The sequence below is a fragment of the Ovis canadensis genome, chromosome 7 (genome assembly GCF_042477335.2).
Source record: "Ovis canadensis isolate MfBH-ARS-UI-01 breed Bighorn chromosome 7, ARS-UI_OviCan_v2, whole genome shotgun sequence".
Taxonomy (NCBI): domain Eukaryota; kingdom Metazoa; phylum Chordata; class Mammalia; order Artiodactyla; family Bovidae; genus Ovis; species Ovis canadensis.
This window is the reverse complement of record NC_091251.1, coordinates 6307240-6378142: the sequence shown is the minus strand read 5'-3', so window position 1 is coordinate 6378142 and position 70903 is coordinate 6307240.

Genomic DNA, 70903 nt, shown 5'->3' with positions numbered 1-70903 from the left:
CGAGATGAGGCCCATTTCCGCTGAGGCTTCTCGAGGCTAATCACGTCTAACCACTGGAACTTCCAAAGGGTCCTTCACACCCTTGCTGCAACTCAAGAAGTTCCCCGACATACCCGTCTCGACTCGAGAGGAAGCACGTGGTGTCCCGCCCACAACCAGGGGAGCTCCATTTCCGACACCTAGCTCGAGAAGAGGGATCCTTTCCCTGTTTCGTAGGGAAAGAATTCCCGGCGTTCCCGTCGCATCTCAAGAGGAGGCGCTCTCCACAGGAAAGGCGAGAGGAACTCCAGGGTCGTGCCACCATTCCAAGAGTCCCCCAGATGTGTCAGTCCATTCCAGAGGAACCTGTTTTCCCTGCACTGCCTTGACGTTCAAGCCAAGGATCGACTCCCACCACGTGTGCACGTGGGACAGACCTGTGGGAAAGCCTCGTGGGAAAGCCTCGTGGGAAAGACTCGAGGGAAAACCATAGATCCTTTGATCCACGCGGCGGACTGCGTGACACTGCTGCTACCACTCTGGAGGAAAGCGCAAGTGCATGCCGGAATTCGAGACGAGGACTGACTCCCCTGGGGAGACTCCAGAAGTACCCCAAGATCCATGTCAGCACTGGAGAGGAATCCTCAGGTTCCGGCCCCGACTCCACACAAGGTCTTAGGCCCCGGCATCGACGGGAGAGGAATCCCGAGAGGCCCCCGAGGAACTCGCATGGGGACTGGCCTTTCCTGAGGCCACCAGAGCGGGTCCCTGAGGTCCCCGTCGTAAGTCGAGAGCACCTGCCGCAACTCGAGAAAATCCAGGAGGTTTTGCCCTCCAGGCGAGATGAGGCCCATTTCCGCTGAGGCTTCTCGAGGCCAATCACGTCTAACCACTGGAACTTCCAAAGGGTCCTTCACACCCTTGCTGCAACTCAAGAAGTTCCCCGACATACCCGTCTCCACTCGAGAGGAAGCACGTGGTGTCTCGCACACATCCAGGGGAGCCCCGTTTCCGCCTCCTATCTCGAGATGAGGGATCCTTTCCCTGTTTCGTAGGGAAAGAATTCCCGGCGTTCCCGTCGCATCTCAAGAGGAGGCCCTCTCCACAGGAAAGGCGAGAGGAACTCCAGGGTCGTGCCACCATTCCAAGAGTCTGCCAGATGTGTCAGTCCATTCCAGAGGAACCTGTTTTCCCTGCACTGCCTTGATGTTAAAGCCGAGGATCGACTCCCACCACGTGTGCACGTGGGACAGCCCTGTGGGAAAGCCTCGTGGGAAAGCCTCGTGGGAAAGACTCGAGGGAAAAACATAGATCCTTTGATCCACGCGGAGGACTGCGTGACACTGCTGCTACCGCTCTGGAGGAAAGCGCAAGTGCATGCCCGCATTCGACACGAGGACTGACTCCCCTGGGGTGACTCCAGAAGTACCCCAAGATCCATGTCAGCACTGGAGAGGAATCCTCAGGTTTCGGCCCCGACTCCACACAAGGTCTTAGGCCCCGGCATCGACGGGAGAGGAATCCCCAGAGGCCCCCGAGGAACTCGCATGGATACTGGCCTTTCCTGAGGCCACCAGAGCGGGTCCCTGAGGTCCCCGTCGTAAGTCGAGAGCACCTGCCGCAACTCGAGAAAATCCAGGAGGTTTTGCCCTCCAGGCGAGATGAGGCCCATTTCCGCTGAGGCTTCTCGAGGCTAATCACGTCTAACCACTGGAACTTCCAAAGGGTCCTTCACACCCTTGCTGCAACTCAAGAAGTTCCCCGACATACCCGTCTCCACTCGAGAGGAAGCACGTGGTGTCCCGCCCACAACCAGGGGAGCTCCATTTCCGACACCTAGCTCGAGAAGAGGGATCCTTTCCCTGTTTCGTAGGGAAAGAATTCCCGGCGTTCCCGTCGCATCTCAAGAGGAGGCGCTCTCCACAGGAAAGGCGAGAGGAACTCCAGGGTCGTGCCACCATTCCAAGAGTCCCCCAGATGTGTCAGTCCATTCCAGAGGAACCTGTTTTCCCTGCACTGCCTTGACGTTCAAGCCAAGGATCGACTCCCACCACGTGTGCACGTGGGACAGACCTGTGGGAAAGCCTCGTGGGAAAGCCTCGTGGGAAAGACTCGAGGGAAAACCATAGATCCTTTGATCCACGCGGCGGACTGCGTGACACTGCTGCTACCACTCTGGAGGAAAGCGCAAGTGCATGCCGGAATTCGAGACGAGGACTGACTCCCCTGGGGAGACTCCAGAAGTACCCCAAGATCCATGTCAGCACTGGAGAGGAATCCTCAGGTTCCGGCCCCGACTCCACACAAGGTCTTAGGCCCCGGCATCGACGGGAGAGGAATCCCGAGAGGCCCCCGAGGAACTCGCATGGGGACTGGCCTTTCCTGAGGCCACCAGAGCGGGTCCCTGAGGTCCCCGTCGTAAGTCGAGAGCACCTGCCGCAACTCGAGAAAATCCAGGAGGTTTTGCCCTCCAGGCGAGATGAGGCCCATTTCCGCTGAGGCTTCTCGAGGCCAATCACGTCTAACCACTGGAACTTCCAAAGGGTCCTTCACACCCTTGCTGCAACTCAAGAAGTTCCCCGACATACCCGTCTCCACTCGAGAGGAAGCACGTGGTGTCCCGCACACATCCAGGGGAGCCCCGTTTCCGCCTCCTATCTCGAGATGAGGGATCCTTTCCCTGTTTCGTAGGGAAAGAATTCCCGGCGTTCCCGTCGCATCTCAAGAGGAGGCCCTCTCCACAGGAAAGGCGAGAGGAACTCCAGGGTCGTGCCACCATTCCAAGAGTCTGCCAGATGTGTCAGTCCATTCCAGAGGAACCTGTTTTCCCTGCACTGCCTTGATGTTAAAGCCGAGGATCGACTCCCACCACGTGTGCACGTGGGACAGCCCTGTGGGAAAGCCTCGTGGGAAAGCCTCGTGGGAAAGACTCGAGGGAAAACCATAGATCCTTTGATCCACGCGGAGGACTGCGTGACACTGCTGCTACCGCTCTGGAGGAAAGCGCAAGTGCATGCCCGCATTCGACACGAGGACTGACTCCCCTGGGGAGACTCCAGAAGTACCCCAAGATCCATGTCAGCACTGGAGAGGAATCCTCAGGTTTCGGCCCCGACTCCACACAAGGTCTTAGGCCCCGGCATCGACGGGAGAGGAATCCCCAGAGGCCCCCGAGGAACTCGCATGGATACTGTCCTTTCCTGAGGCCACCAGAGCGGGTCCCTGAGGTCCCCGTCGTAAGTCGAGAGCACCTGCCGCAACTCGAGAAAATCCAGGAGGTTTTGCCCTCCAGGCGAGATGAGGCCCATTTCCGCTGAGGCTTCTCGAGGCTAATCACGTCTAACCACTGGAACTTCCAAAGGGTCCTTCACACCCTTGCTGCAACTCAAGAAGTTCCCCGACATACCCGTCTCCACTCGAGAGGAAGCACGTGGTGTCCCGCCCACAACCAGGGGAGCTCCATTTCCGACACCTAGCTCGAGAAGAGGGATCCTTTCCCTGTTTCGTAGGGAAAGAATTCCCGGCGTTCCCGTCGCATCTCAAGAGGAGGCGCTCTCCACAGGAAAGGCGAGAGGAACTCCAGGGTCGTGCCACCATTCCAAGAGTCCCCCAGATGTGTCAGTCCATTCCAGAGGAACCTGTTTTCCCTGCACTGCCTTGACGTTCAAGCCAAGGATCGACTCCCACCACGTGTGCACGTGGGACAGACCTGTGGGAAAGCCTCGTGGGAAAGCCTCGTGGGAAAGACTCGAGGGAAAACCATAGATCCTTTGATCCACGCGGCGGACTGCGTGACACTGCTGCTACCACTCTGGAGGAAAGCGCAAGTGCATGCCGGAATTCGAGACGAGGACTGACTCCCCTGGGGAGACTCCAGAAGTACCCCAAGATCCATGTCAGCACTGGAGAGGAATCCTCAGGTTCCGGCCCCGACTCCACACAAGGTCTTAGGCCCCGGCATCGACGGGAGAGGAATCCCGAGAGGCCCCCGAGGAACTCGCATGGGGACTGGCCTTTCCTGAGGCCACCAGAGCGGGTCCCTGAGGTCCCCGTCGTAAGTCGAGAGCACCTGCCGCAACTCGAGAAAATCCAGGAGGTTTTGCCCTCCAGGCGAGATGAGGCCCATTTCCGCTGAGGCTTCTCGAGGCCAATCACGTCTAACCACTGGAACTTCCAAAGGGTCCTTCACACCCTTGCTGCAACTCAAGAAGTTCCCCGACATACCCGTCTCCACTCGAGAGGAAGCACGTGGTGTCCTGCACACATCCAGGGGAGCCCCGTTTCCGCCTCCTATCTCGAGATGAGGGATCCTTTCCCTGTTTCGTAGGGAAAGAATTCCCGGCGTTCCCGTCGCATCTCAAGAGGAGGCCCTCTCCACAGGAAAGGCGAGAGGAACTCCAGGGTCGTGCCACCATTCCAAGAGTCTGCCAGATGTGTCAGTCCATTCCAGAGGAACCTGTTTTCCCTGCACTGCCTTGATGTTAAAGCCGAGGATCGACTCCCACCACGTGTGCACGTGGGACAGCCCTGTGGGAAAGCCTCGTGGGAAAGCCTCGTGGGAAAGACTCGAGGGAAAACCATAGATCCTTTGATCCACGCGGAGGACTGCGTGACACTGCTGCTACCGCTCTGGAGGAAAGCGCAAGTGCATGCCCGCATTCGACACGAGGACTGACTCCCCTGGGGTGACTCCAGAAGTACCCCAAGATCCATGTCAGCACTGGAGAGGAATCCTCAGGTTTCGGCCCCGACTCCACACAAGGTCTTAGGCCCCGGCATCGACGGGAGAGGAATCCCCAGAGGCCCCCGAGGAACTCGCATGGATACTGGCCTTTCCTGAGGCCACCAGAGCGGGTCCCTGAGGTCCCCGTCGTAATTCGAGAGCACCTGCCGCAACTCGAGAAAATCCAGGAGGTTTTGCCCTCCAGGCGAGATGAGGCCCATTTCCGCTGAGGCTTCTCGAGGCTAATCACGTCTAACCACTGGAACTTCCAAAGGGTCCTTCACACCCTTGCTGCAACTCAAGAAGTTCCCCGACATACCCGTCTCCACTCGAGAGGAAGCACGTGGTGTCCCGCACACATCCAGGGGAGCCCCTTTTCCGCCTCCTAGCTCGAGATGAGGGATCCTTTCCCTGTTTCATAGGGAAAGAATTCCCGGCGTTCCCGTCGCATCTCAAGAGGAGGCGCTCTCCACAGGAAAGGCGAGAGGAACTCCAGGGTCGTGCCACCATTCCAAGAGTCCCCCAGATGTGTCAGTCCATTCCAGAGGAACCTGTTTTCCCTGCACTGCCTTGACGTTCAAGCCGAGGATCGACTCCCACCACGTGTGCACGTGGGACAGCCCTGTGGGAAAGCCTCGTGGGAAAGCCTCGTGGGAAAGACTCGAGGGAAAACCATAGATCCTTTGATCCACGCGGCGGACTGCGTGACACTGCTGCTACCACTCTGGAGGAAAGCACAAGTGCATGCCCGCATTCGAGACGAGGACTGACTCCCCTGGGGAGACTCCAGAAGTACCCCAAGATCCATGTCAGCACTGGAGAGGAATCCTCAGGTTCCAGCCCCGACTCCACACAAGGTCTTAGGCCCCGGCATCGACGGGAGAGGAATCCCGAGAGGCCCCAGAGGAACTCGCATGGGGACTGGCCTTTCCTGAGGCCACCAGAGCGGGTCCCTGAGGTCCCCGTCGTAAGTCGAGAGCACCTGCCGCAACTCGAGAAACTCCAGGAGGTTTTGCCCTCCAGTCGAGATGAGGCCCATTTCCGCTGAGGCTTCTCGAGGCCAATCACATCTAACCACTGGAACTTCCAAAGGGTCCTTCACACCCTTGCTGCAACTCAAGAAGTTCCCCGACATACCCGTCTCCACTCGAGAGGAAGCACGTGGTGTCCCGCACATATCCAGGGGAGCCCCGTTTCCGCCTCCTAGCTCGAGATGAGGGATCCTTTCCCTGTTTCGTAGGGAAAGAATTCCCGGCGTTCCCGTCGCATTTCAAGAGGAGGCGCTCTCCACAGGAAAGGCGAGAGGAACTCCAGGGTCATGCCACCATTCCAAGAGTCCCCCAGATGTGTCAGTCCATTCCAGAGAAACCTGTTTTCCCTGCACTGCCTTGACGTTCAAGCCGAGGATCGACTCCCACCACGTGTGCACGTGGGACAGCCCTGTGGGAAAGCCTCGTGGGAAAGCTTCGTGGGAAAGACGCGAGGGAAAAACATAGATCCTTTTATCCACGCGGAGGACTGCGTGACACTGCTGCTACCGCTCTGGAGGAAAGCGCAAGTGCATGCCCGCATTCGAGACGAGGACTGACTCCCCTGGGGAGACTCCAGAAATACCCCAAGATCCATGTCAGCACTGGAGAGGAATCCTCAGGTTCCGGCCCCGATTCCACACAAGGTCTTAGGCCCCGGCATCGACGGGAGAGGAATCCCGAGAGGCCCCCGAGGAACTCGCATGGGCACTGGCCTTTCCTGAGGCCACCAGAGCGGTTCCCTGAGGTCCCCGTCGTAAGTCGAGAGCACCTGCCGCAACTTGAGAAAATCCAGGAGGTTTTGCCCTCCAGGCGAGATGAGGCCCATTTCCGCTGAGGCTTCTCGAGGCCAATCACATCTAACCACTGGAACTTCCAAAGGGTCCTTCACACCCTTGCTGCAACTCAAGAAGTTCCCCGACATACCCGTCTCCACTCGAGAGGAAGCACGTGGTGTCCCGCACACATCCAGGGGAGCCCCTATTCCGCCTCCTAGCTCGAGATGAGGGATCCTTTCCCTGTTTCATAGGGAAAGAATTCCCGGCGTTCCCGTCGCATCTCAAGAGGAGGCGCTCTCCACTGGAAAGGCGAGAGGAACTCCAGGGTCGTGCCACCATTCCAAGAGTCCCCCAGATGTGTCAGTCCATTCCAGAGGAACCTGTTTTCCCTGCACTGCCTTGACGTTCAAGCCGAGGATCGACTCCCACCACGTGTGCACGTGGGACAGCCCTGTGGGAAAGCCTCGTGGGAAAGCCTCGTGGGAAAGACTCGAGGGAAAACCATAGATCCTTTGATCCACGCGGCGGACTGCGTGACACTGCTGCTACCACTCTGGAGGAAAGCGCAAGTGCATGCCCGCATTCGAGACGAGGACTGACTCCCCTGGGGAGACTCCAGAAGTACCCCAAGATCCATGTCAGCACTGGAGAGGAATCCTCAGGTTCCAGCCCCGACTCCACACAAGGTCTTAGGCCCCGGCATCGACGGGAGAGGAATCCCGAGAGGCCCCCGAGGAACTCGCATGGGGACTGGCCTTTCCTGAGGCCACCAGAGCGGGTCCCTGAGGTCCCCGTCGTAAGTCGAGAGCACCTGCCGCAACTCTTGAAAATCCAGGAGGTTTTGCCCTCCTGGCGAGATGAGGCCCATTTCCGCTGAGGCTTCTCGAGGCCAATCACATCTAACCACTGGAACTTCCAAAGGGTCCTTCACACCCTTGCTGCAACTCAAGAAGTTCCCCGACATACCCGTCTGCACTCGAGAGGAAGCACGTGGGTCCCGCACACATCCAGGGGAGACCCGTTTCCGCCTCCTAGCTCGAGATGAGGGATCCTTTCCCTGTTTCGTAGGGAAAGAATTCCCGGCGTTCCCGTCGCATCTCAAGAGGAGGCGCTCTCCACAGGAAAGGCGAGAGGAACTCCAGGGTCGTGACACCATTCCAAGAGTCCCCCAGATGTGTCAGTCCATTCCAGAGGAACCTGTTTTCCCTGCACTGCCTTGACGTTCAAGCCGAGGATCGACTCCCACCACGTGTGCACTTGGGACAGCCCTGTGGGAAAGCCTCGTGGGAAAGCCTCGTGGGAAAGACTCGAGGGAAAGCCATAGATCCTTTGATCCACGCGGCGGACTGCGTGACACTGCTGCTACCGCTCTGGAGGAAAGCGCAAGTGCATGCCCGCATTCGAGACGAGGACTGACTCCCCTGGGGAGACTCCAGAAGTACCCCAAGATCCATGTCAGCACTGGAGAGGAATCCTCAGGTTCCGGCCCCGACTCCACACAAGGTCTTAGGCCCCGGCATCGACGGGAGAGGAATCCCGAGAGGCCCCCGAGGAACTCGCATGGGGACTGGCCTTTCCTGAGGCCACCAGAGCGGGTCCCTAACGTCCCCGTCGTAAGTCGAGAGCACCTGCCGCAACTCGAGAACATCCAGGAGGTTTTGCCCTCCAGGCGAGATGAGGCCCAATTCCGCTGAGGCTTCTCGAGGCCAATCACATCTAATCACTGGAACTTCCAAAGGGTCCTTCACACCCTTGCTGCAACTCAAGAAGTTCCCCGACATACCCGTCTCCACTCGAGAGGAAGCACGTGGTGTCCCGCACACATCCAGGGGAGCCACGTTTCCGCCTCCTAGCTCGAGATGAGGGATCCTTTCCCTGTTTCGTAGGGAAAGAATTCCCGGCGTTCCCGTCGCATCTCAAGAGGAGGCGCTCTCCACAGGAAAGGCGAGAGGAACTCCAGGGTCGTGACACCATTCCAAGAGTCCCCCAGATGTGTCAGTCCATTCCAGAGGAACCTGCTTTCCCTGCACTGCCTTGACGTTCAAGCCGAGGATCGACTCCCACCACGTGTGCACGTGGGACAGCCCTGTGGGAAAGCCTCGTGGGAAAGCCTCGTGTGAAAGACGCGAGGGAAAAACATAGATCCTTTGATCCACTCGGCAGACTGCGTGACACTGCTGCTACCGCTCTGGAGGAAAGCGCAAGTGCATGCCCGCATTCGAGACGAGGACTGACTCCCCTAGGGAGACTCCAGAAGTACCCCAAGATCCATGTCAGCACTGGAGAGGAATCCTCAGGTTCCGGCCCCGACTCCACACAAGGTCTTAGGCCCCGGCATCGACGGGAGAGGAATCCCGAGACGCCCCCGAGGAACTCGCATGGGGACTGGCCTTTCCTGAGGCCACCAGAGCGGGTCCATGAGGTTCCCGTCGTAAGTCGAGAGCACCTGCCGCAACTCGAGAAAATCCAGGAGGTTTTGCCCTCCAGGCGAGATGAGGCCCATTTCCGCTGAGGCTTCTCGAGGCCAATCACATCTAACCACTGGAACTTCCAAAGGGTCCTTCACACCCTTGCTGCAACTCAAGAAGTTCCCCGACATACCCTTCTCCACTCGAGAGGAAGCACGTGGGTCCCGCACACATCCAGGGGAGCCCCGTTTCCGCCTCCTAGCTCGAGATGAGGGATCCTTTCCCTGTTTCCTAGGGAAAGAATTCCCGGCGTTCCCGTCGCATCTCAAGAGGAGGCGCTCTCCACAGGAAAGGCGAGAGGAACTCCAGGGTCATGCCACCATTCCAAGAGTCCCCCAGATGTGTCAGTCCATTCCAGAGGAACCTGTTTTCCCTGCACTGCCTTGACGTTCAAGCCGAGGATCGACTCCCACCACGTGTGCACGTGGGACAGCCCTGTGGGAAAGCCTCGTGGGAAAGCCTCGTTGGAAAGACTCGATGGAAAACCAAACATCCTTTGATCCACGCGGCGGACTGCGTGACACTGCTGCTACCGCTCTGGAGGAAAGCGCAAGTGCATGCCCGCATTCGAGACGAGGACTGACTCCCCTGGGGAGACTCCAGAAGTACCCCAAGATCCATGTCAGCACTGGACAGGAATCCTCAGGTTCCGGCCCCGACTCCACACAGGTCTTAGGCCCCGGCATCGACGGGAGAGGAATCCCGAGAGGCCCCCGAGGAACTCGCATGGGGACTGGCCTTTCCTGAGGCCACCAGAGCGGGTCCCTGAGGTCCCCGTCGTAAATCGAGAGCACCTGCCGCAACTCGAGAAAATCCAGGAGGTTTTGCCCTCCAGGCGAGATGAGGCCCATTTCCGCGGAGGCTTCTCGAGGCCAATCACGTCTAACCACTGGAACTTCCAAAGGGTCCTTCACACCCTTGCTGCAACTCAAGAAGTTCCCCGACATACCCGTCTCCATTCGAGAGGAAGCACGTGGTGTCCCGCACACATCCAGGGGAGCCCCGTTTCCGCCTCCTAGCTCGAGATGAGGGATCCTTTCCCTGTTTCGTAGGGAAAGAATTCCCGGCGTTCCCGTCGCATCTCAAGAGGAGGCGCTCTCCACAGGAAAGGCGAGAGGAACTCCAGGGTCGTGCCACCATTCCAAGAGTCCCCCAGATGTGTCAGTCCATTCCAGAGGAACCTGTTTTCCCTGCACTGCCTTGATGTTAAAGCCGAGGATCGACTCCCACCACGTGTGCACGTGGGACAGCCCTGTGGGAAAGCCTCGTGGGAAAGCCTCGTGGGAAAGACTCGAGGGAAAACCATAGATCCTTTGATCCACGCGGCGGACTGCGTGACACTGCTGCTACCGCTCTGGAGGAAATCGCAAGTGCATGCCCGCATTCGAGACGAGGACTGACTCCCCTGGGGAGACTCCAGAAGTACCCCAAGATCCATGTCAGCACTGGAGAGGAATCCTCAGGTTCCGGCCCCGACTCCACACAAGGTCTTAAGCCCCGGCATCGACGGTAGAGGAATCCCGAGAGGCCCCCGAGGAACTCGCATGGGGACTGGCCTTTCCTGAGGCCACCAGAGCGGGTCCCTGAGGTCCCCGTCGTAAGTCGAGAGCACCTGCCGCAACTCGAGAAAATCCAGGAGGTTTTGCCCTCCGGGCGAGATGAGGCCCATTTCCGCTGAGGCTTCTCGAGGCCAATCACATCTAACCACTGGAACTTCCAAAGGGTCCTTCACACCCTTGCTGCAACTCAAGAAGTTCCCCGACATACCTGTCTCCACTCGAGAGGAAGCACGTGGGGTCCCGCACACATCCAGGGGAGCCCCGTTTCCGCCTCCTAGCTCGAGATGAGGGATCCTTTCCCTGTTTCGTAGGGAAAGAATTCCCGGCGTTCCCGTCGCATCTCAAGAGGAGGCCCTCTCCACAGGAAAGGCGAGAGGAACTCCAGGGTCGTGCCACCATTCCAAGAGTCCCCCAGATGTGTCAGTCCATTCCAGAGGAACCTGTTTTCCCTGCACTGCCTTGACGTTCAAGTCGAGGATCGACTCCCACCACGTGTGCACGTGGGACTGCCCTGTGGGAAAGCCTCGTGGGAAAGCCTCGTGGGAAAGACTCGAGGGAAAACCATCGATCCTTTGATCCACGCGGAGGACTGCGTGACACTGCTGCTAACGCTCTGGAGGAAAGCGCAAGTGCATGCCCGCATTCGACACGAGGACTCACTCCCCTGGGGAGACTCCAGAAGTACCCCAAGATCAATGTCAGCACTGGAGAGGAATCCTCAGGTTCCGGCCCCGACTCCACACAAGGTCTTAGGCCCCGGCATCGACGAGCGAGGAATCCCGAGAAGCCCCCGAGGAACTCGCATGGGGACTGGCCTTTCCTGAGGCCATCAGAGCGGTTCCCTAAGGTCCCCGTCGTAAGTCGAGAGCACCTGCCGTAACTCGAGAAAATCCAGGAGGTTTTGCCCTCCAGGCGAGATGAGGCCCATTTCCGCTGAGGCTTCTCGAGGCCAATCACATCTAACCACTGGAACTTCCAAAGGATCCTTCACACCCTTGCTGCAACTCAAGAAGTTCCCCGACATACCCGTCTCCACTCGAGAGGAAGCACGTGGTGTCCCGCCCACATCCAGGGGAGCTCCATTTCCGACACCTAGCTCGAGAAGAGGGATCCTTTCCCTGTTTCGTAGGGAAAGAATTCCCGGCGTTCCCGTCGCATCTCAAGAGGAGGCGCTCTCCACAGGAAAGGCCAGAGGAACTCCAGGGTCGTGCCACCATTCCAAGAGTCCCCCAGATGTGTCAGTCCATTCCAGAGGAACCTGTTTTCCCTGCACTGCCTTGACGTTCAAGCCAAGGATCGACTCCCACCACGTGTGCACGTGGGACAGCCCTGTGGGAAAGCCTCGTGGGAAAGCCTCGTGGGAAAGACTCGAGGGAAAACCATAGATCCTTTGATCCACGCGGCGGACTGCGTGACACTGCTGCTACCGCTCTGGATGAAAGCGCAAGTGCATGCCCGCATTCGAGACGAAGACTGACTCCCCTGGGGAGACTCCAGAAGTACCCCAAGATCCATGTCAGCACTGGAGAGGAATCCTCAGGTTCCGGCCCCGACTCCACACAAGGTCTTAGGCCCCGGCATCGACAGGAGAGGAATCCCCAGAGGCCCCCGAGGAACTCGCATGGGGACTGGCCTTTCCTGAGGCCACAAGAGCGGGTCCCTGAGGTCCCCGTCGTAAGTCGAGAGCACCTGCCGCAACTCGAGAAAATCCAGGATGTTTTGCCCTCCAGGCGAGATGAGGCCCATTTCCACTGAGGCTTCTCGAGGCCAATCACGTCTAACCACTGGACCTTCCAAAGGGTCCTTCACACCCTTGCTGCAACTCAAGAAGTTCCCCGACATACCCCTCTCCACTCGAGAGGAAGCACGTGGTGTCCCGCACACATCCAGGGGAGCCCCGTTTCCGCCTCCTAGCTCGAGATGAGGGATCCTTTCCCTGTTTCGTAGGGAAAGAATTCCCGGCGTTCCCGTCGCATCTCAAGAGGAGGCCCTCTCCACAGGAAAGGCGAGAGGAACTCCAGGGTCGTGCCACCATTCCAAGAGTCCCCCAGATGTGTCAGTCCATTCCAGAGGAACCTGTTTTCCCTGCACTGCCTTGACGTTCAAGTCGAGGATCGACTCCCACCACGTGTGCACGTGGGACTGCCCTGTGGGAAAGCCTCGTGGGAAAGCCTCGTGGGAAAGACTCGAGGGAAAACCATCGATCCTTTGATCCACGCGGAGGACTGCGTGACACTGCTGCTAACGCTCTGGAGGAAAGCGCAAGTGCATGCCCGCATTCGACACGAGGACTCACTCCCCTGGGGAGACTCCAGAAGTACCCCAAGATCAATGTCAGCACTGGAGAGGAATCCTCAGGTTCCGGCCCCGACTCCACACAAGGTCTTAGGCCCCGGCATCGACGAGCGAGGAATCCCGAGAAGCCCCCGAGGAACTCGCATGGGGACTGGCCTTTCCTGAGGCCATCAGAGCGGTTCCCTAAGGTCCCCGTCGTAAGTCGAGAGCACCTGCCGTAACTCGAGAAAATCCAGGAGGTTTTGCCCTCCAGGCGAGATGAGGCCCATTTCCGCTGAGGCTTCTCGAGGCCAATCACATCTAACCACTGGAACTTCCAAAGGATCCTTCACACCCTTGCTGCAACTCAAGAAGTTCCCCGACATACCCGTCTCCACTCGAGAGGAAGCACGTGGTGTCCCGCCCACATCCAGGGGAGCTCCATTTCCGACACCTAGCTCGAGAAGAGGGATCCTTTCCCTGTTTGGTAGGGAAAGAATTCCCGGCGTTCCCGTCGCATCTCAAGAGGAGGCGCTCTCCACAGGAAAGGCCAGAGGAACTCCAGGGTCGTGCCACCATTCCAAGAGTCCCCCAGATGTGTCAGTCCATTCCAGAGGAACCTGTTTTCCCTGCACTGCCTTGACGTTCAAGCCAAGGATCGACTCCCACCACGTGTGCACGTGGGACAGCCCTGTGGGAAAGCCTCGTGGGAAAGCCTCGTGGGAAAGACTCGAGGGAAAACCATAGATCCTTTGATCCACGCGGCGGACTGCGTGACACTGCTGCTACCGCTCTGGATGAAAGCGCAAGTGCATGCCCGCATTCGAGACGAAGACTGACTCCCCTGGGGAGACTCCAGAAGTACCCCAAGATCCATGTCAGCACTGGAGAGGAATCCTCAGGTTCCGGCCCCGACTCCACACAAGGTCTTAGGCCCCGGCATCGACAGGAGAGGAATCCCCAGAGGCCCCCGAGGAACTCGCATGGGGACTGGCCTTTCCTGAGGCCACAAGAGCGGGTCCCTGAGGTCCCCGTCGTAAGTCGAGAGCACCTGCCGCAACTCGAGAAAATCCAGGATGTTTTGCCCTCCAGGCGAGATGAGGCCCATTTCCACTGAGGCTTCTCGAGGCCAATCACGTCTAACCACTGGACCTTCCAAAGGGTCCTTCACACCCTTGCTGCAACTCAAGAAGTTCCCCGACATACCCGTCTCCACTCGAGAGGAAGCACGTGGTGTCCCGCACACATCCAGGGGAGCCCCGTTTCCGCCTCCTAGCTCGAGATGAGGGATCCTTTCCCTGTTTCGTAGGGAAAGAATTCCCGGCGTTCCCGTCGCATCTCAAGAGGAGGCGCTCTCCACAGGAAAGGCGAGAGGAACTCCAGGGTCGTGCCACCATTCCAAGAGTCCCCCAGATATGTCAGTCCATTCCAGAGGAACCTGTTTTCCCTGCACTGCCTTGATGTTAAAGCCGAGGATCGACTCCCACCACGTGTGCACGTGGGACAGCCCTGTGGGAAAGCCTCGTGGGAAAGCCTCGTGGGAAAGACTCGAGGGAAAACCATAGATCCTTTGATCCACGCGGCGGACTGCGTGACACTGCTGCTACCGCTCTGGAGGAAATCGCAAGTGCATGCCCGCATTCGAGACGAGGACTGACTCCCCTGGGGAGACTCCAGAAGTACCCCAAGATCCATGTCAGCACTGGAGAGGAATCCTCAGGTTCCGGCCCCGACTCCACACAAGGTCTTAAGCCCCGGCATCGACGGGAGAGGAATCCCAAGACGCCCCCGAGGAACTCGCATGGGGACTGGCCTTTCCTGAGGCCACCAGAGCGGGTCCCTGAGGTCCCCGTCGTAAGTCGAGAGCACCTGCCGCAACTCGAGAAAATCCAGGAGGTTTTGCCCTCCGGGCGAGATGAGGCCCATTTCCGCTGAGGCTTCTCGAGGCCAATCACATCTAACCACTTAACTTCCAAAGGGTCCTTCACACCCTTGCTGCAACTCAAGAAGTTCCGCGACATACCCGTCTGCACTCGAGAGGAAGCACGTGGTTTCCCGCACACATCCAGGGGAGCCCCGTTTCCGCCTCCTATCTCGAGATGAGGGATCCTTTCCCTGTTTTGTAGGGAAAGAATTCCCGGCGTTCCCGTCGCATCTCAAGAGGAGGTGCTCTCCACAGGAAAGGCGAGAGGAACTCCAGGGTCATGCCACCATTCCAAGAGTCCGCCAGATGTGTCAGTCCATTCCAGAGGAACCTGTTTTCCCTGCACTGCCTTGACGTTCAAGCCGAGGATCGACTCACACCACGTGTGCACGTGGGACAGCCCTGTGGGAAAGCCTCGTGGGAAAGCCTCGTGGGAAAGACTCGAGGGAAAACCATAGATCCTTTGATCCACGCGGCGGACTGCGTGACACTGCTGCTACCGCTCTGGAGGAAAGCGCAAGTGCATGCCCGCATTCGAGACGAGGACTGACTCCCCTGGGGAGACTCCAGAAGTACCCCAAGATCCATGTCAGCACTGGAAAGGAATCCTCAGGTTCCGGCCCCGACTCCACACAAGGTCTTAGGCCCCGGCATCGACGGGAGAGGAATCCCGAGAGGCCCCCGAGGAACTCGCATGGGGACTGGCCTTTCCTGAGGCCACCAGAGCGGGTCCCTGAGGTCCCCGTCGTAAGTCGAGAGCACCTGCCGCAACTCGAGAAAATCCAGGAGGTTTTGCCCTCCAGGCGAGATGAGGCCCATTTCCGCTAAGGCTTCTCGAGGCTAATCACGTCTAACCACTGGAACTTCCAAAGGGTCCTTCACACCCTTGCTGCAACTCAAGAAGTTCCCCGACATACCCGTCTCCACTCGAGAGGAAGCACGTGGTGTCCCGCCCACATCCAGGGGAGCTCCATTTCCGACACCTAGCTCGAGAAGAGGGATCCTTTCCCTGTTTCGTAGGGAAAGAATTCCCGGCGTTCCCGTCGCATCTCAAGAGGAGGCGCTCTCCACAGGAAAGGCGAGAGGAACTCCAGGGTCGTGCCACCATTCCAAGAGTCCCCCAGATGTGTCAGTCCATTCCAGAGGAACCTGTTTTCCCTGCACTGCCTTGACGTTCAAGCCAAGGATCGACTCCCACCACGTGTGCACGTGGGACAGCCCTGTGGGAAAGCCTCGTGGGAAAGCCTCGTGGGAAAGACTCGAGGGAAAACCATAGATCCTTTGATCCACGCGGCGGACTGCGTGACACTGCTGCTACCACTCTGGAGGAAAGCGCAAGTGCATGCCGGAATTCGAGACGAGGACTGACTCCCCTGGGGAGACTCCAGAAGTACCCCAAGATCCATGTCAGCACTGGAGAGGAATCCTCAGGTTCCGGCCCCGACTCCACACAAGGTCTTAGGCCCCGGCATCGACGGGAGAGGAATCCCGAGAGGCCCCCGAGGAACTCGCATGGGGACTGGCCTTTCCTGAGGCCACAAGAGCGGGTCCCTGAGGTCCCCGTCGTAAGTCGAGAGCACCTGCCGCAACTCGAGAAAATCCAGGAGGTTTTGCCCTCCAGGCGAGATGAGGCCCATTTCCGCTGAGGCTTCACGAGGCCAATCACATCTAACCACTGGAACTTCCAAAGGATCCTTCACACCCTTGCTGCAACTCAAGAAGTTCCCCGACATACCCGTCTCCACTCGAGAGGAAGCACGTGGTGTCCCGCCCACATCCAGGGGAGCTCCATTTCCGACACCTAGCTCGAGAAGAGGGATCCTTTCCCTGTTTCGTAGGGAAAGAATTCCCGGCGTTCCCGTCGCATCTCAAGAGGAGGCGCTCTCCACAGGAAAGGCCAGAGGAACTCCAGGGTCGTGCCACCATTCCAAGAGTCCCCCAGATGTGTCAGTCCATTCCAGAGGAACCTGTTTTCCCTGCACTGCCTTGACGTTCAAGCCAAGGATCGACTCCCACCACGTGTGCACGTGGGACAGCCCTGTGGGAAAGCCTCGTGGGAAAGCCTCGTGGGAAAGACTCGAGGGAAAACCATAGATCCTTTGATCCACGCGGCGGACTGCGTGACACTGCTGCTACCGCTCTGGATGAAAGCGCAAGTGCATGCCCGCATTCGAGACGAAGACTGACTCCCCTGGGGAGACTCCAGAAGTACCCCAAGATCCATGTCAGCACTGGAGAGGAATCCTCAGGTTCCGGCCCCGACTCCACACAAGGTCTTAGGCCCCGGCATCGACAGGAGAGGAATCCCGAGAGGCCCCCGAGGAACTCGCATGGGGACTGGCCTTTCCTGAGGCCACAAGAGCGGGTCCCTGAGGTCCCCGTCGTAAGTCAAGAGCACCTGCCGCAACTCGAGAAAATCCAGGATGTTTTGCCCTCCAGGCGAGATGAGGCCCATTTCCACTGAGGCTTCTCGAGGCCAATCACGTCTAACCACTGGACCTTCCAAAGGGTCCTTCACACCCTTGCTGCAACTCAAGAAGTTCCCCGACATACCCGTCTCCACTCGAGAGGAAGCACGTGGTGTCCCGCACACATCCAGGGGAGCCCCGTTTCCGCCTCCTAGCTCGAGATGAGGGATCCTTTCCCTGTTTCGTAGGGAAAGAATTCCCGGCGTTCCCGTCGCATCTCAAGAGGAGGCGCTCTCCACAGGAAAGGCGAGAGGAACTCCAGGGTCGTGCCACCATTCCAAGAGTCCCCCAGATATGTCAGTCCATTCCAGAGGAACCTGTTTTCCCTGCACTGCCTTGATGTTAAAGCCGAGGATCGACTCCCACCACGTGTGCACGTGGGACAGCCCTGTGGGAAAGCCTCGTGGGAAAGCCTCGTGGGAAAGACTCGAGGGAAAACCATAGATCCTTTGATCCACGCGGCGGACTGCGTGACACTGCTGCTACCGCTCTGGAGGAAATCGCAAGTGCATGCCCGCATTCGAGACGAGGACTGACTCCCCTGGGGAGACTCCAGAAGTACCCCAAGATCCATGTCAGCACTGGAGAGGAATCCTCAGGTTCCGGCCCCGACTCCACACAAGGTCTTAAGCCCCGGCATCGACGGGAGAGGAATCCCAAGACGCCCCCGAGGAACTCGCATGGGGACTGGCCTTTCCTGAGGCCACCAGAGCGGGTCCCTGAGGTCCCCGTCGTAAGTCGAGAGCACCTGCCGCAACTCGAGAAAATCCAAGAGGTTTTGCCCTCCGGGCGAGATGAGGCCCATTTCCGCTGAGGCTTCTCGAGGCCAATCACATCTAACCACTTAACTTCCAAAGGGTCCTTCACACCCTTGCTGCAACTCAAGAAGTTCCGCGACATACCCGTCTGCACTCGAGAGGAAGCACGTGGTTTCCCGCACACATCCAGGGGAGCCCCGTTTCCGCCTCCTATCTCGAGATGAGGGATCCTTTCCCTGTTTTGTAGGGAAAGAATTCCCGGCGTTCCCGTCGCATCTCAAGAGGAGGTGCTCTCCACAGGAAAGGCGAGAGGAACTCCAGGGTCATGCCACCATTCCAAGAGTCCGCCAGATGTGTCAGTCCATTCCAGAGGAACCTGTTTTCCCTGCACTGCCTTGACGTTCAAGCCGAGGATCGACTCACACCACGTGTGCACGTGGGACAGCCCTGTGGGAAAGCCTCGTGGGAAAGCCTCGTGGGAAAGACTCGAGGGAAAACCATAGATCCTTTGATCCACGCGGCGGACTGCGTGACACTGCTGCTACCGCTCTGGAGGAAAGCGCAAGTGCATGCCCGCATTCGAGACGAGGACTGACTCCCCTGGGGAGACTCCAGAAGTACCCCAAGATCCATGTCAGCACTGGAGAGGAATCCTCAGGTTCCGGCCCCGACTCCACACAAGGTCTTAGGCCCCGGCATCGACGGGAGAGGAATCCCGAGAGGCCCCCGAGGAACTCGCATGGGAACTGGCCTTTCCTGAGGCCACCAGAGCGGGTCCCTGAGGTCCCCGTCGTAAGTCGAGAGCACCTGCCGCAACTCGAGAAAATCCAGGAGGTTTTGCCCTCCAGGCGAGATGAGGCCCATTTCCGCTGAGGCTTCTCGAGGCCAATCACGTCTAACCACTGGAACTTCCAAAGGGTCCTTCACACCCTTGCTGCAACTCAAGAAGTTCCCCGACATAACTGTCTCCACTCGAGAGGAAGCACGTGGTGTCCCGCACACATCCAGGGGAGCCCCGTTTCCGCCTCCTAGCTCGAGATGAGGGATCCTTTCCCTGTTTCGTAGGGAAAGAATTCCCGGCGTTCCCGTCGCATCTCAAGAGGAGGCGCTCTCCACAGGAAAGGCGAGAGGAACTCCAGGGTCGTGCCACCATTCCAAGAGTCCCCCAGATGTGTCAGTCCATTCCAGAGGAACCTGTTTTCCCTGCACTGCCTTGATGTTAAAGCCGAGGATCGACTCCCACCACGTGTGCACGTGGGACAGCCCTGTGGGAAAGCCTCGTGGGAAAGCCTCGTGGGAAAGACTCGAGGGAAAACCATAGATCCTTGATCCACGCGGCGGACTGCGTGACACTGCTGCTACCGCTCTGGAGGAAATCGCAAGTGCATGCGCGCATTCGAGACGAGGACTGACTCCCCTGGGGAGACTCCAGAAGTACCCCAAGATCCATGTCAGCACTGGAGAGGAATCCTCAGGTTCCGGCCCCGACTCCACACAAGGTCTTAGGCCCCGGCATCGACGGGAGAGGAATCCCGAGACGCCCCCGAGGAACTCGCATGGGGACTGGCCTTTCCTGAGGCCACCAGAGCGGGTCCCTGAGTCCCCGTCATAAGTCGAGAGCACCTGCCGCAACTCGAGAAAATCCAGGAGGTTTTGCCCTCCGGGCGAGATGAGGCCCATTTCCGCTGAGGCTTCTCGAGGCCAATCACATCTAACCACTGGAACTTCCAAAGGGTCCTTCACACCCTTGCTGCAACTCAAGAAGTTCCCCGACATACCTGTCTCCACTCGAGAGGAAGCACGTGGGGTCCCGCACACATCCAGGGGAGCCCCGTTTCCGCCTCCTAGCTCGAGATGAGGGATCCTTTCCCTGTTTCGTAGGGAAAGAATTCCCGGCGTTCCCGTCGCATCTCAAGAGGAGGCGCTCTCCACAGGAAAGGCGAGAGGAACTCCAGGGTCGTGCCACCATTCCAAGAGTCCCCCAGATGTGTCAGTCCATTCCAGAGGAACCTGTTTTCCCTGCACTGCCTTGACGTTCAAGCCGAGGATCGACTCCCACCACGTGTGCACGTGGGACAGCCCTGTGGGAAAGCCTCGTGGGAAAGCCTCGTGGGAAAGACTCGAGGGAAAACCATAGATCCTTTGATCCACGCGGAGGACTGCGTGACACTGCTGCTACCGCTCTGGAGGAAAGCGCAAGTGCATGCCCGCATTCGACACGAGGACTGACTCCCCTGGGGAGACTCCAGAAGTACCCCAAGATCCATGTCAGCACTGGAGAGGAATCCTCAGGTTCCGGCCCCGACTCCACACAAGGTCTTAGGCCCCGGCATCGACGGGAGAGGAATCCCGAGAGGCCCCCGAGGAAATCGCATGGGGACTGGCCTTTCCTGAGGCCACCAGAGCGGGTCCCTGAGGTCCCCGTCGTAAGACGAGAGCACCTGCCGCAACTCGAGAAAATCCAGGAGGTTTTGCCCTCCAGGCGAGATGAGGCCCATTTCCGCTGAGGCTTCTCGAGGCCAATCACGTCTAACCACTGGAACTTCCAAAGGGTCCTTCACACCCTTGCTGCAACTCAAGAAGTTCCCCGACATACCTGTCTCCACTCGAGAGGAAGCACGTGGGGTCCCGCACACATCCAGGGGAGCCCCGTTTCCGCCTCCTAGCTCGAGATGAGGGATCCTTTCCCTGTTTCGTAGGGAAAGAATTCCCGGCGTTCCCGTCGCATCTCAAGAGGAGGCCCTCTCCACAGGAAAGGCGAGAGGAACTCCAGGGTCGTGCCACCATTCCAAGAGTCCCCCAGATGTGTCAGTCCATTCCAGAGGAACCTGTTTTCCCTGCACTGCCTTGACGTTCAAGCCGAGGATCGACTCCCACCACGTGTGCACGTGGGACAGACCTGTGGGAAAGCCTCGTGGGAAAGCCTCGTGGGAAAGACTCGAGGGAAAACCATAGATCCTTTGATCCACGCGGAGGACTGCGTGACACTGCTGCTACCGCTCTGGAGGAAAGCGCAAGTGCATGCCCGCATTCGACACGAGGACTGACTCCCCTGGGGAGACTCCAGAAGTACCCCAAGATCCATGTCAGCACTGGAGAGGAATCCTCAGGTTCCGGCCCCGACTCCACACAAGGTCTTAGGCCCCGGCATCGACGGGCGAGGAATCCCGAGAAGCCCCCGAGGAACTCGCATGGGGACTGGCCTTTCCTGAGGCCACCAGAGCGGTTCCCTGAGGTCCCCGTCGTGAGTCGAGAGCACCTGCCGTAACTCGAGAAAATCCAGGAGGTTTTGCCCTCCAGGCGAGATGAGGCCCATTTCCGCTGAGGCTTCTCGAGGCCAATCACATCTAACCACTGGAACTTCCAAAGGGTCCTTCACACCCTTGCTGCAACTCAAGAAGTTCCCCGACATACCCGTCTCCAATCGAGAGGAAGCACGTGGGGTCCCGCACACATCCAGGGGAGCCCCGTTTCCGCCTCCTATCTCAAGATGAGGGATCCTTTCCCTGTTTCGTAGGGAAAGAATTCCCGGCGTTCCCGTCGCATCTCAAGAGGAGGTGCTCTCCACAGGAAAGGCGAGAGGAACTCCAGGGTCGTGCCACCATTCCAAGAGTCCCCCAGATGTGTCAGTCCATTCCAGAGGAACCTGTTTTCCCTGCACTGCCTTGACGTTCAAGCTGAGAATCGACTCCCACCACGTGTGCACGTGGGACAGCCCTGTGGGAAAGCCTCGTGGGAAAGCCTCGTGGGAAAGACTCGAGGGAAAACCATAGATCCTTTGATCCACGCGGCGGACTGCGTGACACTGCTTCTACCGCTCTGGAGGAAAGAGCAAGTGCATGCCCGCATTCGAGACGAGGACTGACTCCCCTGGGGAGACTCCAGAAGTTCCCCAAGATCCATGTCAGCACTGGAGAGGAATCCTCAGGTTTCGGCCCCGACTCCACACAAGGTCTTAGGCCCCGGCATCGACGGGAGAGGAATCCCCAGAGGCCCCCGAGGAACTCGCATGGATACTGGCCTTTCCTGAGGCCACCAGAGCGGGTCCCTGAGGTCCCCGTCGTAAGTCGAGAGCACCTGCGCAACTCGAGAAAATCCAGGAGGTTTTGCCCTCCAGGCGAGATGAGGCCCATTTCCGCTGAGGCTTCTCGAGGCCAATCACGTCTAACCACTGGAACTTCCAAAGGGTCCTTCACACCCTTGCTGCAACTCAAGAAGTTCCCCGACATACCCGTCTCCACTCGAGAGGAATCACGTGGTGTCCCGCACACATCCAGGGGAGCCCCGTTTCCGCCTCCTATCTCGAGATGAGGGATCCTTTCCCTGTTTCGTAGGGAAAGAATTCCCGGCGTTCCCGTCGCATCTCAAGAGGAGGCCCTCTCCACAGGAAAGGCGAGAGGAACTCCAGGGTCGTGCCACCATTCCAAGAGCCCGCCAGATGTGTCAGTCCATTCCAGAGGAACCTGTTTTCCCTGCACTGCCTTGATGTTAAAGCCGAGGATCGACTCCCACCACGTGTGCACGTGGGACAGCCCTGTGGGAAAGCCTCGTGGGAAAGCCTCGTGGGAAAGACTCGAGGGAAAACCATAGATCCTTTGATCCACGCGGCGGACTGCGTGACACTGCTGCTACCGCTCTGGAGGAAATCGCAAGTCCATGCCCGCATTCGAGACGAGGACTGACTCCCCTTGGGAGACTCCAGAAGTACCCCAAGATCCATGTCAGCACTGGAGAGGAATCCTCAGGTTCCGGCCCCGACTCCACAAAAGGTCTTAAGCCCCGGCATCGACGGGAGAGGAATCCCGAGAGGCCCCCGAGGAACTCGCATGGGGACTGGCCTTTCCTGAGGCCACCAGAGCGGGTCCCTGAGGTCCCCGTCGTAAGTCGAGAGCACCTGCCGCAACTCGAGAAAATCCAGGAGGTTTTGCCCTCCGGGCGAGATGAGGCCCATTTCCGCTGAGGCTTCTCGAGGCCAATCACGTCTAACCACTGGAACTTCCAAAGGGTCCTTCACACCCTTGCTGCAACTCAAGAAGTTCCCCGACATACCTGTCTCCACTCGAGAGGAAGTACGTGGGGTCCCGCACACATCCAGGGGAGCCCCGTTTCCGCCTCCTAGCTCGAGATGAGGGATCCTTTCCCTGTTTCGTAGGGAAAGAATTCCCGGCGTTCCCGTCGCATCTCAAGAGGAGGCCCTCTCCACAGGAAAGGCGAGAGGAAATCCAGGGTCGTGACACCATTCCAAGAGTCCCCCAGATGTGTCAGTCCATTCCAGAGGAACCTGTTTTCCCTGCACTGCCTTGACGTTCAAGCCGAGGATCGACTCCCACCACGTGTGCACGTGGGACAGCCCTGTGGGAAAGCCTCGTGGGAAAGCCTCGTGGGAAAGACTCGAGGGAAAACCATAGATCCTTTGATCCACGCGGCGGACTGCGTGACACTGCTGCTACCGCTCTGGAGGAAAGCGCAAGTGCATGCCCGAATTCGAGACGAGGACTGACTCCCCTGGGGAGACTCCAGAAGTACCCCAAGATACATGTCAGCACTGGAGAGGAATCCTCAGGTTCCGGCCCCGACTCCACACAAGGTCTTAGGCCCCGGCATCGACGGGAGAGGAATCCCGAGAGGCCCCCGAGGAACTCGCATGGGGACTGGCCTTTCCTGAGGCCACCAGAGCGGGTCCCTGAGGTCCCCGTCGTAAGTCGAGAGCACCTGCCGCAACTCGAGAAAATCCGGGAGGTTTTGCCCTCCAGGCGAGATGAGGCCCATTTCCGCTGAGGTTTCTCGAGGCAAATCACGTCTAACCACTGGAACTTCCAAAGGGTCCTTCACACCCTTGCTGCAACTCAAGAAGTTCCCCGACATACCCGTCTCCACTCGAGAGGAAGCACGTGGGTCCCGCACACATCCAGGGGAGCCCCGTTTCCGCCTCCTCGCTCGAGATGAGGGATCCTTTCACTGTTTCGTAGGGAAAGAATTCCCGGCGTTCCCGTCGCATCTCAAGAGGAGGCGCTCTCCACAGGAAAGGCGAGAGGAACTCCAGGGTCGTGACACCATTCCAAGAGTCCCCCAGATGTGTCAGTCCATTCCAGAGGATCCTGCTTTCCCTGCACTGCCTTGACGTTCAAGCCGAGGATCGACTCCCACCACGTGTGCACGTGGGACAGCCCTGTGGGAAAGCCTCGTGGGAAAGCCTCGTGGGAAAGACTCGAGGGAAAACCATAGATCCTTTGATCCACGCGGCGGACTGCGTGACACTGCTGCTACCGCTCTGGAGGAAATCGCAAGTGCATGCGCGCATTCGAGACGAGGACTGACTCCCCTGGGGAGACTCCAGAAGTACCCCAAGATCCATGTCAGCACTGGAGAGGAATCCTCAGGTTCCGGCCCCGACTCCACACAAGGTCTTAGGCCCCGGCATCGACGGGAGAGGAATCCCGAGACGCCCCCGAGGAACTCGCATGGGGACTGGCCTTTCCTGAGGCCACCAGAGCGGGTCCCTGAGTCCCCGTCATAAGTCGAGAGCACCTGCCGCAACTCGAGAAAATCCAGGAGGTTTTGCCCTCCGGGCGAGATGAGGCCCATTTCCGCTGAGGCTTCTCGAGGCCAATCACATCTAACCACTGGAACTTCCAAAGGGTCCTTCACACCCTTGCTGCAACTCAAGAAGTTCCCCGACATACCTGTCTCCACTCGAGAGGAAGCACGTGGGGTCCCGCACACATCCAGGGGAGCCCCGTTTCCGCCTCCTAGCTCGAGATGAGGGATCCTTTCCCTGTTTCGTAGGGAAAGAATTCCCGGCGTTCCCGTCGCATCTCAAGAGGAGGCGCTCTCCACAGGAAAGGCGAGAGGAACTCCAGGGTCGTGCCACCATTCCAAGAGTCCCCCAGATGTGTCAGTCCATTCCAGAGGAACCTGTTTTCCCTGCACTGCCTTGACGTTCAAGCCGAGGATCGACTCCCACCACGTGTGCACGTGGGACAGCCCTGTGGGAAAGCCTCGTGGGAAAGCCTCGTGGGAAAGACTCGAGGGAAAACCATAGATCCTTTGATCCACGCGGAGGACTGCGTGACACTGCTGCTACCGCTCTGGAGGAAAGCGCAAGTGCATGCCCGCATTCGACACGAGGACTGACTCCCCTGGGGAGACTCCAGAAGTACCCCAAGATCCATGTCAGCACTGGAGAGGAATCCTCAGGTTTCGGCCCCGACTCCACACAAGGTCTTAGGCCCCGGCATCGACGGGAGAGGAATCCCCAGTGGCCCCCGAGGAACTCGCATGGATACTGGCCTTTCCTGAGGCCACCAGAGCGGGTCCCTGAGGTCCCCGTCGTAAGTCGAGAGCACCTGCCGCAACTCGAGAAAATCCAGGAGGTTTTGCCCTCCAGGCGAGATGAGGCCCATTTCCGCTGAGGCTTCTCGAGGCTAATCACGTCTAACCACTGGAACTTCCAAAGGGTCCTTCACACCCTTGCTGCAACTCAAGAAGTTCCCCGACATACCCGTCTCCACTCGAGAGGAAGCACGTGGTGTCCCGCCCACATCCAGGGGAGCTCCATTTCCGACACCTAGCTCGAGAAGAGGGATCCTTTCCCTGTTTCGTAGGGAAAGAATTCCCGGCGTTCCCGTCGCATCTCAAGAGGAGGCGCTCTCCACAGGAAAGGCGAGAGGAACTCCAGGGTCGTGCCACCATTCCAAGAGTCCCCCAGATGTGTCAGTCCATTCCAGAGGAACCTGTTTTCCCTGCACTGCCTTGACGTTCAAGCCAAGGATCGACTCCCACCACGTGTGCACGTGGGACAGCCCTGTGGGAAAGCCTCGTGGGAAAGCCTCGTGGGAAAGACTCGAGGGAAAACCATAGATCCTTTGATCCACGCGGCGGACTGCGTGACACTGCTGCTACCACTCTGGAGGAAAGCGCAAGTGCATGCCGGAATTCGAGACGAGGACTGACTCCCCTGGGGAGACTCCAGAAGTACCCCAAGATCCATGTCAGCACTGGAGAGGAATCCTCAGGTTCCGGCCCCGACTCCACACAAGGTCTTAGGCCCCGGCATCGACGGGAGAGGAATCCCGAGAGGCCCCCGAGGAACTCGCATGGGGACTGGCCTTTCCTGAGGCCACAAGAGCGGGTCCCTGAGGTCCCCGTCGTAAGTCGAGAGCACCTGCCGCAACTCGAGAAAATCCAGGAGGTTTTGCCCTCCAGGCGAGATGAGGCCCATTTCCGCTGAGGCTTCTCGAGGCCAATCACATCTAACCACTGGAACTTCCAAAGGATCCTTCACACCCTTGCTGCAACTCAAGAAGTTCCCCGACATACCCGTCTCCACTCGAGAGGAAGCACGTGGTGTCCCGCCCACATCCAGGGGAGCTCCATTTCCGACACCTAGCTCGAGAAGAGGGATCCTTTCCCTGTTTCGTAGGGAAAGAATTCCCGGCGTTCCCGTCGCATCTCAAGAGGAGGCGCTCTCCACAGGAAAGGCCAGAGGAACTCCAGGGTCGTGCCACCATTCCAAGAGTCCCCCAGATGTGTCAGTCCATTCCAGAGGAACCTGTTTTCCCTGCACTGCCTTGACGTTCAAGCCAAGGATCGACTCCCACCACGTGTGCACGTGGGACAGCCCTGTGGGAAAGCCTCGTGGGAAAGCCTCGTGGGAAAGACTCGAGGGAAAACCATAGATCCTTTGATCCACGCGGCGGACTGCGTGACACTGCTGCTACCGCTCTGGATGAAAGCGCAAGTGCATGCCCGCATTCGAGACGAAGACTGACTCCCCTGGGGAGACTCCAGAAGTACCCCAAGATCCATGTCAGCACTGGAGAGGAATCCTCAGGTTCCGGCCCCGACTCCACACAAGGTCTTAGGCCCCGGCATCGACAGGAGAGGAATCCCGAGAGGCCCCCGAGGAACTCGCATGGGGACTGGCCTTTCCTGAGGCCACAAGAGCGGGTCCCTGAGGTCCCCGTCGTAAGTCGAGAGCACCTGCCGCAACTCGAGAAAATCCAGGATGTTTTGCCCTCCAGGCGAGATGAGGCCCATTTCCACTGAGGCTTCTCGAGGCCAATCACGTCTAACCACTGGACCTTCCAAAGGGTCCTTCACACCCTTGCTGCAACTCAAGAAGTTCCCCGACATACCCGTCTCCACTCGAGAGGAAGCACGTGGTGTCCCGCACACATCCAGGGGAGCCCCGTTTCCGCCTCCTAGCTCGAGATGAGGGATCCTTTCCCTGTTTCGTAGGGAAAGAATTCCCGGCGTTCCCGTCGCATCTCAAGAGGAGGCGCTCTCCACAGGAAAGGCGAGAGGAACTCCAGGGTCGTGCCACCATTCCAAGAGTCCCCCAGATATGTCAGTCCATTCCAGAGGAACCTGTTTTCCCTGCACTGCCTTGATGTTAAAGCCGAGGATCGACTCCCACCACGTGTGCACGTGGGACAGCCCTGTGGGAAAGCCTCGTGGGAAAGCCTCGTGGGAAAGACTCGAGGGAAAACCATAGATCCTTTGATCCACGCGGCGGACTGCGTGACACTGCTGCTACCGCTCTGGAGGAAATCGCAAGTGCATGCCCGCATTCGAGATGAGGACTGACTCCCCTGGGGAGACTCCAGAAGTACCCCAAGATCCATGTCAGCACTGGAGAGGAATCCTCAGGTTCCGGCCCCGACTCCACACAAGGTCTTAAGCCCCGGCATCGACGGGAGAGGAATCCCAAGACGCCCCCGAGGAACTCGCATGGGGACTGGCCTTTCCTGAGGCCACCAGAGCGGGTCCCTGAGGTCCCCGTCGTAAGTCGAGAGCACCTGCCGCAACTCGAGAAAATCCAGGAGGTTTTGCCCTCCGGGCGAGATGAGGCCCATTTCCGCTGAGGCTTCTCGAGGCCAATCACATCTAACCACTTAACTTCCAAAGGGTCCTTCACACCCTTGCTGCAACTCAAGAAGTTCCGCGACATACCCGTCTGCACTCGAGAGGAAGCACGTGGTTTCCCGCACACATCCAGGGGAGCCCCGTTTCCGCCTCCTATCTCGAGATGAGGGATCCTTTCCCTGTTTTGTAGGGAAAGAATTCCCGGCGTTCCCGTCGCATCACAAGAGGAGGTGCTCTCCACAGGAAAGGCGAGAGGAACTCCAGGGTCATGCCACCATTCCAAGAGTCCGCCAGATGTGTCAGTCCATTCCAGAGGAACCTGTTTTCCCTGCACTGCCTTGACGTTCAAGCCGAGGATCGACTCACACCACGTGTGCACGTGGGACAGCCCTGTGGGAAAGCCTCGTGGGAAAGCCTCGTGGGAAAGACTCGAGGGAAAACCATAGATCCTTTGATCCACGCGGCGGACTGCGTGACACTGCTGCTACCGCTCTGGAGGAAAGCGCAAGTGCATGCCCGCATTCGAGACGAGGACTGACTCCCCTGGGGAGACTCCAGAAGTACCCCAAGATCCATGTCAGCACTGGAGAGGAATCCTCAGGTTCCGGCCCCGACTCCACACAAGGTCTTAGGCCCCGGCATCGACGGGAGAGGAATCCCGAGAGGCCCCCGAGGAACTCGCATGGGGACTGGCCTTTCCTGAGGCCACCAGAGCGGGTCCCTGAGGTCCCCGTCGTAAGTCGAGAGCACCTGCCGCAACTCGAGAAAATCCAGGAGGTTTTGCCCTCCAGGCGAGATGAGGCCCATTTCCGCTGAGGCTTCTCGAGGCCAATCACGTCTAACCACTGGAACTTCCAAAGGGTCCTTCACACCCTTGCTGCAACTCAAGAAGTTCCCCGACATACCCGTCTCCACTCGAGAGGAAGCACGTGGTGTCCCGCACACATCCAGGGGAGCCCCGTTTCCGCCTCCTAGCTCGAGATGAGGGATCCTTTCCCTGTTTCGTAGGGAAAGAATTCCCGGCGTTCCCGTCGCATCTCAAGAGGAGGCGCTCTCCACAGGAAAGGCGAGAGGAACTCCAGGGTCGTGCCACCATTCCAAGAGTCCCCCAGATGTGTCAGTCCATTCCAGAGGAACCTGTTTTCCCTGCACTGCCTTGATGTTAAAGCCGAGGATCGACTCCCACCACGTGTGCACGTGGGACAGCCCTGTGGGAAAGCCTCGTGGGAAAGCCTCGTGGGAAAGACTCGAGGGAAAACCATAGATCCTTTGATCCACGCGGCGGACTGCGTGACACTGCTGCTACCGCTCTGGAGGAAATCGCAAGTGCATGCGCGCATTCGAGACGAGGACTGACTCCCCTGGGGAGACTCCAGAAGTACCCCAAGATCCATGTCAGCACTGGAGAGGAATCCTCAGGTTCCGGCCCCGACTCCACACAAGGTCTTAGGCCCCGGCATCGACGGGAGAGGAATCCCGAGACGCCCCCGAGGAACTCGCATGGGGACTGGCCTTTCCTGAGGCCACCAGAGCGGGTCCCTGAGTCCCCGTCATAAGTCGAGAGCACCTGCCGCAACTCGAGAAAATCCAGGAGGTTTTGCCCTCCGGGCGAGATGAGGCCCATTTCCGCTGAGGCTTCTCGAGGCCAATCACATCTAACCACTGGAACTTCCAAAGGGTCCTTCACACCCTTGCTGCAACTCAAGAAGTTCCCCGACATACCTGTCTCCACTCGAGAGGAAGCACGTGGGGTCCCGCACACATCCAGGGGAGCCCCGTTTCCGCCTCCTAGCTCGAGATGAGGGATCCTTTCCCTGTTTCGTAGGGAAAGAATTCCCGGCGTTCCCGTCGCATCTCAAGAGGAGGCCCTCTCCACAGGAAAGGCGAGAGGAACTCCAGGGTTGTGCCACCATTCCAAGAGTCCCCCAGATGTGTCAGTCCATTCCAGAGGAACCTGTTTTCCCTGCACTGCCTTGACGTTCAAGCCGAGGATCGACTCCCACCACGTGTGCACGTGGGACAGCCCTGTGGGAAAGCCTCGTGGGAAAGCCTCGTGGGAAAGACTCGAGGGAAAACCATAGATCCTTTGATCCACGCGGAGGACTGCGTGACACTGCTGCTACCGCTCTGGAGGAAAGCGCAAGTGCATGCCCGCATTCGACACGAGGACTGACTCCCCTGGGGAGACTCCAGAAGTACCCCAAGATCCATGTCAGCACTGGAGAGGAATCCTCAGGTTTCGGCCCCGACTCCACACAAGGTCTTAGGACCCGGCATCGACGGCAGAGGAATCCCCAGAGGCCCCCGAGGAACTCGCATGGATACTGGCCTTTCCTGAGGCCACCAGAGCGGGTCCCTGAGGTCCCCGTCGTAAGTCGAGAGCACCTGCCGCAACTCGAGAAAATCCAGGAGGTTTTGCCCTCCAGGCGAGATGAGGCCCATTTCCGCTGAGGCTTCTCGAGGCTAATCACGTCTAACCACTGGAACTTCCAAAGGGTCCTTCACACCCTTGCTGCAACTCAAGAAGTTCCCCGACATACCCGTCTCCACTCGAGAGGAAGCACGTGGTGTCCCGCCCACATCCAGGGGAGCTCCATTTCCGACACCTAGCTCGAGAAGAGGGATCCTTTCCCTGTTTCGTAGGGAAAGAATTCCCGGCGTTCCCGTCGCATCTCAAGAGGAGGCGCTCTCCACAGGAAAGGCGAGAGGAACTCCAGGGTCATGCCACCATTCCAAGAGTCCGCCAGATGTGTCAGTCCATTCCAGAGGAACCTGTTTTCCCTGCACTGCCTTGACGTTCAAGCCGAGGATCGACTCCCACCACGTGTGCACGTGGGACAGCCCTGTGGGAAAGCCTCGTGGGAAAGCCTCGTGGGAAAGACTCGAGGGAAAACCATAGATCCTTTGATCCACGCGGCGGACTGCGTGACACTGCTGCTACCGCTCTGGAGGAAAGCGCAAGTGCATGCCCGCATTCGAGACGAGGACTGACTCCCCTGGGGAGACTCCAGAAGTACCCCAAGATCCATGTCAGCACTGGAGAGGAATCCTCAGGTCCCGGCCCCGACTCCACACAAGGTCTTAGGCCCCGGCATCGACGGGCGAGGAATCCCGAGAGGCCCCCGAGGAACTCGCATGGGGACTGGCCTTTCCTGAGGCCACAAGAGCGGGTCCCTGAGGTCCCCGTCGTAAGTCGAGAGCACCTGCCGCAACTCGAGAAAATCCAGGAGGTTTTGCCCTCCAGGCGAGATGAGGCCCATTTCCGCTGAGGCTTCTCGAGGCCAATCACGTCTAACCACTGGAACTTCCAAAGGGTCCTTCACACCCTTGCTGCAACTCAAGAAGTTCCCCGACATACCCGTCTCCACTCGAGAGGAAGCACGTGGTGTCCCGCACACATCCAGGGGAGCCCCGTTTCCGCCTCCTAGCTCGAGATGAGGGATCCTTTCCCTGTTTCGTAGGGAAAGAATTCCCGGCGTTTCCGTCGCATCTCAAGAGGAGGCGCTCTCCACAGGAAAGGCGAGAGGAACTCCAGGGTCGTGCCACCATTCCAAGAGTCCCCCAGATGTGTCAGTCCATTCCAGAGGAACCTGTTTTCCCTGCACTGCCTTGATGTTAAAGCCGAGGATCGACTCCCACCACGTGTGTACGTGGGACAGCCCTGTGGGAAAGCCTCGTGGGAAAGCCTCGTGGGAAAGACTCGAGGGAAAACCATAGATCCTTTGATCCACGCGGCGGACTGCGTGACACTGCTGCTACCGCTCTGGAGGAAATCGCAAGTGCATGCCCGCATTCGAGACGAGGACTGACTCCCCTGGGGAGACTCCAGAAGTACCCCAAGATCCATGTCAGCACTGGAGAGGAATCCTCAGGTTCCGGCCCCGACTCCACACAAGGTCTTAAGCCCCGGCATCGACGGGAGAGGAATCCCGAGACGCCCCCGAGGAACTCGCATGGGGACTGGCCTTTCCTGAGGCCACCAGAGAGGGTCCCTGAGGTCCCCGTCGTAAGTCGAGAGCACCTGCCGCAACTCGAGAAAATCCAGGAGGTTTTGCCCTCCGGGCGAGATGAGGCCCATTTCCGCTGAGGCTTCTCGAGGCCAATCACATCTAACCACTGGAACTTCCAAAGGGTCCTTCACACCCTTGCTGCAACTCAAGAAGTTCCCCTACATACCTGTCTCCACTCGAGAGGAAGCACGTGGGGTCCCGCACACATCCAGGGGAGCCCCGTTTCCGCCTCCTAGCTCGAGATGAGGGATCCTTTCCCTGTTTCGTAGGGAAAGAATTCCCGGCGTTCCCGTCGCATCTCAAGAGGAGGCCCTCTCCACAGGAAAGGCGAGAGGAACTCCAGGGTCGTGCCACCATTCCAAGAGTCCCCCAGATGTGTCAGTCCATTCCAGAGGAACCTGTTTTCCCTGCACTGCCTTGACGTTCAAGCCGAGGATCGACTCCCACCACGTGTGCACGTGGGACAGACCTGTGGGAAAGCCTCGTGGGAAAGCCTCGTGGGAAAGACTCGAGGGAAAACCATAGATCCTTTGATCCACGCGGAGGACTGCGTGACACTGCTGCTACCGCTCTGGAGGAAAGCGCAAGTGCATGCCCGCATTCGACACGAGGACTGACTCCCCTGGGGAGACTCCAGAAGTACCCCAAGATCCATGTCAGCACTGGAGAGGAATCCTCAGGTTCCGGCCCCGACTCCACACAAGGTCTTAGGCCCCGGCATCGACGGGCGAGGAATCCCGAGAAGCCCCCGAGGAACTCGCATGGGGACTGGCCTTTCCTGAGGCCACCAGAGCGGTTCCCTGAGGTCCCCGTCGTAAGTCGAGAGCACCTGCCGTAACTCGAGAAAATCCAGGAGGTTTTGCCCTCCAGGCGAGCTGAGGCCCATTTCCGCTGAGGCTTCTCGAGGCCAATCACATCTAACCACTGGAACTTCCAAAGGGTCCTTCACACCCTTGCTGCAACTCAAGAAGTTCCCCGACATACCCGTCTCCACTCGAGAGGAAGCACGTGGGGTCCCGCACACATCCAGGGGAGCCCCGTTTCCGCCTCCTATCTCAAGATGAGGGATCCTTTCCCTGTTTCGTAGGGAAAGAATTCCCGGCGTTCCCGTCGCATCTCAAGAGGAAGCCCTCTCCACAGGAAAGGCGAGAGGAACTCCAGGGTCGTGCCACCATTCCAAGAGTCCCCCAGATGTGTCAGTCCATTCCAGAGGAACCTGTTTTCCCTGCACTGCCTTGACGTTCAAGCTGAGGATCGACTCCCACCACGTGTGCACGTGGGACAGCCCTGTGGGAAAGCCTCGTGGGAAAGCCTCGTGGGAAAGACTCGAGGGAAAACCATAGATCCTTTGATCCACGCGGCGGACTGCGTAACACTGCTTCTACCGCTCTGGAGGAAAGCGCAAGTGCATGCCCGCATTCGAGACGAGGACTGACTCCCCTGGGGAGACTCCAGAAGTACCCCAAGATCCATGTCAGCACTGGAGAGGAATCCTCAGGTTCCGGCCTCAACTCCACACAAGGTCTTAGGCCCCGGCATCGACGGGAGAGGAATCCCCAGAGGCCCCCGAGGAACTCGCATGGGGACTGGCCTTTCCTGAGGCCACCAGAGCGGGTCCCTGAGGTCCCCGTCGTAAGTCGAGAGCACCTGCCGCAACTCGAGAAAATCCAGGAGGTTTTGCCCTCCGGGCGAGATGAGGCCCATTTCCGCTGAGGCTTCTCGAGGCCAATCACATCTAACCACTGGAACTTCCAAAGGGTCCTTCACACCCTTGCTGCAACTCAGGAAGTTCCCCGACATACCCGTCTCCACTCGAGAGGAAGCACGTGGTGTCCCGCACACATCCAGGGGAGCCCCGTTTCCGCCTCCTAGCTCGAGATGAGGGATCCTTTCCCTGTTTCCTAGGGAAAGAATTCCCGGCGTTCCCGTCGCATCTCAAGAGGAGGCGCTCTCCACAGGAAAGGCGAGAGGAACTCCAGGGTCATGCCACCATTCCAAGAGTCCCCCAGATATGTCAGTCCATTCCAGAGGAACCTGTTTTCCCTGCACTGCCTTGACGTTCAAGCCGAGGATCGACTCCCACCACGTGTGCACGTGGGACAGCCCTGTGGGAAAGCCTCGTGGGAAAGCCTCGTGGGAAAGACTCGAGGGAAAACCATAGATCCTTTGATCCACGCGGCGGACTGCGTGACACTGCTGCTACCGCTCTGGAGGAAAGCGCAAGTGCATGCCCGCATTCGAGACGAGGACTGACTCCCCTGGGGAGACTCCAGAAGTACCACAAGATCCATGTCAGCAATGGAGAGGAATCCTCAGGTTCCGGCCCCGACTCCACACAAGGTCTTAGGCCCCGGCATCGACGGGAGAGGAATCCCGAGAGGCCCCCGAGGAACTCGCATGGGGACTGGCCTTTCCTGAGGCCACCAGAGCGGGTCCCTGAGGTCCCCGTCGTAAGTCGAGAGCACCTGCCGCAACTCGAGAAAATCCAGGAGGTTTTGCCCTCCAGGCGAGATGAGGCCCATTTCCGCTGAGACTTCTCGAGGCCAATCACGTCTAACCACTGGAACTTCCAAAGGGTCCTTCACACCATTGCTGCAACTCGAGAAGTTCCCCGACATACCCGTCTCCACTCGAGAGGAAGCACGTGGGGTCCCGCACACATCCAGGGGAGCCCTGTTTCGGCCTCCTAACTCGAGATGAGGGATCCTTTCCCTGTTTCATAGGGAAAGAATTCCCGGAGTTCCCGTCGCATCTCAAGAGGAGGCGCTCTCCACAGGAAAGGCGAGAGGAACTCCAGGGTCGTGCCACCATTCCAAGAGTCCCCCAGATGTGTCAGTCCATTCCAGAGGAACCTGTTTTCCCTGCACTGCCTTGACGTTCAAGCCGAGGATCGACTCCCACCACGTGTGCACGTGGGACAGCCCTGTGGGAAAGCCTCGTGCGAAAGCCTCGTGGGAAAGACTCGAGGGAAAACCATAGATCCTTTGATCCACGCGGCGGACTGCGTGACACTGCTGCTACCGCTCTGGAGGAAAGCGCAAGTGCATGCCCGAATTCGAGACGAGGACTGACTCCCCTGGGGAGACTCCAGAAGTACCCCAAGATCCATGTCAGCACTGGAGAGGAATCCTCAGGTTCCGGCCCCGACTCCACACAAGGTCTTAGGTCCCGGCATCGACGGGAGAGGAATCCCGAGAGGCCCCCGAGGAACTCGCATGGGGACTGGCCTTTCCTGAGGCCACAAGAGCGGGTCCCTGAGGTCCCCGTCGTAATCGAGAGCACCTGCGGCAACTCGAGAAAATCCAGGAGGTTTTGCCCTCCAGGCGAGATGAGGCCCATTTCCGCTGAGGCTTCTCGAGGCCAAGCACATCTAACCACTGGAACTTCCAAAGGGTCCTTCACACCCTTGCTGCAACTCAAGAAGTTCCCCGACATACCTGTCTCCACTCGAGAGGAAGCAGGTGGGGTCCCGCACACATCCAGGGGAGCCCCGTTTCCGCCTCCTAGCTCGAGATGAGGGATCCTTTCCCTGTTTCGTAGGGAAAGAATTCCCGGCGTTCCCGTCGCATCTAAAGAGGAGGCCCTCTCCACAGGAAAGGCGAGAGGAACTCCAGGGTCGTGCCACCATTCCAAGAGTCCCCCAGATGTGTCAGTCCATTCCAGAGGAACCTGTTTTCCCTGCACTGCCTTGACGTTCAAGCCGAGGATCGACTCCCACCACGTGTGCACGTGGGACAGCCCTGTGGGAAAGCCTCGTGGGAAAGCCTCGTGGGAAAGACTCGAGGGAAAACCATAGATCCTTTGATCCACGCGGCGGACTGCGTGACACTGCTGCTACCGCTCTGGAGGAAAGCGCAAGTGCATGCCCGCATTCGAGACGAGGACTGACTCCCCTGGGGAGACTCCAGAAGTACCCCAAGATCCATGTCAGCACTGGAGAGGAATCCTCAGGTTCCGGCCCCGACTCCACACAAGGTCTTAAGCCCCGGCATCGACGGGAGAGGAATCCCGAGACGCCCCCGAGGAACTCGCATGGGGACTGGCCTTTCCTGAGGCCACCAGAGCGGGTCCCTGAGGTTCCCGTCGTAAGTCGAGAGCACCTGCCGCAACTCGAGAAAATCCAGGAGGTTTTGCCCTCCGGGCGAGATGAGGCCCATTTCCGCTGAGGCTTCTCGAGGCCAATCACATCTAACCACTTGAACTTCCAAAGGGTCCTTCACACCCTTGCTGCAACTCAAGAAGTTCCGCGACATACCCGTCTGCACTCGAGAGGAAGCACGTGGTTTCCCGCACACATCCAGGGGAGCCCCGTTTCCGCCTCCTATCTCGAGATGAGGGATCCTTTCCCTGTTTTGTAGGGAAAGAATTCCCGGCGTTCCCGTCGCATCTCAAGAGGAGGCGCTCTCCACAGGAAAGGCGAGAGGAACTCCAGGGTCATGCCACCATTCCAAGAGTCCGCCAGATGTGTCAGTCCATTCCAGAGGAACCTGTTTTCCCTGCACTGCCTTGACGTTCAAGCCGAGGATCGACTCCCACCACGTGTGCACGTGGGACAGCCCTGTGGGAAAGCCTCGTGGGAAAGCCTCGTGGGAAAGACTCGAGGGAAAACCATAGATCCTTTGATCCACGCGGCGGACTGCGTGACACTGCTGCTACCGCTCTGGAGGAAAGCGCAAGTGCATGCCCGCATTCGAGACGAGGACTGACTCCCCTGGGGAGACTCCAGAAGTACCCCAAGATCCATGTCAGCACTGGAGAGGAATCCTCAGGTCCCGGCCCCGACTCCACACAAGGTCTTAGGCCCCGGCATCGACGGGAGAGGAATCCCCAGAGGCCCCCGAGGAACTCGCATGGGGACTGGCCTTTCCTGAGGCCACCAGAGCGGGTCCCTGAGGTCCCCGTCGTAAGTCGAGAGCACCTGCCGCAACTCGAGAAAATCCAGGAGGTTTTGCCCTCCGGGCGAGATGAGGCCCATTTCCGCTGAGGCTTCTCGAGGCCAATCACGTCTAACCACTGGAACTTCCAAAGGGTCCTTCACACCCTTGCTGCAACTCAAGAAGTTCCCCGACATACCTGTCTCCACTCGAGAGGAAGCACGTGGGGTCCCGCACACATCCAGGGGAGCCCCGTTTCCGCCTCCTAGCTCGAGATGAGGGATCCTTTCCCTGTTTCGTAGGGAAAGAATTCCCGGCGTTCCCGTCGCATCTCAAGAGGAGGCCCTCTCCACAGGAAAGGCGAGAGGAACTCCAGGGTCGTGCCACCATTCCAAGAGTCCCCCAGATGTGTCAGTCCATTCCAGAGGAACCTGTTTTCCCTGCACTGCCTTGACGTTCAAGCCGAGGATCGACTCCCACCACGTGTGCACGTGGGACAGACCTGTGGGAAAGCCTCGTGGGAAAGCCTCGTGGGAAAGACTCGAGGGAAAACCATAGATCCTTTGATCCACGCGGCGGACTGCGTGACACTGCTGCTACCGCTCTGGAGGAAAGCGCAAGTGCATGCCCGCATTCGAGACCAGGACTGACTCCCCTGGGGAGACTCCAGAAGTACCCCAAGATCCATGTCAGCACTGGAGAGGAATCCTCAGGTTCCGGCCTCAACTCCACACAAGGTCTTAGGCCCCGGCATCGACGGGAGAGGAATCCCCAGAGGCCCCCGAGGAACTCGCATGGGGACTGGCCTTTCCTGAGGCCACCAGAGCGGGTCCCTGAGGTCCCCGTCGTAAGTCGAGAGCACCTGCCGCAACTCGAGAAAATCCAGGAGGTTTTGCCCTCCGGGCGAGATGAGGCCCATTTCCGCTGAGGCTTCTCGAGGCCAATCACGTCTAACCACTGGAACTTCCAAAGGGTCCTTCACACCCTTGCTGCAACTCAAGAAGTTCCCCGACATACCTGTCTCCACTCGAGAGGAAGCACGTGGGGTCCCGCACACATCCAGGGGAGCCCCGTTTCCGCCTCCTAGCTCGAGATGAGGGATCCTTTCCCTGTTTCGTAGGGAAAGAATTCCCGGCGTTCCCGTCGCATCTCAAGAGGAGGCCCTCTCCACAGGAAAGGCGAGAGGAACTCCAGGGTCGTGCCACCATTCCAAGAGTCCCCCAGATGTGTCAGTCCATTCCAGAGGAACCTGTTTTCCCTGCACTGCCTTGACGTTCAAGCCGAGGATCGACTCCCACCACGTGTGCACGTGGGACAGCCCTGTGGGAAAGCCTCGTGGGAAAGCCTCGTGGGAAAGACTCGAGGGAAAACCATAGATCCTTTGATCCACGCGGAGGACTGCGTGACACTGCTGCTACCGCTCTGGAGGAAAGCGCAAGTGCATGCCCGCATTCGACACGAGGACTGACTCCCCTGGGGAGACTCCAGAAGTACCCCAAGATCCATGTCAGCACTGGAGAGTAATCCTCAGGTTCCGGCCCCGACTCCACACAAGGTCTTAGGCCCCGGCATCGACGGGCGAGGAATCCCGAGAGGCCCCCGAGGAACTCGCATGGGGACTGGCCTTTCCTGAGGCCACAAGAGCGGGTCCCTGAGGTCCCCGTCGTAAGTCGAGAGCACCTGCCGCAACTCGAGAAAATCCAGGAGGTTTTGCCCTCCAGGCGAGATGAGGCCCATTTCCGCTGAGGCTTCTCGAGGCCAATCACGTCTAACCAATGGAACTTCCAAAGGGTCCTTCACACCCTTGCTGCAACTCAAGAAGTTCCCCGACATACCCGTCTCCACTCGAGAGGAAGCACGTGGTGTCCCGCATACATCCAGGGGAGCCCCGTTTCCGCCTCCTAGCTCGAGATGAGGGATCCTTTCCCTGTTTCGTAGGGAAAGAATTCCCGGCGTTCCCGTCGCATCTCAAGAGGAGGCGCTCTCCACAGGAAAGGCGAGAGGAACTCCAGGGTCGTGCCACCATTCCAAGAGTCCCCCAGATGTGTCAGTCCATTCCAGAGGAACCTGTTTTCCCTGCACTGCCTTGATGTTAAAGCCGAGGATCGACTCCCACCACGTGTGCACGTGGGACAGCCCTGTGGGAAAGCCTCGTGGGAAAGCCTCGTGGGAAAGACTCGAGGGAAAACCATAGATCCTTTGATCCACGCGGCGGACAGCGTGACACTGCTGCTACCGCTCTGGAGGAAATCGCAAGTGCATGCCCGCATTCGAGACGAGGACTGACTCCCCTGGGGAGACTCCAGAAGTACCCCAAGATCCATGTCAGCACTGGAGAGGAATCCTCAGGTTTCGGCCCCGACTCCACACAAGGTCTTAAGCCCCGGCATCGACGGGAGAGGAATCCCGAGACGCCCCCGAGGAACTCGCATGGGCGCTGGCCTTTCCTGAGGCCACCAGAGCGGGTCCCTGAGGTTCCCGTCGTAAGTCGAGAGCACCTGCCGCAACTCGAGAAAATCCAGGAGGTTTTGCCCTCCGGGCGAGATGAGGCCCATTTCCGCTGAGGCTTCTCGAGGCCAATCACATCTAACCACTTGAACTTCCAAAGGGTCCTTCACACCCTTGCTGCAACTCAAGAAGTTCCGCGACATACCCGTCTGCACTCGAGAGGAAGCACGTGGTTTCCCGCACACATCCAGGGGAGCCCCGTTTCCGCCTCCTAGCTCGAGATGAGGGATCCTTTCCCTGTTTTGTAGGGAAAGAATTCCCGGCGTTCCCGTCGCATCTCAAGAGGAGGCGCTCTCCACAGGAAAGGCGAGAGGAACTCCAGGGTCGTGCCACCATTCCAAGAGTCCGCCAGATGTGTCAGTCCATTCCAGAGGAACCTGTTTTCCCTGCACTGCCTTGACGTTCAAGCCGAGGATCGACTCCCACCACGTGTGCACGTGGGACAGCCCTGTGGGAAAGCCTCGTGGGAAAGCCTCGTGGGAAAGACTCGAGGGAAAACCATAGATCCTTTGATCCACGCGGCGGACTGCGTGACACTGCTGCTACCGCTCTGGAGGAAAGCGCAAGTGCATGCCCGCATTCGAGACGAGGACTGACTCCCCTGGGGAGACTCCAGAAGTACCCCAAGATCCATGTCAGCACTGGAGAGGAATCCTCAGGTCTCGGCCCCGACTCCACACAAGGTCTTAGGCCCCGGCATCGACGGGAGAGGAATCCCGAGAGGCCCCCGAGGAACTCGCATGGGGACTGGCCTTTCCTGAGGCCACAAGAGCGGGTCCCTGAGGTCCCCGTCGTAAGTCGAGAGCACCTGCCGCAACTCGAGAAAATCCAGGAGGTTTTGCCCTCCAGGCGAGATGAGGCCCATTTCCGCTGAGGCTTCTCGAGGCCAATCACGTCTAACCACTGGAACTTCCAAAGGGTCCTTCACACCCTTGCTGCAACTCAAGAAGTTCCCCGACATACCCGTCTCCACTCGAGAGGAAGCACGTGGTGTCCCGCACACATCCAGGGGAGCCCCGTTTCCGCCTCCTAGCTCGAGATGAGGGATCCTTTCCCTGTTTCGTAGGGAAAGAATTCCCGGCGTTTCCGTCGCATCTCAAGAGGAGGCGCTCTCCACAGGAAAGGCGAGAGGAACTCCAGGGTCGTGCCACCATTCCAAGAGTCCCCCAGATGTGTCAGTCCATTCCAGAGGAACCTGTTTTCCCTGCACTGCCTTGATGTTAAAGCCGAGGATCGACTCCCACCACGTGTGTACGTGGGACAGCCCTGTGGGAAAGCCTCGTGGGAAAGCCTCGTGGGAAAGACTCGAGGGAAAACCATAGATCCTTTGATCCACGCGGCGGACTGCGTGACACTGCTGCTACCGCTCTGGAGGAAATCGCAAGTGCATGCCCGCATTCGAGACGAGGACTGACTCCCCTGGGGAGACTCCAGAAGTACCCCAAGATCCATGTCAGCACTGGAGAGGAATCCTCAGGTTCCGGCCCCGACTCCACACAAGGTCTTAAGCCCCGGCATCGACGGGAGAGGAATCCCGAGACGCCCCCGAGGAACTCGCATGGGGACTGGCCTTTCCTGAGGCCACCAGAGAGGGTCCCTGAGGTCCCCGTCGTAAGTCGAGAGCACCTGCCGCAACTCGAGAAAATCCAGGAGGTTTTGCCCTCCGGGCGAGATGAGGCCCATTTCCGCTGAGGCTTCTCGAGGCCAATCACATCTAACCACTGGAACTTCCAAAGGGTCCTTCACACCCTTGCTGCAACTCAAGAAGTTCCCCTACATACCTGTCTCCACTCGAGAGGAAGCACGTGGGGTCCCGCACACATCCAGGGGAGCCCCGTTTCCGCCTCCTAGCTCGAGATGAGGGATCCTTTCCCTGTTTCGTAGGGAAAGAATTCCCGGCGTTCCCGTCGCATCTCAAGAGGAGGCCCTCTCCAGAGGAAAGGCGAGAGGAACTCCAGGGTCGTGCCACCATTCCAAGAGTCCCCCAGTTGTGTCAGTCCATTCCAGAGGAACCTGTTTTCCCTGCACTGCCTTGACGTTCAAGCCGAGGATCGACTCCCACCACGTGTGCACGTGGGACAGACCTGTGGGAAAGCCTCGTGGGAAAGCCTCGTGGGAAAGACTCGAGGGAAAACCATAGATCCTTTGATCCACGCGGAGGACTGCGTGACACTGCTGCTACCGCTCTGGAGGAAAGCGCAAGTGCATGCCCGCATTCGACACGAGGACTGACTCCCCTGGGGAGACTCCAGAAGTACCCCAAGATCCATGTCAGCACTGGAGAGGAATCCTCAGGTTCCGGCCCGACTCCACACAAGGTCTTAGGCCCCGGCATCGACGGGCGAGGAATCCCGAGAAGCCCCCGAGGAACTCGCATGGGGACTGGCCTTTCCTGAGGCCACCAGAGCGGTTCCCTGAGGTCCCCGTCGTAAGTCGAGAGCACCTGCCGTAACTCGAGAAAATCCAGGAGGTTTTGCCCTCCAGGCGAGATGAGGCCCATTTCCGCTGAGGCTTCTCGAGGCCAATCACATCTAACCACTGGAACTTCCAAAGGGTCCTTCACACCCTTGCTGCAACTCAAGAAGTTCCCCGACATACCCGTCTCCACTCGAGAGGAAGCACGTGGGGTCCCGCACACATCCAGGGGAGCCCCGTTTCCGCATCCTATCTCAAGATGAGGGATCCTTTCCCTGTTTCGTAGGGAAAGAATTCCCGGCGTTCCCGTCGCATCTCAAGAGGAGGCCCTCTCCACAGGAAAGGCGAGAGGAACTCCAGGGTCGTGCCACCATTCCAAGAGTCCCCCAGATGTGTCAGTCCATTCCAGAGGAACCTGTTTTCCCTGCACTGCCTTGACGTTCAAGCTGAGGATCGACTCCCACCACGTGTGCACGTGGGACAGCCCTGTGGGAAAGCCTCGTGGGAAAGCCTCGTGGGAAAGACTCGAGGGAAAACCATAGATCCTTTGATCCACGCGGCGGACTGCGTAACACTGCTTCTACCGCTCTGGAGGAAAGCGCAAGTGCATGCCCGCATTCGAGACCAGGACTGACTCCCCTGGGGAGACTCCAGAAGTACCCCAAGATCCATGTCAGCACTGGAGAGGAATCCTCAGGTTCCGGCCTCAACTCCTCACAAGGTCTTAGGCCCCGGCATCGACGGGAGAGGAATCCCCAGAGGCCCCCGAGGAACTCGCATGGGGACTGGCCTTTCCTGAGGCCACCAGAGCGGGTCCCTGAGGTCCCCGTCGTAAGTCGAGAGCACCTGCCGCAACTCGAGAAAATCCAGGAGGTTTTGCCCTCCGGGCGAGATGAGGCCCATTTCCGCTGAGGCTTCTCGAGGCCAATCACGTCTAACCACTGGAACTTCCAAAGGGTCCTTCACACCCTTGCTGCAACTCAAGAAGTTCCCCGACATACCTGTCTCCACTCGAGAGGAAGCACGTGGGGTCCCGCACACATCCAGGGGAGCCCCGTTTCCGCCTCCTAGCTCGAGATGAGGGATCCTTTCCCTGTTTCGTAGGGAAAGAATTCCCGGCGTTCCCGTCGCATCTCAAGAGGAGGCCCTCTCCACAGGAAAGGCGAGAGGAACTCCAGGGTCGTGCCACCATTCCAAGAGTCCCCCAGATGTGTCAGTCCATTCCAGAGGAACCTGTTTTCCCTGCACTGCCTTGACGTTCAAGCCGAGGATCGACTCACACCACGTGTGCACGTGGGACAGCCCTGTGGGAAAGCCTCGTGCGAAAGCCTCGTGGGAAAGACTCGAGGGAAAACCATAGATCCTTTGATCCACGCGGAGGACTGCGTGACACTGCTGCTACCGCTCTGGAGGAAAGCGCAAGTGCATGCCCGCATTCGACACGAGGACTGACTCCCCTGGGGAGACTCCAGAAGTACCCCAAGATCCATGTCAGCACTGGAGAGGAATCCTCAGGTTTCGGCCCCGACTCCACACAAGGTCTTAGGCCCCGACATCGACGGGAGAGGAATCCCCAGAGGCCCCCGAGGAACTCGCATGGATACTGGCCTTTCCTGAGGCCACCAGAGCGGGTCCCTGAGGTCCCCGTCGTAAGTCGAGCGCACCTGCCGCAACTCGAGAAAATCCAGGAGGTTTTGCCTTCCAGGCGAGATGAGGCCCATTTCCGCTGAGGCTTCTCGAGGCTAATCACGTCTAACCACTGGAACTTCCAAAGGGTCCTTCACACCCTTGCTGCAACTCAAGAAGTTCCCCGACATACCCGTCTCCACTCGAGAGGAAGCACGTGGTGTCCCGCCCACATCCAGGGGAGCTCCATTTCCGACACCTAGCTCGAGAAGAGGGATCCTTTCCCTGTTTCGTAGGGAAAGAATTCCCGGCGTTCCCGTCGCATCTCAAGAGGAGGCGCTCTCCACAGGAAAGGCGAGAGGAACTCCAGGGTCGTGCCACCATTCCAAGAGTCCCCCAGATGTGTCAGTCCATTCCAGAGGAACCTGTTTTCCCTGCACTGCCTTGACGTTCAAGCCAAGGATCGACTCCCACCACGTGTGCACGTGGGACAGCCCTGTGGGAAAGCCTCGTGGGAAAGCCTCGTGGGAAAGACTCGAGGGAAAACCATAGATCCTTTGATCCACGCGGCGGACTGCGTGACACTGCTGCTACCGCTCTGGAGGAAAGCGCAAGTGAATGCCCGCATTCGACACGAGGACTGACTCCCCTGGGGAGACTCCAGAAGTACCCCAAGATCCATGTCAGCACTGGAGAGGAATCCTCAGGTTCCGGCCCCGACTCCACACAAGGTCTTAGGCCCCGGCATCGACGGGAGATGAATCCCGAGAGGCCCCCGAGGAAATCGCATGGGGACTGGCCTTTCCTGAGGCCACAAGAGAGGGTCCCTGAGGTCCCCGTCGTAAGTCGAGAGCACCTGCCGCAACTCGAGAAAATCCAGGAGGTTTTGCCCTCCAGGCGAGATGAGGCCCATTTCCGCTGAGGCTTCTCGAGGCCAATCACGTCTAACCACTGGAACTTCCAAAGGGTCCTTCACACCCTTGCTGCAACTCAAGAAGTTCCCCGACATACCCGTCTCCACTCGAGAGGAAGCACGTGGTGTCCCGCACACATCCAGGGGAGCCCCGTTTCCGCCTCCTAGCTCGAGATGAGGGATCCTTTCCCGGTTTCGTAGGGAAAGAATTCCCGGCGTTCCCGTCGCATCTCAAGAGGAGGCCCTCTCCACAGGAAAGGCGAGAGGAACTCCAGGGTCGTGCCACCATTCCAAGAGTCCGCCAGATGTGTCAGTCCATTCCAGAGGAACCTGTCTTCCCTGCACTGCCTTGATGTTAAAGACGAGGATCGACTCCCACCACGTGTGCACGTGGGACAGCCCTGTGGGAAAGCCTCGTGGGAAAGCTTCGTGGGAAAGACTCGAGGGAAAACCATAGATCCTTTGATCCACGCGGCGGACTGCGTGACACTGCTGCTACCGCTCTGGAGGAAATCGCAAGTGCATGCCCGCATTCGAGACGAGGACTGACTCCCCAGGGGAGACTCCAGAAGTACCCCAAGATCCATGTCAGCACTGGAGAGGAATCCTCAGGTTCCGGCCCCGACTCCACACAAGGTCTTAAGCCCCGGCATCGACGGGAGAGGAATCCCGAGACGCCCCCGAGGAACTCGCATGGGGACAGGCCTTTCCTGAGGCCACCAGAGCGGGTCCCTGAGGTCCCCGTCGTAAGTCGAGAGCACCTGCCGCAACTCGAGAAAATCCAGGAGGTTTTGCCCTCCGGGCGAGATGAGGCCCATTTCCGCTGAGGCTTCTCGAGGCCAATCACGTCTAACCACTGGAACTTCCAAAGGGTCCTTCACACCCTTGCTGCAACTCAAGAAGTTCCCCGACATACCTGTCTCCACTCGAGAGGAAGCACGTGGGGTCCCGCACACATCCAGGGGAGCCCCGTTTCCGCCTCCTAGCTCGAGATGAGGGATCCTTTCCCTGTTTCGTAGGGAAAGAATTCCCGGCGTTCCCGTCGCATCTCAAGAGGAGGCCCTCTCCACAGGAAAGGCGAGAGGAACTCCAGGGTCGTGCCACCATTCCAAGAGTCCCCCAGATGTGTCAGTCTATTCCAGAGGAACCTGTTTTCCCTGCACTGCCTTGACGTTCAAGCCGAGGATCGACTCCCACCACGTGTGCACGTGGGACAGCCCTGTGGGAAAGCCTCGTGGGAAAGCCTCGTGGGAAAGACTCGAGGGAAAACCATAGATCCTTTGATCCACGCGGAGGACTGCGTGACACTGCTGCTACCGCTCTGGAGGAAAGCGCAAGTGCATGCCCGCATTCGACACGATGACTGACTCCCCTGGGGAGACTCCAGAAGTACCCCAAGATCCATGTCAGCACTGGAGAGGAATCCTCAGGTTTCGGCCCCGACTCCACACAAGGTCTTAGGCCCCGGCATCGACGGGAGAGGAATTCCCAGAGGCCCCCGAGGAACTCGCATGGATACTGGCCTTTCCTGAGGCCACCAGAGCGGGTCCCTGAGGTCCCCGTCGTAAGTCGAGAGCACCTGCCGCAACTCGAGAAAATCCAGGAGGTTTTGCCCTCCAGGCGAGATGAGGCCCATTTCCGCTGAGGCTTCTCGAGGCTAATCACGTCTAACCACTGGAACTTCCAAAGGGTCCTTCACACCCTTGCTGCAACTCAAGAAGTTCCCCGACATACCCGTCTCCACTCGAGAGGAAGCACGTGGTGTCCCGCCCACATCCAGGGGAGCTCCATTTCCGACACCTAGCTCGAGAAGAGGGATCCTTTCCCTGTTTCGTAGGGAAAGAATTCCCGGCGTTCCCGTCGCATCTCAAGAGGAGGCGCTCTCCACAGGAAAGGCGAGAGGAACTCCAGGGTCGTGCCACCATTCCAAGAGTCCGCCAGATGTGTCAGTCCATTCCAGAGGAACCTGTTTTCCCTGCACTGCCTTGATGTTAAAGCCGAGGATCGACTCCCACCACGTGTGCACGTGGGACAGCCCTGTGGGAAAGCCTCGTGGGAAAGCCTCGTGGGAAAGACTCGAGGGAAAACCATAGATCCTTTGATCCACGCGGCGGACTGCGTGACACTGCTGCTACCGCTCTGGAGGAAAGCGCAAGTGCATGCCCGCATTCGAGACGAGGACTGACTCCCCTGGGGAGACTCCAGAAGTACCCCAAGATCCATGTCAGCACTGGAGAGGAATCCTCAGATTCCGGCCCCGACTCCACACAAGGTCTTAAGCCCCGGAATCGTCGGGAGAGGAATCCCGAGAGGCCCCCGAGGAACTCGCATGGGGACTGGCCTTTCCTGAGGCCACCAGAGCGGGTCCCTGAGGTCCCCGTCGTAAGTCGAGAGCACCTGCCGCAACTCGAGAAAATCCAGGAGGTTTTGCCCTCCGGGCGAGATGAGGCCCATTTCCGCTGAGGCTTCTCGAGGCCAATTACATCTAACCACTGGAACTTCCAAAGGGTCCTTCACGCCCTTGCTGCAACTCAAGAAGTTCCCCGACATACCTGTCTCCACTCGAGAGGAAGCACGTGGTGTCCCGCACACATCCAGGGGAGCCCCGTTTCCGCCTCCTAGCTCGAGATGAGGGATCCTTTCCCTGTTTCGTAGGGAAAGAATTCCCGGCGTTCCCGTCGCATCTCAAGAGGAGGCCCTCTCCACAGGAAAGGCGAGAGGAACTCCAGGGTCGTGCCACCATTCCAAGAGTCCCCCAGATGTGTCAGTCCATTCCAGAGGAACCTGTTTTCCCTGCACTGCCTTGACGTTCAAGCCGAGGATCGACTCCCACCACGTGTGCACGTGGGACAGCCCTGTGGGAAAGCCTCGTGGGAAAGCCTCGTGGGAAAGACTCGAGGGAAAACCATAGATCCTTTGATCCACGCGGAGGACTGCGTGACACTGCTGCTACCGCTCTGGAGGAAAGCGCAAGTGCATGCCCGCATTCGACACGAGGACTGACTCCCCTGGGGAGACTCCAGAAGTACCCCAAGATCCATGTCAGCACTGGAGAGGAATCCTCAGGTTCCGGCCCCCACTCCACACAAGGTCTTAGGCCCCGGCATCGACGGGCGAGGAATCCCGAGAAGCCCCCGAGAAACTGGCATGTGGACTGGCCTTTCCTGAGGCCACCAGAGCGGTTCCCTGAGGTCCCCGTCGTCAGTCGAGAGCACCTGCCGTAACTCGAGAAAATCCAGGAGGTTTTGCCCTCCAGGCGAGATGAGGCCCATTTCCGCTGAGGCTTCTCGAGGCCAATCACATCTAACCACTGGAACTTCCAAAGGGTCCTTCACACCCTTGCTGCAACTCAAGAAGTTCCCCGACATACCCGTCTCCACTCGAGAGGAAGCACGTGGGGTCCCGCACACATCCAGGGGAGCCCCGTTTCCGCCTCCTATCTCAAGATGAGGGATCCTTTCCCTGTTTCTTAGGGAAAGAATTCCCGGCGTTCCCGTCGCATCTCAAGAGGAGGTGCTCTCCACAGGAAAGGCGAGAGGAACTCCAGGGTCGTGCCACCATTCCAAGAGTCCCCCAGATGTGTCAGTCCATTCCAGAGGAACCTGTTTTCCCTGCACTGCCTTGACGTTCAAGCTGAGGATCGACTCCCACCACGTGTGCACGTGGGACAGCCCTGTGGGAAAGCCTCGTGGGAAAGCCTCGTGGGAAAGACTCGAGGGAAAACCATAGATCCTTTGATCCACGCGGCGGACTGCGTGACACTGCTTCTATCGCTCTGGAGGAAAGCGCAAGTGCATGCCCGCATTCGAGACGAGGACTGACTCCCCTGGGGAGACTCCAGAAGTACCCCAAGATCCATGTCAGCACTGGAGAGGAATCCTCAGGTTTCGGCCCCGACTCCACACAAGGTCTTAAGCCCCGGCATCGACGGGAGAGGAATCCCCAGAGGCCCCCGAGGAACTCGCATGGATACTGGCCTTTCCTGAGGCCACCAGAGCGGGTCCCTGAGGTCCCCGTCGTAAGTCGAGAGCACCTGCCGCAACTCGAGAAAATCCAGGAGGTTTTGCCCTCCAGGCGAGATGAGGCCCATTTCCGCTGAGGCTTCTCGAGGCTAATCACGTCTAACCACTGGAACTTCCAAAGGGTCCTTCACACCCTTGCTGCAACTCAAGAAGTTCCCCGACATACCCGTCTCCACTCGAGAGGAAGCACGTGGGGTCCCGCACACATCCAGGGGAGCTCCATTTCCGACACCTAGCTCGAGAAGAGGGATCCTTTCCCTGTTTCGTAGGGAAAGAATTCCCGGCGTTCCAGTCGCATCTCAAGAGGAGGCGCTCTCCACAGGAAAGGCGAGAGGAACTCCAGGGTCGTGCCACCATTCCAAGAGTCCCCCAGATGTGTCAGTCCATTCCAGAGGAACCTGTTTTCCCTGCACTGCCTTGACGTTCAAGCCAAGGATCGACTCCCACCACGTGTGCACGTGGGACAGCCCTGTGGGAAAGCCTCGTGGGAAAGCCTCGTGGGAAAGACTCGAGGGAAAACCATAGATCCTTTGATCCACGCGGCGGACTGCGTGACACTGCTGCTACCGCTCTGGAGGAAAGCGCAAGTGCATGCCCGAATTCTAGACGAGGACTGACTCCCCTGGGGAGACTCCAGAAGTACCCCAAGATCCATGTCAGCACTGGAGAGGAATCCTCAGGTTCCGGCCCCGACTCCACACAAGGTCTTAGGCCCCGGCATCGACGGGAGAGGAATCCCGAGAGGCCCCCGAGGAACTCGCATGGGGACTGGCCTTTCCTGAGGCCACAAGAGCGGGTCCCTGAGGTCCCCGTCGTAAGTCGAGAGCACCTGCCGCAACTCGAGAAAATCCAGGAGGTTTTGCCCTCCAGGCGAGATGAGGCCCATTTCCGCTGAGGCTTCTCGAGGCCAATCACGTCTAACCACTGGAACTTCCAAAGGGTCCTTCACACCCTTGCTGCAACTCAAGAAGTTCCCCGACATACCCGTCTCCACTCGAGAGGAAGCACGTGGTGTCCCGCACACATCCAGGGGAGCCCCGTTTCCGCCTCCTATCTCGAGATGAGGGATCCTTTCCCTGTTTCGTAGGGAAAGAATTCCCGGCGTTCCCGTCGCATCTCAAGAGGAGGCCCTCTCCAGAGGAAAGGCGAGAGGAACTCCAGGGTCGTGCCACCATTCCAAGAGTCCCCCAGATGTGTCAGTCCATTCAAGAGGAACCTGTTTTCCCTGCACTGCCTTGACGTTCAAGCCGAGGATCGACTCCCACCACGTGTGCACGTGGGACAGCCCTGTGGGAAAGCCTCGTGGGAAAGCCTCGTGGGAAAGACTCGAGGGAAAACCATAGATCCTTTGATCCACGCGGAGGACTGCGTGACACTGCTGCTACCGCTCTGGAGGAAAGCGCAAGTGCATGCCCGCATTCGACACGAGGACTGACTCCCCTGGGGAGACTCCAGAAGTACCCCAAGATCCATGTCAGCACTGGAGAGGAATCCTCAGGTTCCGGCCCCGACTCCACACAAGGTCTTAAGCCCCGGCATCGACGGGAGAGGAATCCCGAGACGCCCCCGAGGAACTCGCATGGATACTGGCCTTTCCTGAGGCCACCAGAGCGGGTCCCTGAGGTCCCCGTCGTAAGTCGAGAGCACCTGCCGCAACTCGAGAAAATCCAGGAGGTTTTGCCCTCCAGGCGAGATGAGGCCCATTTCCGCTGAGGCTTCTCGAGGCTAATCACGTCTAACCACTGGAACTTCCAAAGGGTCCTTCACACCCTTGCTGCAACTCAAGAAGTTCCCCGACATACCCGTCTCCACTCGAGAGGAAGCACGTGGGGTCCCGCACACATCCAGGGGAGCTCCATTTCCGACACCTAGCTCGAGAAGAGGGATCCTTTCCCTGTTTCGTAGGGAAAGAATTCCCGGCGTTCCAGTCGCATCTCAAGAGGAGGCGCTCTCCACAGGAAAGGCGAGAGGAACTCCAGGGTCGTGCCACCATTCCAAGAGTCCCCCAGATGTGTCAGTCCATTCCAGAGGAACCTGTTTTCCCTGCACTGCCTTGACGTTCAAGCCAAGGATCGACTCCCACCACGTGTGCACGTGGGACAGCCCTGTGGGAAAGCCTCGTGGGAAAGCCTCGTGGGAAAGACTCGAGGGAAAACCATAGATCCTTTGATCCACGCGGCGGACTGCGTGACACTGCTGCTACCGCTCTGGAGGAAAGCGCAAGTGCATGCCCGAATTCTAGACGAGGACTGACTCCCCTGGGGAGACTCCAGAAGTACCCCAAGATCCATGTCAGCACTGGAGAGGAATCCTCAGGTTCCGGCCCCGACTCCACACAAGGTCTTAGGCCCCGGCATCGACGGGAGAGGAATCCCGAGAGGCCCCCGAGGAACTCGCATGGGGACTGGCCTTTCCTGAGGCCACAAGAGCGGGTCCCTGAGGTCCCCGTCGTAAGTCGAGAGCACCTGCCGCAACTCGAGAAAATCCAGGAGGTTTTGCCCTCCAGGCGAGATGAGGCCCATTTCCGCTGAGGCTTCTCGAGGCCAATCACGTCTAACCACTGGAACTTCCAAAGGGTCCTTCACACCCTTGCTGCAACTCAAGAAGTTCCCCGACATACCCGTCTCCACTCGAGAGGAAGCACGTGGTGTCCCGCACACATCCAGGGGAGCCCCGTTTCCGCCTCCTATCTCGAGATGAGGGATCCTTTCCCTGTTTCGTAGGGAAAGAATTCCCGGCGTTCCCGTCGCATCTCAAGAGGAGGCCCTCTCCACAGGAAAGGCGAGAGGAACTCCAGGGTCGTGCCACCATTCCAAGAGTCCCCCAGATGTGTCAGTCCATTCAAGAGGAACCTGTTTTCCCTGCACTGCCTTGACGTTCAAGCCGAGGATCGACTCCCACCACGTGTGCACGTGGGACAGCCCTGTGGGAAAGCCTCGTGGGAAAGCCTCGTGGGAAAGACTCGAGGGAAAACCATAGATCCTTTGATCCACGCGGCGGACTGCGTGACACTGCTGCTACCGCTCTGGAGGAAAGCGCAAGTCCATGCCCGCATTCGAGGCGAGGACTGACTCCCCTGGGGAGACTCCAGAAGTACCCCAAGATCCATGTCAGCACTGGAGAGGAATCCTCAGGTTCCGGCCCCGACTCCACACAAGGTCTTAGGCCCCGGCATCGACGGGCGAGGAATCCCGAGAAGCCCCCGAGGAACTCGCATGGGGACTGGCCTTTCCTGAGGCCACCAGAGCGGTTCCCTGAGGTCCCCGTCGTAATTGGAGAGCACCTGCCGTAACTCGAGAAAATCCAGGAGGTTTTGCCCTCCAGGCGAGATGAGGCCCATTTCCGCTGAGGCTTCTCGAGGCCAATCACATCTAAGCACTGGAACTTCCAAAGGGTCCTTCACACCCTTGCTGCAACTCAAGAAGTTCCCCGACATACCCGTCTCCACTCGAGAGGAAGCACGTGGGGTCCCGCACACATCCAGGGGAGCCCCGTTTCCGCCTCCTATCTCAAGATGAGGGATCCTTTCCCTGTTTCGTAGGGATAGAATTCCCGGCGTTCCCGTCGCATCTCAAGAGGAGGTGCTCTCCACAGGAAAGGCGAGAGGAACTCCAGGGTCGTGCCACCATTCCAAGAGTCCCCCAGATGTGTCAGTCCATTCCAGAGGAACCTGTTTTCCCTGCACTGCCTTGACGTTCAAGCTGAGGATCGACTCCCACCACGTGTGCACGTGGGACAGCCCTGTGGGAAAGCCTCGTGGGAAAGCCTCGTGGGAAAGACTCGAGGGAAAACCATAGATCCTTTGATCCACGCGGCGGACTGCGTGACACTGCTGCTACCGCTCTGGAGGAAAGCGCAAGTGCATGCCCGCATTCGAGACGAGGACTGACTCCCCTGGGGAGACTCCAGAAGTACCCCAAGATCCATGTCAGCACTGGAGAGGAATCCTCAGGTTTCGGCCCCGACTCCACACAAGGTCTTAGGCCCCGGCATCGACGGGAGAGGAATCCCCAGAGGCCCCCGAGGAACTCGCATGGATACTGGCCTTTCCTGAGGCCACCAGAGCGGGTCCCTGAGGTCCCCGTCGTAAGTCGAGAGCACCTGCCGCAACTCGAGAAAATCCAGGAGGTTTTGCCCTCCAGGCGAGATGAGGCCCATTTCCGCTGAGGCTTCTCGAGGCTAATCACGTCTAACCACTGGAACTTCCAAAGGGTCCTTCACACCCTTGCTGCAACTCAAGAAGTTCCCCGACATACCCGTCTCCACTCGAGAGGAAGCACGTGGTGTCCCGCCCACATCCAGGGGAGCTCCATTTCCGACACCTAGCTCGAGAAGAGGGATCCTTTCCCTGTTTCATAGGGAAAGAATTCCCGGCGTTCCCGTCGCATCTCAAGAGGAGGCGCTCTCCACAGGAAAGGCGAGAGGAACTCCAGGGTCGTGCCACCATTCCAAGAGTCCCCCAGATGTGTCAGTCCATTCCAGAGGAACCTGTTTTCCCTGCACTGCCTTGACGTTCAAGCCAAGGATCGACTCCCACCACGTGTGCACGTGGGACAGCCCTGTGGGAAAGCCTCGTGGGAAAGCCTCGTGGGAAAGACTCGAGGGAAAACCATAGATCCTTTGATCCACGCGGCTTACTGCGTGACACTGCTGCTACCGCTCTGGAGGAAAGCGCAAGTGCATGCCCGCATTCGAGACGAGGACTGACTCCCCTGGGGAGACTCCAGAAGTACCCCAAGATCCATGTCAGCACTGGAGAGGAATCCTCAGGTTCCGGCCCCGACTCCACACAAGGTCTTAGGCCCCGGCATCGACGGGAGAGGAATCCCGAGAGGCCCCCAAGGAACTCGCATGGGGACTGGCCTGTCCTGAGGCCACCAGTGCGGGTCCCTGAGGTCCCCGTCGTAAGTCGAGAGCACCTGCCGCAACTCGAGAAAATCCAGGAGGTTTTGCCCTCCAGGCGAGATGAGGCCCATTTCCGCTGAGGCTTCTCGAGGCCAATCACATCTAACCACTGGAACTTCCAAAGGGTCCTTCACACCCTTGCTGCAACTCAAGAAGTTCCCCGACATACCCGTCTGCACTCGAGAGGAAGCACGTGGTGTCCCGCACACATCCAGGGGAGCCCCGTTTCCGCCTCCTAGCTCGAGATGAGGGATCCTTTCCCTGTTTCTTAGGGAAAGAATTCCCGGCGTTCCCGTCGCATCTCAAGAGGAGGCGCTCTCCACAGGAAAGGTGAGAGGAACTCCAGGGTCGTGCCACCATTCCAAGAGTCCCCCAGATGTGTCAGTCCATTCAAGAGGAACCTGTTTTCCCTGCACTGCCTTGACGTTCAAGCCGAGGATCGACTCCCACCACGTGTGCACGTGGGACAGCCCTGTGAGAAAGCCTCGTGGGAAAGCCTCGTGGGAAAGACTCGAGGGAAAACCATAGATCCTTTGATCCACGCGGCGGACTGCGTGACACTGCTGCTACCGCTCTGGAGGAAAGCGCAAGTCCATGCCCGCATTCGAGGCGAGGACTGACTCCCCTGGGGAGACTCCAGAAGTACCCCAAGATCCATGTCAGCACTGGAGAGGAATCCTCAGGTTCCGGCCCCGACTCCACACAAGGTCTTAGGCCCCGGCATCGACGGGCGAGGAATCCCGAGAAGCCCCCGAGGAACTCGCATGGGGACTGGCCTTTCCTGAGGCCACCAGAGCGGTTCCCTGAGGTCCCCGTCGTAATTGGAGAGCACCTGCCGTAACTCGAGAAAATCCAGGAGGTTTTGCCCTCCAGGCGAGATGAGGCCCATTTCCGCTGAGGCTTCTCGAGGCCAATCACATCTAAGCACTGGAACTTCCAAAGGGTCCTTCACACCCTTGCTGCAACTCAAGAAGTTCCCCGACATACCCGTCTCCACTCGAGAGGAAGCACGTGGGGTCCCGCACACATCCAGGGGAGCCCCGTTTCCGCCTCCTATCTCAAGATGAGGGATCCTTTCCCTGTTTCGTAGGGAAAGAATTCCCGGCGTTCCCGTCGCATCTCAAGAGGAGGCGCTCTCCACAGGAAAGGTGAGAGGAACTCCAGGGTCGTGCCACCATTCCAAGAGTCCCCCAGATGTGTCAGTCCATTCAAGAGGAACCTGTTTTCCCTGCACTGCCTTGACGTTCAAGCCGAGGATCGACTCACACCACGTGTGCACGTGGGACAGCCCTGTGGGAAAGCCTCGTGGGAAAGCCTCGTGGGAAAGACTCGAGGGAAAACCATAGATCCTTTGATCCACGCGGCGGACTGCGTGACACTGCTGCTACCGCTCTGGAGGAAAGCGCAAGTGCATGCCCGCATTCGAGACGAGGACTGACTCCCCTGGGGAGACTCCAGAAGTACCCCAAGATCCATGTCAGCACTGGAGAGGAATCCTCAGGTTCCGGCCCCGACTCCACACAAGGTCTTAGGCCCCGGCATCGACGGGAGAGGAATCCCGAGACGCCCCCGAGGAACTCGCATGGGGACTGGCCTTTCCTGAGGCCACCAGAGCGGTTCCCTGAGGTCCCCGTCGTAATTCGAGAGAACCTGCCGCAACTCGAGAAAATCCAGGAGGTTTTGCCCTCCAGGCGAGATGAGGCCCATTTCCGCTGAGGCTTCTCGAGGCCAATCATATCTAACCACTGGAACTTCCAAAGGGTCCTTCACACCCTTGCTGCAACTCAAGAAGTTCCCCGACATACCTGTCTCCACTCGAGAGGAAGCACGTGGGGTCCCGCACACATCCAGGGGAGCCCCGTTTCCGCCTCCTAGCTCGAGATGAGGGATCCTTTCCCTGTTTCGTAGGGAAAGAATTCCCGGAGTTCCCGTCGCATCTCAAGAGGAGGCCCTCTCCACAGGAAAGGCGAGAGGAACTCCAGGGTCGTGCCACCATTCCAAGAGTCCCCCAGATGTGTCAGTCCATTCCAGAGGAAACTGTTTTCCCTGCACTGCCTTGACGTTCAAGCCGAGGATCGACTCCCACCACGTGTGCACGTGGGACAGCCCTGTGGGAAAGCCTCGTGGGAAAGCCTCGTGGGAAAGACTCGAGGGAAAACCATAGATCCTTTGATCCACGCGGAGGACTGCGTGACACTGCTGCTACCGCTCTGGAGGAAAGCGCAAGTGCATGCCCGCATTCGACACGAGGACTGACTCCCCTGGGGAGACTCCAGAAGTACCCCAAGATCCATGTCAGCACTGGAGAAGAATCCTCAGGTTCCGGCCCCGACTCCACACAAGGTCTTAGGCCCCGGCATCGACGGGCGAGGAATCCCGAGAAGCCCCCGAGGAACTCGCATGGGGACTGGCCTTTCCTGAGGCCACCAGAGCGGTTCCCTGAGGTCCCCGTCGTAAGTCGAGAGCACCTGCCGTAACTCGAGAAAATCCAGGAGGTTTTGCCCTCCAGGCGAGATGAGGCCCATTTCCGCTGAGGCTTCTCGAGGCCAATCACATCTAACCACTGGAACTTCCAAAGGGTCCTTCACACCCTTGCTGCAACTCAAGAAGTTCCCCGACAGACCCGTCTCCACTCGAGAGGAAGCACGTGGGGTCCCGCACACATCCAGGGGAGCCCCGTTTCCGCCTCCTATCTCAAGATGAGGGATCCTTTCCCTGTTTCGTAGGGAAAGAATTCCCGGCGTTCCCGTCGCATCTCTAGAGGAGGTGCTCTCCACAGGAAAGGCGAGAGGAACTCCAGGGTCGTGCCACCATTCCAAGAGTCCCCCAGATGTGTCAGTCCATTCCAGAGGAACCTGTTTTCCCTGCACTGCCTTGATGTTCAAGCTGAGGATCGACTCCCACCACGTGTGCACGTGGGACAGCCCTGTGGGAAAGCCTCGTGGGAAAGCCTCGTGGGAAAGACTCGAGGGAAAACCATAGATCCTTTGATCCACGCGGCGGACTGCGTGACACTGCTTCTACCGCTCTGGAGGAAAGCGCAAGTGCATGCCCGCATTCGAGACGAGGACTGACTCCCCTGGGGAGACTCCAGAAGTACCCCAAGATCCATGTCAGTACTGGAGAGGAATCCTCAGGTTCCGGCCACGACTCCACACAAGGTCTTAGGCCCCGGCATCGACGGGAGAGGAATCCCGAAACGCCCCCGAGGAACTCGCATGGGGACTGGCCTTTACTGAGGCCACCAGAGCGGGTCCCTGAGGTCCCCGTCGTAAGTCGAGAGCACCTGCCGCAACTCGAGAAAATCCAGGAGGTTTTGCCCTCCAGGCGAGATGAGGCCCATTTCCGCTGAGGCTTCTCGAGGCCAATCACATCTAACCACTGGAACTTCCAAAGGGTCCTTCACACCCTTGCTGCAACTCAAGAAGTTCCCCGACATACCCGTCTCCACTCGAGAGGAAGCACGTGGTGTCCCGCCCACATCCAGGGGAGCCCCGTTTCCGCCTCCTAGATCGAGATGAGGGATCCTTTCCCTGTTTCGTAGGGAAAAAATTCCCGGCGTTCCCGTCGCATCTCAAGAGGAGGCGCTCTCCACAGGAAAGGCGAGAGGAACTCCAGGGTCGAGACACCATTCCAAGAGTCCCCCAGATGTGTCAGTCCATTCCAGAGGAACCTGTTTTCCCTGCACTGCCTTGACGTTCAAGCCGAGGATCGACTCCCACCACGTGTGCACGTGGGACAGCCCTGTGGGAAAGCCTCGTTTGACAGCCTCATGGGAAAGACTCTAGGGAAAACCATAGATCCTTTGATCCACGCGGCGGACTGCGTGACACTGCTGCTACCGCTCTGGAGGAAAGCGCAAGTGCATGCCCGCATTCGAGACGAGGACTGACTCCCCTGGGGAGACTCCAGAAGTACCCCAAGATCCATGTCAGCACTGGAGAGGAATCCTCAGGTTCCGGCCACGACTCCACACAAGGTCTTAAGCCCCGGCATGGACGGGAGAGGAATCCCGAGAGGCCCCCGAGGAACTCGCATGGGGACTGGCCTTTCCTGAGGCCACCAGAGCGGGTCCCTGAGGTCCCCGTCGTAAGTCGAGAGCACGTGCCGCAACTAGAGAAAATCCAGGAGGTTTTGCCCTCCAGGCGAGATGAGGCCCATTTCCGCTGAGGCTTCTCGAGGCCAATCACATCTAACCACTGGAACTTCCAAAGGGTCCTTCACACCCTTGCTGCAACTCAAGAAGTTCCCCGACATACCCGTCTCCACTCGAGAGGAAGCACGTGGTGTCCCGCACACATCTAGGGGAGCCCCGTTTCCGCCTCCTAGCTCGAGATGAGGGATCCTTTCCCTGTTTCGTAGGGAAAGAATTCCCTGCGTTCCCGTCGCATCTCAAGAGGAGGCGCTCTCCACAGGAAAGGCGAGAGGAACTCCAGGGTCGTGCCACCATTCCAAGAGTCCCCCAGATGTGTCAGTCCATTCCAGAGGAACATGTTTTCCCTGCACTGCCTTGACGTTCAAGCCGAGGATCGACTCCCACCACGTGTGCACGTGGGACAGCCCTGTGGGAAAGCCTCGTGCGAAAGCCTCGTGGGAAAGACTCGAGGGAAAATCATAGATCCTTTGATCCACGCGGCGGACTGCGTGACACTGCTGCTATCGCTCTGGAGGAAAGCGCAAGTGCATGCCCGCATTCGAGACGAGGACTGACTCCCCTGGGGAGACTCCAGAAGTACCCCAAGATCCATGTCAGCACTGGAGAGGAATCCTCAGGTTCCGGCCCCGACTCCACACAAGGTCTTAGGACCCGGCATCGACGGGAGAGGAATCCCGAGACGCCCCCGAGGAACTCGCATGGGGACTGGCCTTTCCTGAGGCCACAAGAGCGGTTCCCTGAGGTCCCCGTCGTAAGTCGAGAGCACCTGCCGCAACTCGAGAAAATCCAGGAGGTTTTGCCCTCCAGGCGAGATGAGGCCCATTTCCGCTGAGGGTTCTCGAGGCCAATCACATCTAACCACTGGAACTTCCAAAGGGTCCTTCACACCCTTGCTGCAACTCAAGAAGTTCCCCGACATACCCCTCTCCACTCGAAAGGAAGCACGTGGGTCACGCACACATCCAGGGGAGCCCCGTTTCCGCCTCCTACCTCGAGATGAGGGATCCTTTCCCTGTTTCGTAGGGAAAGAATTCCCGGCGTTCCCGTCGCATCTCAAGAGGAGGCGCTCTCCACAGGAAAGGCGAGAGGAACTCCAGGGTCGTGCCACCATTCCAAGAGTCCCCCAGATGTGTCAATCCATTCCAGAGGAACTTGTTTTCCCTGCACTGCCTTGACGTTCAAGCCGAGGATCGAGTCCCACCACGTGTGCACGTGGGACAGCCCTGTGGGAAAGCCTCGTGGGAAAGCCTCGTGGGAAAGACTCGAGGGAAAATCATAGATCCTTTGATCCACGTGGCTGACTGCGTGACACTGCTGCTACCGCTCTGGAGGAAAGCGCAAGTGCATGCCCGCATTCGAGACGAGGACTGACTCCCCTGGGGAGACTCCAGAAGTACCCCAAGATCCATGTCAGCACTGGAGAGGAATCCTCAGGTTTCGGCCCCGACTCCACAGAAGGTCTTAGGCCCCGGCATCGACGGGAGAGGAATCCCCAGAGGCCCCCGAGGAACTCGCATGTGGACTGGCCTTTCTTGAGGCCACCAGAGCGGGTCCCTGAGGTCCCCGTCGTAAGTCGAGAGCACCTGCCGCAACTCGAGAAAATCCAGGAGGTTTTGCCCTCCAGGCGAGATGAGGCCCATTTCCGCTGAGGCTTCTCGAGGCTAATCACATCTAACCACTGGATCTTCCAAAGGGTCCTTCACACCCTTGCTGCAACTCAAGAAGGTCCCCGACATACCCGTCTCCACTCGAGAGGAAGCACGTGGGGTCCCGCACACATCCAGGGGAGCCCCGTTTCCGCCTCCTAGCTCGAGATGAGGGATCCTTTCCCTGTTTCGTAGGGAAAGAATTCCCGGCGTTCCCGTCGCATCTCAAGAGGAGGCGCTCTCCACAGGAAAGGCGAGAGGAACTCCAGGGTCGTGACACCATTCCAAGAGTCCCCCAGATGTGTCAGTCCATTCCAGAGGAACCTATTTTCCCTGCACTGCCTTGACGTTCAAGCCAAGGATCGACTCCCACCACGTGTGCACGTGGGACAGCCCTGTGGGAAAGCCTCGTGCGAAAGCCTCGTGGGAAAGACTCGAGGGAAAACCATAGATCCTTTGATCCACGCGGCGGACTGCGTGACACTGCTGCTACCGCTCTGGAGGAAAGCGCAAGTCCATGCCCGCATTCGAGGCGAGGACTGACTCCCCTGGGGAGACTCCAGAAGTACCCCAAGATCCATGTCAGCACTGGAGAGGAATCCTCAGGTTCCGGCCCCGACTCCACACAAGGTCTTAGGCCCCGGCATCGACGGGCGAGGAATCCCGAGACGCCCCCGAGGAACTCGCATGGGGACTGGCCTTTCCTGAGGCCACCAGAGCGATTCCCTGAGATCCCCGTCCTAAGTCGAGAGCACCTGCCGCAACTCGAGAAAATCCAGGAGGTTTTGCCCTCCAGGCGAGATGAGGCCCATTTACGCTGAGGCTTCTCGAGGCCAATCACATCTAACCACTGGAACTTCCAAAGGGTCCTTCACACCCTTGCTGCAACTCAAGAAGTTCCCCGACATACCCGTCTCCACTCGAGAGGAAGCACGTGGTGTCCCGCACACATCCAGGGGAGCCCCGTTTCCGCCTCCTAGCTCGAGATGAGGGATCCTTTCCCTGTTTCGTAGGGAAAGAATTCCCGGCGTTCCCGTCGCATCTCAAGAGGAGGTGCTCTCCACAGGAAAGGCGAGAGGAACTCCAGGGTCGTGCCACCATTCCAAGAGTCCCCCAGATGTGTCAGTCCATTCCAGAGGAACCTGTTTTCCCTGCACTGCCTTGACGTTCAAGCCAAGGATCGACTCCCACCACGTGTGCACGTGGGACAGCCCTGTGGGAAAGCCTCGTGGGAAAGCCTCGTGGGAAAGACTCGAGGGAAAACCATAGATCCTTTGATCCACGCGGCGGACTGCGTGACACTGCTGCTACCGCTCTGGAGGAAAGCGCAAGTGCATGCCCGCATTCGAGACGAGGACTGACTCCCCTGGGGAGACTCCAGAAGTACCCCAAGATCCATGTCAGCACTGGAGAGGAATCCTCAGGTTCCGGCCCCGACTCCACACAAGGTCTTAGGCCCCGGCATCGACGGGAGAGGAATCCCGAGAGGCCCCCGAGGAACTCGCATGGGGACTGGCCTTTCCTGAGGCCACCAGAGCGGTTCCCTGAGGTCCCCGTCGTAAGTCGAGAGCACCTGCCGTAACTCGAGAAAATCCAGGAGGTTTTGCCCTCCAGGCGAGATGAGGCCCATTTCCGCTGAGGCTTCTCGAGGCCAATCACATCTAACCACTGGAACTTCCAAAGGGTCCTTCACACCCTTGCTGCAACTCAAGAAGTTCCCCGACATACCCGTCTCCACTCGAGAGGAAGCACGTGGTGTCCCGCACACATCCAGGGGAGCCCCGTTTCCGCCTCCTAGCTCGAGATGAGGGATCCTTTCCCTGTTTCGTAGGGAAAGAATTCCCGGCGTTCCCGTCGCATCTCAAGAGGAGGCGCTCTCCACAGGAAAGGCGAGAGGAACTCCAGGGTCGTGCCACCATTCCAAGAGTCCCCCAGATGTGTCAGTCCATTCCAGAGGAACCTGTTTTCCCTGCACTGCCTTGACGTTCAAGCCGAGGATCGACTCCCACCACGTGTGCACGTGGGACAGCCCTGTGGGAAAGCCTCGTGGGACAGCCTCATGGGAAAGACTCTAGGGAAAACCATAGATCCTTTGATCCACGCGGCGGACTGCGTGACACTGCTGCTACCGCTCTGGAGGAAAGCGCAAGTGCATGCCCGCATTCGAGACGAGGACTGACTCCCCTGGGGAGACTCCAGAAGTACCCCAAGATCCATGTCAGCACTGGAGAGGAATCCTCAGGTTCCGGCCACGACTCCACACAAGGTCTTAAGCCCCGGCATCGACGGGAGAGGAATCCCGAGAGGCCCCCGAGGAACTCGCATGGGGACTGGCCTTTCCTGAGGCCACCAGAGCGGGTCCCTGAGGTCCCCGTCGTAAGTCGAGAGCACGTGCCGCAACTAGAGAAAATCCAGGAGGTTTTGCCCTCCAGGCGAGATGAGGCCCATTTCCGCTGAGGCTTCTCGAGGCCAATCACATCTAACCACTGGAACTTCCAAAGGGTCCTTCACACCCTTGCTGCAACTCAAGAAGTTCCCCGACATACCCGTCTGCACTCGAGAGGAAGCACGTGGTGTCCCGCACACATCTAGGGGAGCCCCGTTTCCGCCTCCTAGCTCGAGATGAGGGATCCTTTCCCTGTTTCGTAGGGAAAGAATTCCCTGCGTTCCCGTCGCATCTCAAGAGGAGGCGCTCTCCACAGGAAAGGCGAGAGGAACTCCAGGGTCGTGCCACCATTCCAAGAGTCCCCCAGATGTGTCAGTCCATTCCAGAGGAACCTGTTTTCCCTGCACTGCCTTGACGTTCAAGCCGAGGATCGACTCCCACCACGTGTGCACGTGGGACAGCCCTGTGGGAAAGCCTCGTGCGAAAGCCTCGTGGGAAAGACTCGAGGGAAAATCATAGATCCTTTGATCCACGCGGCGGACTGCGTGACACTGCTGCTATCGCTCTGGAGGAAAGCGCAAGTGCATGCCCGCATTCGAGACGAGGACTGACTCCCCTGGGGAGACTCCAGAAGTACCCCAAGATCCATGTCAGCACTAGAGAGGAATCCTCAGGTTCCGGCCCCGACTCCACACAAGGTCTTAGGACCCGGCATCGACGGGAGAGGAATCCCGAGACGCCCCCGAGGAACTCGCATGGGGACTGGCCTTTCCTGAGGCCACAAGAGCGGTTCCCTGAGGTCCCCGTCGTAAGTCGAGAGCACCTGCCGCAACTCGAGAAAATCCAGGAGGTTTTGCCCTCCAGGCGAGATGAGGCCCATTTCCGCTGAGGGTTCTCGAGGCCAATCACATCTAACCACTGGAACTTCCAAAGGGTCCTTCACACCCTTGCTGCAACTCAAGAAGTTCCCCGACATACCCCTCTCCACTCGAAAGGAAGCACGTGGGTCACGCACACATCCAGGGGAGCCCCGTTTCCGCCTCCTAGCTCGAGATGAGGGATCCTTTCCCTGTTTCGTAGGGAAAGAATTCCCGGCGTTCCCGTCGCATCTCAAGAGGAGGCGCTCTCCACAGGAAAGGCGAGAGGAACTCCAGGGTCGTGCCACCATTCCAAGAGTCCCCCAGATGTGTCAATCCATTCCAGAGGAACTTGTTTTCCCTGCACTGCCTTGACGTTCAAGCCGAGGATCGAGTCCCACCACGTGTGCACGTGGGACAGCCCTGTGGGAAAGCCTCGTGGGAAAGCCTCGTGGGAAAGACTCGAGGGAAAACCATAGATCCTTTGATCCACGTGGCTGACTGCGTGACACTGCTGCTACCGCTCTGGAGGAAAGCGCAAGTGCATGCCCGCATTCGAGACGAGGACTGACTCCCCTGGGGAGACTCCAGAAGTACCCCAAGATCCATGTCAGCACTGGAGAGGAATCCTCAGGTTCCGGCCCCGACTCCACAGAAGGTCTTAGGCCCCGGCATCGACGGGAGAGGAATCCCCAGAGGCCCCCGAGGAACTCGCATGGGGACTGGCCTTTCTTGAGGCCACCAGAGCGGGTCCCTGAGGTCCCCGTCGTAAGTCGAGAGCACCTGCCGCAACTCGAGAAAATCCAGGAGGTTTTGCCCTCCAGGCGAGATGAGGCCCATTTCCGCTGAGGCTTCTCGAGGCTAATCACATCTAACCACTGGATCTTCCAAAGGGTCCTTCACACCCTTGCTGCAACTCAAGAAGGTCCCCGACATACCCGTCTCCACTCGAGAGGAAGCACGTGGGGTCCCGCACACATCCAGGGGAGCCCCGTTTCCGCCTCCTAGCTCGAGATGAGGGATCCTTTCCCTGTTTCGTAGGGAAAGAATTCCCGGCGTTCCCGTCGCATCTCAAGAGGAGGCGCTCTCCACAGGAAAGGCGAGAGGAACTCCAGGGTCGTGACACCATTCCAAGAGTCCCCCAGATGTGTCAGTCCATTCCAGAGGAACCTATTTTCCCTGCACTGCCTTGACGTTCAAGCCAAGGATCGACTCCCACCACGTGTGCACGTGGGACAGCCCTGTGGGAAAGCCTCGTGCGAAAGCCTCGTGGGAAAGACTCGAGGGAAAACCATAGATCCTTTGATCCACGCGGCGGACTGCGTGACACTGCTGCTACCGCTCTGGAGGAAAGCGCAAGTCCATGCCCGCATTCGAGGCGAGGACTGACTCCCCTGGGGAGACTCCAGAAGTACCCCAAGATCCATGTCAGCACTGGAGAGGAATCCTCAGGTTCCGGCCCCGACTCCACACAAGGTCTTAGGCCCCGGCATCGACGGGCGAGGAATCCCGAGACGCCCCCGAGGAACTCGCATGGGGACTGGCCTTTCCTGAGGCCACCAGAGCGATTCCCTGAGATCCCCGTCCTAAGTCGAGAGCACCTGCCGCAACTCGAGAAAATCCAGGAGGTTTTGCCCTCCAGGCGAGATGAGGCCCATTTACGCTGAGGCTTCTCGAGGCCAATCACATCTAACCACTGGAACTTCCAAAGGGTCCTTCACACCCTTGCTGCAACTCAAGAAGTTCCCCGACATACCCGTCTCCACTCGAGAGGAAGCACGTGGTGTCCCGCACACATCCAGGGGAGCCCCGTTTCCGTCTCCTAGCTCGAGATGAGGGATCCTTTCCCTGTTTCGTAGGGAAAGAATTCCCGGCGTTCCCGTCGCTTCTCAAGAGGAGGCGCTCTCCACAGGAAAGGCGAGAGGAACTCCAGGGTCGTGCCACCATTCCAAGAGTCCCCCAGATGTGTCAGTCCATTCCAGAGGAACCTGTTTTCCCTGCACTGCCTTGACGTTCAAGCCGAGGATCGAGTCCCACCACGTGTGCACGTGGGACAGCAGTGTGGGAAAGCCTCGTGGGAAAGCCTCGTGGGAAAGACTCGAGGGAAAACTATAGATCCTTTGATGCACGTGGCCGACTGCGTGACACTGATGCTACCGCTCTGGAGGAAAGCGCAAGTGCATGCCCGCATTCGAGACGAGGACTGACTCCCCTGGGGAGACTCCAGAAGTACCCCAAGATCCATGTTAGCACTGGAGAGGAATCCTCAGGTTCCGGCCCCGACTCCACGCAAGGTCTTAGGCCCCGGCATAGACGGGAGAGGAATCCCGAGAGGCCCCCGAGGACCTCGCATGGGGACTGGCCTTTCCTGAGGCCACCAGAGCGGGTCCCTGAGGTCCCCGTCGTAAGTCGAGAGCACCTGCCGCAACTCGAGAAAATCCAGGAGGTTTTGCCCTCCAGGCGAGATGAGGCCCATTTCCGCTGAGGCTTCTCGAGGCCAATCACATCTAACCACTGGAACTTCCAAAGGGTCCTTCACACCCTTGCTGCAACTCAAGAAGTTCCACGACATACCCGTCTGCACTCGAGAGGAAGCACGTGGTGTCCCGCACACATCCAGGGGAGCCCAGTTTCCGCCTCCTATCTCGAGATGAGGGATCCTTTCCCTGTTTCGTAGGGAAAGAATTCCCGGCGTTCCCGTCGCATCTCAAGAGGAGGCGCTCTCCACAGGAAAGGCGAGAGGAACTCCAGGGTCGTGCCACCATTCCAAGAGTCCCCCAGATGTGTCAGTCCATTCAAGAGGAACCTGTTTTCCCTGCACTGCCTTAACGTTCAAGCCAAGGATCGACTCCCACCACGTGTGCACGTGGGACAGCCCTGTGGGAAAGCCTCGTGGGAAAGCCTCGTGGGAAAGACTCGAGGGAAAACCATAGATCCTTTGATCCACGCGGCGGACTGCGTGACACTGCTGCTACCGCTCTGGAGGAAAGCGCAAGTGCATGCCCGCATTCGAGACGAGGACTGACTCCCCTGGGGAGACTCCAGAAGTACCCCAAGATCCATGTCAGCACTGGAGAGGAATCCTCAGGTTCCGGCCCCGACTCCACACAAGGTCTTAGGCCCCGGCATCGACGGGAGAGGAATCCCGAGAGGCCCCCGAGGAACTCGCATGGGGACTGGCCTTTCCTGAGGCCACCAGAGCGGGTCCCTGTGGTCCCCGTGGTAAGTCGAGAGCACCTGCCGCAACTCGAGAAAATCCAGGAGGTTTTGCCCTCCAGGCGAGATGAGGTCCATTTCCGCTGAGGCTTCTCGAGGCTAATCACGTCTAACCACTGGAACTTCCAAAGGGTCCTTCACACCCTTGCTGCAACTCAAGAAGTTCCCCGACATACCCGTCTCCACTCGAGAGGAAGCACGTGGTGTCCCGCACACATCCAGGGGAGCCCCGTTTCTGCCTCCTAGCTCGAGATGAGGGATCATTTCCCTGTTTCGTAGGGAAAGAATTCCCGGCGTTCCCGTCGCATCTCAAGAGGAGGCGCTCTCCACAGGAAAGGCGAGCGGAACTCCAGGGTCGTGCCACCATTCCATGAGTCCCCCAGATGTGTCAGTCCATTCCATAGGAACCTGTTTTCCCTACACTGCCTTGACGTTCAAGCCGAGGATCGACTCACACCACGTGTGCACGTGGGACAGCCCTGTGGGAAAGCCTCGTGGGAAAGCCTCGTGGGAAAGACTCGAGGGAAAACCATAGATCCTTTGATCCACGCGGCGGACTGCGTGACACTGCTGCTACCGCTCTGGAGGAAAGCGCAAGTGCATGCCCGCATTCGACACGAGGACTGACTCCCCTGGGGAGACTCCAGAAGTACCCCAAGATCCATGTCAGCACTGGAGAGGAATCCTCAGGTTCCGGCCCCGACTCCACACAAGGTCTTAGGCCCCGGCATCGACGGGAGAGGAATCCCGAGAGGCCCCCGAGGAACTCGCATGGGGAGTGGCCTTTCCTGAGGCCACCAGAGCGGGTCCCTGACGTCCCCGTCGTAAGTCGAGAGCACCTGCCGCAACTCGAGAAAATCCAGGCGGTTTTGCCCTCCAGGCGAGATGAGGCCCATTTCCGCTGAGGCTTCTCGAGGCCAATCACATCTAACCACTGGAACTTCCAAAGGGTCCTTCACACCCTTGCTGCAACTCAAGAAGTTCCCCGACATACCCATCTCCACTCGAGAGGAAGCACGTGGGGTCCCGCACACATCCAGGGGAGCCCCGTTTCCGCCTCCTAGCTCGAGATGAGGGATCCTTTCCCTGTTTCGTAGGGAAAGAATTCCCGGCGTTCCCGTCGCATCTCAAGAGGAGGCGCTCTCCACAGGAAAGGCGAGAGGAACTCCAGGGTCGTGCCACCATTCCAAGAGTCCCCCAGATGTGTCAGGCCATTCCAGAGGAACCTGTTTTCCCTGCACTGCCTTGACGTTCAAGCCGAGGATCGACTCCCACCACGTGTGCACGTGGGACAGCCCTGTGGGAAAGCCTCGTGGGAAAGCCTCGTGGGAAAGACTCGAGGGAAAACCATAGATCCTTTGATCCACGCGGTGGACTGCGTGACACTGCTGCTACCGCTCTGGAGGAAAGCGCAAGTGCATGCCCGCATTCGAGACGAGGACTGACTCCCCTGGGGAGACTCCAGAAGTACCCCAAGATCCATGTCAGCACTGGAGAGGAATCCTCAGGTTCCGGCCCCGACTCCACACAAGGTCTTAGGCCCCGGCATCGACAGGAGAGGAATCCCCAGAGGCCCCCGAGGAACTCGCATGGGGACTGGACTTTCCTGAGGCCAACAGATCGGGTCCCTGAGGTCCCCGTCGTAAGTCGAGAGCACCTGCCGCAACTCGAGAAAATCCAGGAGGTTTTGCCCTCCAGGCGAGATGAGGCCCATTTCCGCTGAGGCTTCTCGAGGTTAATCACGTCTAACCACTGGAACTTCCAAAGGGTCCTTCACACCCTTGCTGCAACTCAAGAAGTTCCCCGACATACCCGTCTCCACTAGAGAGGAAGCACGTGGGTCACGCACACATCCAGGGGAGCCCCGTTTCCTCCTCCTAGCTCGAGATGAGGGATCCTTTCCCTGTTTCGTAGGGAAAGAATTCCCGGCGTTCCCGTCGCATCTCAAGAGGAGGCGCTCTCCACAGGAAAGGCGAGAGGAACTCCAGGGTCGTGACACCATTCCAAGAGTCCCCCAGATGTGTCAGTCCATTCCAGAGGAACCTGTTTTCCCTGCACTTGACGTTCAAGCCGAGGATCGACTCCCACCACGTGTGCACGTGGGACAGCCCTGTGGGAAAGCCTCGTGGGAAAGCCTCGTGGGAAAGACTCGAGGGAAAACCATAGATCCTTTGATCCACGCGGCGGACTGCGTGACACTGCTGCTACCGCTCTGGAGGAAAGCGCAAGTGCATGCCCGCATTCGAGACGAGGACTGACTCCCCTGGGGAGACTCCAGAAGTACCCCAAGATCCATGTCAGCACTGGAGAGGAATCCTCAGGTTCCGGCCCCGACTCCACACAAGGTCTTAGGCCCCGGCATCGACGGGAGAGGAATCCCGAGACGCCCCCGAGGAACTCGCATGGGGACTGGCCTTTCCTGAGGCCACCAGAGCGTGTCCCTGAGGTCCCCGTCGTAAGTCGAGAGCACCTGCCGCAACTCTAGAAAATCCAGGAGGTTTTGCCCTCCAGGGGAAATGAGGCCCATTTCCTCTGAGGGTTCTCGAGGCCAATCACATCTAACCACTGGAACTTCCAAAGGGTCCTTCACACCCTTGCTGCAACTCAAGAAGTTCCCCGACATACACGTCTCCACTCGAGAGGAAGCACGTGGGGTCCCGCACACATCCAGGGGAGCCCCGTTTCCGCCTCCTAGCTCGAGATGAGGGATCCTTTCCCTGTTTCGTAGGGAAAGAATTCCCGGCGTTCCCGTCGCATCTCAAGAGGAGGCGCTCTCCACAGGAAAGGCGAGAGGAACTCCAGGGTCGTGCCACCATTCCAAGAGTCCCCCAGATGTGTCAGTCCATTCCAGAGGAACCTGTTTTCCCTGCACTGCCTTGACGTTCAAGCCGAGGATCGACTCCCACCACGTGTGCACGTGGGACAGCCCTGTGGGAAAGCCTCGTGGGAAAGCCTCGTGGGAAAGACTCGAGGGAAAACCATAGATCCTTTGATCCACGCGGCGGACTGCGTGACACTGCTGCTACCGCTCTGGAGGAAAGCGCAAGTGCATGCCCGCATTCGAGACGAGGACTGACTCCCCTGGGGAGACTCCAGAAGTACCCCAAGATCCATGTCAGCACTGGAGGGGAATCCTCAGGTTCCGGCCCCGACTCCACACAAGGTCTTAGGCCCCGGCATCGACGGGAGAGGAATCCCGAGAGGCCCCCGAGGAACTCGCATGGGGACTGGCCTTTCCTGAGGCCACCAGAGCGGGTCCCTGTGGTCCCCGTGGTAAGTCGAGAGCACCTGCCGCAACTCGAGAAAATCCAGGAGGTTTTGCCCTCCAGGCGAGATGAGGTCCATTTCCGCTGAGGCTTCTCGAGGCTAATCACGTCTAACCACTGGAACTTCCAAAGGGTCCTTCACACCCTTGCTGCAACTCAAGAAGTTCCCCGACATACCCGTCTCCACTCGAGAGGAAGCACGTGGTGTCCCGCACACATCCAGGGGAGCCCCGGTTCTGCCTCCTAGCTCGAGATGAGGGATCCTTTCCCTGTTTCGTAGGGAAAGAATTCCCAGCGTTCCCGTCGCATCTCAAGAGGAGGCGCTCTCCACAGGAAAGGCGAGAGGAACTCCAGGGTCGTGCCACCATTCCAAGAGTCCCCCAGATGTGTCAGTCCATTCCATAGGAACCTGTTTTCCCTACACTGCCTTGACGTTCAAGCCGAGGATCGACTCCCACCACGTGTGCACGTGGGACAGCCCTGTGGGAAAGCCTCGTGGGAAAGCCTCGTGGGAAAGACTCGAGGGAAAACCATAGATCCTTTGATCCACGCGGCGGACTGCGTGACACTGCTGCTACCGCTCTGGAGGAAAGCGCAAGTGCATGCCCGCATTCGACACGAGGACTGACTCCCCTGGGGAGACTCCAGAAGTACCCCAAGATCCATGTCAGCACTGGAGAGGAATCCTCAGGTTCCGGCCCCGACTCCACACAAGGTCTTAGGCCCCGGCATCGACGGGAGAGGAATCCCGAGAGGCCCCCGTGGAACTCGCATGGGGAGTGGCCTTTCCTGAGGCCACCAGAGCGGGTCCCTGACGTCCCCGTCGTAAGTCGAGAGCACCTGCCGCAACTCGAGAAAATCCAGGAGGTTTTGCCCTCCAGGCGAGATGAGGCCCATTTCCGCTGAGGCTTCTCGAGGCTAATCACGTCTAACCACTGGAACTTCCAAAGGGTCCTTCACACCCTTGCTGCAACTCAAGAAGTTCCCCGACATACCCGTCTCCACTCGAGAGGAAGCACGTAGGTCACGCACACATCCAGGGGAGCCCCGTTTCCGCCTCCTAGCTCGAGATGAGAGATCCTTTCCCTTTTTCGTAGGGAAAGAATTCCCGGCGTTCCCGTCGCATCTCAAGAGGAGGCGCTCTCCACAGGAAAGGCGAGAGGAACTCCAGGGTCGTGCCACCATTCCAAGAGTCCCCCAGATGTGTCAGTCCATTCCAGAGGAACCTGTTTTCCCTGCACTGCCTTGACGTTCAAGCCGAGGATCGACTCCCACCACGTGTGCACGTGGGACAGCCCTGTGGGAAAGCCTCGTGGGAAAGCCTCGTGGGAAAGACTCGAGGGAAAACCATAGATCCTTTGATCCACGCGGCGGACTGCGTGACACTGCTGCTACCGCTCTGGAGGAAAGCGCAAGTGCATGCCCGCATTCGAGACGAGGACTGACTTCCCTGGGGAGACTCCAGAAGTACCCCAAGATCCATGTCAGCACTGGAGAGGAATCCTCAGGTTCCGGCCCCGACTCCACACAAGGTCTTAGGCCCCAGCATCGACGGGAGAGGAATCCCGAGAGGCCCCGAGGAACTCGCATGGGGACTGGCCTTTCCTGAGGCCACCAGAGCGGGTCCCTGAGGTCCCCGTCGTAAGTCGAGAGCAACTGCCGCAACTCTAGAAAATCCAGGAGGTTTTGCCCTCCAGGGGAGATGAGGCCCATTTCCGCTGAGGGTTCTCGAGGCCAATCACATCTAACCACTGGAACTTCCAAAGGGTCCTTCACACCCTTGCTGCAACTCAAGAAGTTCCCCGACATACCCGTCTCCACTCAAGAGGAAGCACGTGGGGTCCCGCACACATCCAGGGGAGCCCCGTTTCCGCCTCCTAGCTCGAGATGAGGGATCCTTTCCTGTTTCGTAGGGAAAGAATTCCCGGCGTTCCCGTCGCATCTCAAGAGGAGGCGCTCTCCACAGGAAAGGCGAGAGGAACTCCAGGGTCGTGCCACCATTCCAAGAGTCCCCCAGATGTGTCAGTCCATTCCAGAGGAACCTGTTTTCCCTGCACTGCCTTGACGTTCAAGCCGAGGATCGACTCCCACCACGTGTGCACGTGGGACAGCCCTGTGGGAAAGCCTCGTGGGAAAGCCTCGTGGGAAAGACTCGAGGGAAAACCATAGATCCTTTGATCCACGCGGCGGACTGCGTGACACTGCTGCTACCGCTCTGGAGGAAAGCGCAAGTGCATGCCCGCATTCGAGACGAGGACTGACTCCCCTGGGGAGAC